At 39.9% G+C, this 72089-nt stretch overlaps 4 protein-coding genes across 5 annotated transcripts in view; all 4 read right to left on the reverse strand.

Annotated features, from left to right (window-relative positions):
• Positions 1–4938: 4938 nt before the first annotated feature.
• Positions 4939–37556, reverse strand: STX7 (syntaxin 7). Of its 2 annotated transcripts, XM_080342816.1 has the most exons (11): positions 37463–37497; positions 36319–36415; positions 29973–30126; positions 16768–16837; positions 14787–14877; positions 12987–13124; positions 12205–12257; positions 11358–11448; positions 9976–10048; positions 8906–8988; positions 4939–6333 (listed from the first exon to the last, which is right to left on the reverse strand). In XM_080342816.1, the coding sequence occupies exons 3-11, from the start codon at positions 30052–30054 to the stop codon at positions 6241–6243; spliced, it is 774 nt and encodes a 257-aa protein (XP_080198942.1). In that variant the 5' UTR covers positions 30055–30126; positions 36319–36415; positions 37463–37497; the 3' UTR covers positions 4939–6240. The 2 variants fall into 2 exon arrangements, with proteins under 2 accessions (XP_080198942.1, XP_080198941.1); XM_080342815.1 differs by lacking the exon at positions 36319–36415 and having other exon boundaries at positions 37463–37556.
• Positions 37557–45277: 7721 nt separating this feature from the next.
• On the reverse strand, positions 45278–46363 carry TAAR5 (trace amine associated receptor 5; the record flags this gene model as incomplete). Its single annotated transcript, XM_080341426.1, is given in 5 exon segments — positions 45278–45440; positions 45442–45572; positions 45576–45986; positions 45990–46291; positions 46294–46363. Coding segments are annotated over 5 exon segments (1077 nt in total).
• An 8583-nt stretch (positions 46364–54946) lies between these two features.
• Positions 54947–56420, reverse strand: LOC308039466 (trace amine-associated receptor 1-like; the record flags this gene model as incomplete). Its single annotated transcript, XM_080342822.1, has 1 exon — positions 54947–56420. Exon 1 carries the CDS (start codon positions 56015–56017, stop codon positions 54947–54949), a length of 1071 nt encoding a protein of 356 aa, XP_080198948.1. The 5' UTR covers positions 56018–56420.
• Positions 56421–70306: 13886 nt separating this feature from the next.
• LOC308039452 (pantetheinase-like) overlaps positions 70307–72089 on the reverse strand; it is a gene marked incomplete at both ends in the record, with an annotated part of 5737 nt that continues 3954 nt past the window's right edge. Inside the window, 2 exons of the mRNA XM_080342800.1 lie at positions 70307–70426; positions 71801–71971. Coding sequence (XP_080198926.1) covers positions 70307–70426; positions 71801–71971 — 291 coding nt within the window. The remainder of the gene's footprint in view (positions 70427–71800; positions 71972–72089) is intronic.

The raw sequence follows: 72089 nt of genomic DNA on the forward strand, positions 1-72089 counted from the left end.
TCAAGGTTTGAGATTCCCTGCTTGGGAATTCACAAACCAGTTTGTAAACTACTAGAAAAAATGCAGATCAGGGACAAATGCTCTAGTTTCCTTCTTCATTTAAAGTTCTCTTTTCATTATTTTAAATAATGATTTGCTGTAGATGTCAAAACCAAGGCTGACACAGGATAAGAAAGCCTCAACTTGTTTCTGTCATCTGACAAAGACAGCTTAAATCTACTTTTTAAATACAGATTTCTAATCCTCCAAGCCTCTTCAGCCTAATTCTCCCTGCCAACACAGTGCCTAGTCTCCAAGATTATATTTATTCTTTATCCGGTGGAAGAAGAGTGGTCAGGGAACAGCGTATCAGGCAATGAGGTTTCTCACTATTTCAGTGACACTTTGTGGCAGAGAAGTTCTTGAAGAGCACCAGATATGAAGGTGTAGATCTTCCTGAGTGCTAGGCTCTGGGAACCCAATTTTGGTTTTTCAGTTTCCTCTGCAGAGGGAACATCCAGGCATACGCGAGAGTGGGTGGGAAGGAGCAAACATGGCACAGATGGCAGGGAATATATTTATCTATACTCTCTGCGAGTTGCTGGCTGATATTCTCCCTTAGGGCAGAGAAGATCCACTCCTTGTCTTTCCTCAACTCCTGGAGATGAAGGTCCATCCTGTGGGCAGGGCTTGGGAGAAGCTGAAGCTGCTGCTGAGGAACTCACAGCAGGTCTGGAGCATAGTCAAGTCCTCCCTCCTAAACCACCAGCCTGGCAGCTACAGCAATAGCTCTAGCAGCTTTTCCTTTTCTGAGTAGAGGTAGGAAGGTATATTATCATTTATAATACCTGGATTATGCAGTTTGCCCCCTCCTTCCCATACTTATTACCTCTTCAGACTTCAGTCTGCACTGCCAAAGGAGAAACATTTTCTGCTCAAATATTAAATGAAGGAAAAACATGATCATAACTCAGACCATGATAAATCTTAAAGAATCTGGATGGGGGAGTGGGTGTGCATAATCATCCTAGTGACCTCCAATTTCTTTTACTTTTTTCCCCACATTTTGATATGTTATATTTTAATATTATTATGCTAACAAGCCTTGTAATCTAGGTTATTTTCTTTTATTGAGTCAGAAAAATCTATTTTATCAGCAGTAGCAGAAACATGCTGTGTTGTGGACTGAGGCACGACTTAACTAACGAGCAGATGCTTGTAGTATTTCTTCTTCAGAATGTTCTTGCAAATATCAAAAAGTGTGACACATTCCCTTACTCTGAGTATGCACACCTTTCTAAAATGAACATTTTGATACTTTTTCTGGTTATTTCTGGGTTTGCAGTGTTCCTTGCTGCTGTGCAAGCACTTGGCTTCCTTTACCATTGAATATGTTCAGGACAGATAAAGAACAAAACAAACACACTGTTACCTGCATTCTTAAGGTACAGAAACTTCTGCAGCTTCAGGAGAACCATCAGAGACATGTACAAAGGCAAAAAAGCCTTAAAGCTGATCGCTTTCAGATATTTATTCTTGCAACTCTGTGTTGCTGTAGCATCTAGGATGGCTCTGCAGGTGGGCACCTCATCAGAGAACAATTACTCCTCACTCCCCAACAGCTTTGGGTGAGAGATTTGGAATTAATTGCAAGCTGAAAAGGAAAACTGTGTGCTATGCACTTAAGCACCACTTTGCACCGTAGGTATCATAAGAAACAGAAAGTCATAAAATGTTGATATCCAGCAGCAAGGAGATCTCTGCTCTTTCCTTTCTAACAGTGTGTCCTGGCAGCCAAGAGGGCCAACCGTGTCTGGGGGTGCATCCAGCACAGCATTGCCAGCCGGGCAAGGGGGGTGATTGTCCCGCTCTGCTCTGCACTGGTGCCGCCTCACCTGCAGCACTGTGTGCAGTTCTGGGCGCCACAGGATACAAAAGATATTAAGCTACTAGAGAGTGTCCAGAAGAGGGCTAGGAAGTTGGTGAAGGGTTTGGAGGGGAAGCCGTATGAGGGGCAGCCCGAGTCACTTGGTTTGTCCAGCCTGGAGGAGACATAGAAGATCTCATCATGGTCTACAGCTTCCTCACAAGGGGAGGAGGAAGGACAGGTGCTGAACTCTACTTTTTAGCGACCAATGACAGAACCTGAGGGAACGGCAGGAAAATGCGCCAGGGGAGGTTCAGGTTGAACATTAGGAAAAGGTTCTTCACCCAGAGGGTGGTGGAGCACTGGAACAGGCTCCCCAGGGAGGTGTCACGGCCCCAAGCCAGACAGTGTGGGCCCCTTCCAGCTCAGGACATTCTATGAGTCTATGATTCTCTCACTAACGAACCTGCTGCACCTGAAAGCATCAAATAGGTTCAACCAGAAATAAACAAGAGCAAAGCAAGTCATCTCTTCCAACAGTCTTTGAAACATCCCAAACTAATGATCAGCTACAAGGGTGTTTGATCTTTCCAACTTTATTGATAGATTATGTCATTACCTCCCTTCCTCCCCACCTTTTGACCCCTTACTTCCCAAGATTAATTTTTTTTCACAGTTTTGAATTACTTTTGTGTGTCCCAAATCTAGCCCACACCTCTGACTTCAAATATATTTGCTGACTATATGTACACAGTGTGTGTGACTTAAGAAGGCTCTCAGGTATGAAGTTAGTTTGGGGATATTGTATATCCTGCTGATTATCAAGAACAATTTCCAAAGGGGGAGGTGCAGGGGAAAAAAAACCAGGCCTTTAAAAAGCTGCCTGCCCCTGTGATTTGCAGTTCTTTGAAAAAGCAAGAAAGAACAGAAAAAGCACCCCTGGTGTGTGGTTAAGATAACTACAAAGGAACTATTCTTAGCAGGTTCCTTCAGTAAAACGAAGGGTGCTTTGACTGCATTTTTGGCCTTGCTAATCTGACAGATATTGATGGATAATTTGGAACAGCCAAAATCTTTGTTCTAAAAACATCGACTTGTACGTGTTATATCCAGATGTTCTACTGGGTTTCTAATAGATATCAAAGCTTTTCTTTAAATACTTGGAAACTATTTTATACTCTTAAGCATGCATGCAGAGGAGGGAAAGATAGAAAGAGAGGAGCTCCATTAAGAGCAGCTTAAAAAGGAGTATTTACAGCCCTCTTCGTGGACACTCTAAATATAAAACGTTCAACAGTTTGTTTCTGCCTAATCAAGTTTGAAAATTAATAGCACCAAGATTCTTAATGAGCAATTAGGACCTTGCAGGCTGCTCTCTCCAACAGGTACAGGAGCTTGTGTGTAAACACTCCAGCCCTGATTGCCCCGCCACCCCCTGCCCCACAGCCGGCCGCCTGGGCTGCTGGAACCAGCCAGCCCCATCTGGTTGCCCAGGTGGGGACATGCCCATGACTTCTGCCAGCTGGCCCTTCAACTCTCCCAGAGGTAAAGGGCTTCAACATTCTCCTTCCACTGGGATTCCAGAAAGGAAGAAATATTTTGTTTGAGGGGAGGCACCCCCACCCCGTAAGCAGTGTTTATGAGTAGGAGATCATGAATGAGAACACAAGCAATGCCGACACCGTGGCTCTCAGCAGCGCTCTTCTCCCTGACAGTGCCCAAACCACACCATGAGCAGCTGAATGGATAGTGCACATGAGTGTCTATAAAGAAAGAGCTGATCACATGTGGGAAATAAAGACATGCAGACAAATCAGACACAGAAGAACAAGAACAGAGGCAGCAAGCTGCAGCAGGGCTTTGGGAAATGCAGTGCTGTGCAACTCGCATAATTCCTAAATCACTAGAAATCGCTGCCCCACCCTGATTCTCACAAGCTCCTGATGGTTGGAGCTGTGTGTACTGGCTATCCTGCTTTGCAGTCACTGCTGGAGAAACTCAATAAGGAAGGTACTGATCCCTTTAATGGGTAAATAGGCAATCATAAAATGTACCATTTAATCCCCAAATGAGCAATATTCTTCAGCTTAAGCCCTTTCGTAGTAGAAAAACAAACAGGTAAATTGCAATGCATAGAAAATGTGACAAGTATGAAGCACAAATAGAATTTCTGATCTGTTAGGAGTCAGAGGTGAAGACCTGCTGCTGAAATGCTGCTTTTCCTTCCCAAGTATGTCAATGGAATCAGTCAGTCACTGACAGAAGCAGGTATGAGGTATTGCAACAGAGAAAAGGATCTCCTGGGAAGTAGGATCAGGCCATTCTTCTGTGCCTGTTTGAAATAGTCTAAGAGTTTGTTAAACATTAAGGCCAGGAAACTTCTAAAGTCAGTTTTAGACAGTTCACTGGTGAGAAAGCTACTCAGCTCAAATGCGGACTGCTCTTCTCGTTTAGACTAGTGTAGCCTGGAAAGAACAAAAAAGGCATTAGCATTACTAGTGCCAGCCTTACCATGGCTGGTGGTAGCCCAGGGCATATCTGATAGTTATTTAACATGTAAGGAGCCCCAGCCTCACTCACAGCACAAAGGCACCCACAGGAACACTGTCGCTAGGATCTCAACACACATGAGTTCACACTGCAACTTACATTAAAAGTAAACTGCTCTTTTAATCTCAGAGATGTTTTCCACATTACATGGAATATAATCATGCAGCTCCACCGGATTTCTTTTTCCTCCATTGCTTTTGAGAATCCAAATGCAGCAGCACAAGCCTTCTTCCTGCATCATGGATTCCCATCCCTTAAAAGTTTCATGCTATGCTGAAGGAGAGCCAGTACCAGCCCCGACTCAGAACCCACCATCAGCAGCAACACCGAGCAAAGCCGCCTGTCCTCCCGAGACTGGGCTCACACTGGTGGGAATGCAAAACCCAGGGGCAGTTTCATTAAAAATGTGAAGTACGGCACAGGAACAGATACTCAGAAATTCAGAGAAGCTTAAATCATTCACATAAAGGCGAAGACAACAGCTGTACTGGTAAAGACCGATCCTTGGAAAGAAGGAACTGCTAGAAGAAAATATACTCTTTAAAAGACCTTTATTTTGGTTGCATGGTTACAATTCTGGAGTCCATAGATGCTTACAGTTAGGTTGTTCCCAAATAATGTTTCACAGCTCACCGTGTAAACAGTGCATTCTCTATCAGTCTAGTGTACAAGAACTTTATAAAATAAAGATTAAGTGACCTTTTAATCTGTACACTTTTCTGATTAGTTCATCAATTAAAAAGGCAACTAGATTAATTGGCAAAAAAAAAAGTGTTGTTACATTTTTAATATATTAGTACAAAATGGCACAAAAGGAAAAAAGTCATTTTAAAGGCTACAAAGCAAACGTCTTAAAAAGTTTGAATCAGTTCAACCGATTGCAACTTAATTTCAAATACCACTGTTGAACTTGCAATTGAACTTGTAATCTTCTTTTCTTCAGCTGTTTGAAAGACCTCACATATAACTTTGGATTTGTTCATGGAAACCGAATCACAGCAGTTTCAGAACAGTGAAATTCAAGTGCAGTTAGGAAGTTGGGAATTTCTATTCTTCCCAGTAAATCTAAGAATTCACAGACTAGAGCTTATTTTCTTGTAGCCAAGCTCATCAGCGCACACTTCAGATGCAAAGGTACCAGACGTGCACATAAAACACAGTATTTCTTAATGCAAGAATTGAAACAAAAAAATCCACATAATTACACCATCCACCCTACCAATCTTTGCAGGAGGCTTCCAGGCATAACCATGTTCAACACCATATAGAGAGATATATGAAGCATCTAAAAGTTTTCAGGCAAACTGAAGGCTTAATTCAAAAGGCTTCAGTTATAAAAGAGAGATCATACCAACTTCAGTAACCTACATTTTATTTTTGAACCACCCATATCAAATGGGCAGGTGAGTGGGATGGAAGGGTAAGAGACAGAAAGACATTTCTAACTTAAAAATAGATTCTGATATATGAATTTGTTGCCTCAAGCAACAATTCAAGAGTTTGTTTTGGCAATATCCCAAAAGATAACCACCCACCCCTTCAAATCAAATTATCAGGATTTTGATCAGTGCCCCTAAATCTTAAGGGGTTTATATGTGCAAGTTAACGGAACAGTTTATGATGTTGACTCTTTTTCTGGTAAGAACACTCACATCCAAGAGGGCAGGCAGTCATACTGACAGCAGTACTGAGAATGTTACTTCTCAGGTTGAAACAGAAAGTCTTATAAAAAAAATGTGATGAAGTACAGAATCATTATTTTACTCAGCATCACAATGAGCAAACCATAACTAGGAATTTCCTTCCATAATTTAAATACCAGTTACAATGCTTTCTCCAGAGACTTATCTTACAGACAACCATATGACGAGTCCAAGAAGCAATACTCCAACAGCAAGTATAATCATGAGGATGCACATCTTCTTTCTGGACCTTTGCTGCCAATAGAGAAAAAACCAAGTTGATAAAAAACTGCATCAGAAGACTATTCAAATGATTTTACTGTCCTACTGATCATCTAATCTAACTAAATTGTGTCCTTGCTAACAAGTCATATAAGGTCGTTCAAGACAAAAAAGGAAAAAAAAATAAAAGAGCTAGTGTATCCATTACTTACTTGCATGGATATATCATTCAACAGAATTATTTCAGTGGTATTTTCTGGCACACATAATAAAGTAATGAAAGAAAATGCAGTAACTTAATGAACGGATATAATTAGAACACTGAGGGAAAGAAAATGTGAGAGAGCAGGTGACCACATACAACGGAAAATGGACAATCAACCTGCATAGTAGAGGAGGCAGAAATAGTCTGCTAGAAAAGAAAAAATATTTAAAGACTGTTAATGTAGGCTTAAGGGGACAGAGGACTGCAATTTTAGACTTCTGGAAGATTGATTTTGCATTTATTCACAGAGTTATTTTCAAGTTGTTTTTGTGAAGTTTCTTCACCAAAAAAAAAAAAAAAAAAAAAAAAAAACAAAAAAAGGAAAAAAAAGAGAAGGAAGTAAAAATAAGACACCTGAGTAGACACTTAGTTACATAGATGTCACTACAATAAAGTGTAAGTCATGACAATGTCCTTCACAACAGGAAAAGATATTAATGGTGGGTTTCACAGGATTTTGCTGATAGCCAAGTCATAGTAACACTCAGATCTTGGGATTCTAGGCCACAGCTCCAGAAGCAAAGCCAGGCTTTGCTTGCTTGGCAGAGGTTCTTCTTCCTGGGTGATTTTGGTTTTCCCCCTGCCCTGAAGAACTACATCTGTGTCAGTTCTTCAGTGGAGCTGCCAGTTCTCCATCCAGTACCACCCAGACTATCAAGTTTCTTAACTCTTTTCTTCTAGTTTTACTATCTTGCTGCTACTTTTCCCATGGTCAGCCTAAGATTTCTTCATTTCATCATTTTACTTGCTCACACTCAATCCATTTTCTGGAGCACCTTCCTTTTTTTAAATCTGTGGCCATGTGCATTTTCATCCTGGAGACCAACTCTTGTCAACACTGCAGTGAAGCCAAACATTTCCCCTGTAACACTGCTAAAGCAAGATAGTAGACTAAAGACATGGAAATCCTATTTCCTCCTACATTTGATCATCATTTCTGCAAGTGCTAAAGCAGCAGTGGTAAAGGTGGAAAGAAAGGAGAGGAGCCCAGCTTTGACCAAACAGCTCTGCACCCATGGCAGATTGTCTCACATGCTTGGTCTCACCACAAACAGGAGCTGTGAGGGTGCCAACCATGCACAGCCTCATTCCTGCCACCACGCCTGGGCCTCTAACATGTCCTTGAGGGAGCCAGGGCATGCAGATGTAATAGCTGTCGAAATTGAAAGTCTGCTGGAAGTGGAAACAATTTTTCAGCATCTTAGAACACAGATGAATTTGCAAGCAAAGGGAAGTTCAAATTCAAAGCAAACTACACAATCCTTTCAAACATGGTCCAGCTCTGATGAGTGTTTGGTCTCTGCTGCAAGATCCACCAAACAAAAGCTTGTCAAGTGTCAAAACCTTCCTCTGAGATCAGAAGACATTAATCCTTTCCTCCTCAAGATAAAATGCAAAGTTTTACATTTTAAATTTCAACCAGAAACCTTCCACAGAAAACTTTGTCTGTTACTATGTTTTTTCCTGAACTTTCTCACTATCAAAATAGGACACATCAACCACATTTGGTGTGCCAGTTAGTGCCACCTAGAATACAGTTCAAAGATGCTTCCACCCCTTTCATTCTCCCACTTCTGAAATCATCAGGCAGTCCTTCAGACATTCTGCCATTGGTTTACTTTCCTGGCTACTACTAACACACATAAGAGGATTAAAAAAATAAAAAAGCCTAAGGACTGACTCTGACTTAAGAGGGAAGATTTATTACTAATAAGATTATTTCTAACAAGTTCCAAAAATGTTATAGAGAGGCAGCATTTAAAGGTATTTAAAAGGCTTTTCAAAAAGCTTGAGAGTTTGAAATATGTTTTTAGCATCGGGGTAGCAATTAACAGAAGCCGGATATATAGAGCTGGGAGAAGATTTTAGACAGCAAAAATTGTTGCTAACTGGCAGCATCTTCAGAAGACTTCCCTGCCTATCTTCCCTACTCTTTCTGCGATCTTTAGCAGTTTGTTCTCCATAGACAAGAAACTTCGACTTCCTGAGTTGTAAAAGGAGGGGTTTTGTTGTTTGTTGGGTTTTCTGTTTGTTGTTTTTTTTTATAAAGGCATAACACTCCCAGTGCTCTGGAAGAGCCTGGCTAATTTTACAGGAAAAACACTCCCAGTGCTCTGGAAGAGCCTGGCTAATTTTACAGGAAACCCAAAGCTTGCAGAGGTCACTGGCTTTTGTTTCATGGTCACCTAGAAATACCATCGTGGTCTAACATAAACCTCTAACTACGTCTCCAAGCCTTGAGGAAATGGATAAGCAAAATCTGAACTGCATAAGAAAGTGGAAGTCAGGACTGCTGAGACAGGAGAGTTACACACAGCTGGCAGTCGGCATTGACGTTACCTGATAGTTTGCTGCTCTTGACAGCTGCTGGTTTGCTTGCTGCACATGTACTTCTGCATTTTCCACATTGGCTTCTATGCTGTCTTTATTTTAAAATAAAAGATTTCAAATTTTGATTAGTCATACCCCAGCCAAAGGTTTGGAATGCTGAAATACACTTGAGAACACATGTAATAACTGCCTCCAAACTGCTGGTGTCGTCATCAATACCCAAAGTTTTATACCTTTCTCATGGAAGTCTAACCCATCCTATATTTACACCTGAGTTCATTTCTGAACCAGCCAAGCAATGAGCAGCTGAATTCGTGTCAGTAACAGCTCCTCTGCCCTAGAAGCAAGGCTGAACCTTAGATATCAACCAGGGTAGAGACCTTTTTTCTTTTCTTTTTGGTGTGTGTGTGGTGTTGTGTTTGTTTGTTTGCTTGCTTTTACTTGTCCTGCAACTTGCTACTGTCTGTCCTCTGCTCAGATTTAAAAAGTTCTAAGATCTGTGAAATCAGGAGAAACAGGCACACAAAACACCCCAAGAGGCATGTGTCTGATTTGGTATTCTATCATACTGACACAGAATTATCTTTTTTACCTGAAAAAATATGAACGGATTACGGGCTGAGGTGTTAGAAAAGGTCCTGCAAACATATGCCGGACATATACAACAGCATGACTTAGCATCAGAGTCAGAACATGTATTTTCCAATCACATTTCATTTTTAAAAAAAACACATGCTTGCATGGAGGGCCAGGCAGGAATCTTTGCTGAATCTGCACACTTATATCACTAGTCAATATAGTAAAACTGTCAACATGAACTCCAATTTTATAGACAAATAGTTCAAAAAACTACTTTTAAAGACATTTTATACACATTAAAGACTACATAATGTTTTCAGCTACATTTTAAACACAATTTGTTATGTATTCACAGTTATATCAGGCACTATACCCATTATTAAGTTGCAGATGATTTGCTTTAGCATTGATATTTGCATTAGAGGAATTTTTCCAGCAAAAGGAAGTTCTACATCGCTGCTCTCCAGAGAAACAAAATAAAAAATTTTCATTTGACTTACCTATCACATCACCCTGTTCATGAATCATCATTCCTAGATCTTTAAAAATTTCATTGATGTCCATAATATCTGCCTGCAGGGAAACAAGCATTGCAGTAATTGGCATAACATATTCCAGCATCTCTCTGCGTTTAGATACAAATAATGCTCCTTCTCTCCCCCAAGTAAGCATCCATGATGCTACACTACAGGATAAAAAAAACCAACTAGATATGTTTATTTGGAAGGCTTTTTTGACACTATGAGACCAAGTTTATTCTAATCAAACTAACCGAAGAGGACTATGTGAAGTACACTTACCACCACATCACAAACAAGATCTCTCATTGCTGAGGGCTTGTTGGCACACATACTTGTATTAGTTTAACTGAAATGAAAGGCTTATGCCAGTGTTGCTTACAAGGTATCCATTTAAGCCAAATTAACAAAAGCATATGCAGAAAGTATCTTGCATTAGTTTTAGTACATGTATGAAATTCAACACACACAAATTTCATAAGTGTCATGTTTTACAGAAATTATCTCTATAATGTGGCCAAGCTATTGCACCTGTATTACACTGTCCTATTACTACAGGACACTGTAGATGCCACCTTTCCACTGTGCATATGATCTCTTTGTAACTAATGAGTGACACATATTTAGTTCAATCTACTGCACGCTGAAGTATGGGTGGAAAGGAAGAGATTAGTGAAAAAAATTATACACAGAATGGATTTTGCCACATGCATCAGCAAGACTTCCTGACAAACTCCAGTTCCAGCACCTTTCTTGCTGATGGATGTAGAGATGTGGATTCCAGACTGGCTGGAAAAAATAATTTTGTCTTTACAGAACTCTCTTGATGTCAATTTTTTGTGTAGTTTACATCTTGTTTTTAAATGTTTTTAACTTTTTGACAAACCTTCAATTACAAAAGTTTGCATGAAACAAAGCATCTGTATTTGCAGAAGCATTCAAATAAGCTGCTTACAAAATTAAGATGTTGAACAATACATTGTGAATACCTGGGAGGAAAGGTATAATTTTGTTTCATTTACAGTCCCTGTTAAAAAAGGTTATATAACATGACCACTACATTGGAAAAAAAATATTTGTATTTTTCTTGTAGTCACATGAGTACTTTCCTATTCCATAACCAAACAACTGAAGTTGAACACAGTACCAAAGCATGGCTTTCATACAGTATATTTCTAATGCACATTTCACATCTAAAGGTAAAATTTGTAGTTTTGAAGAAAAAAGAAACACAAACACAACCCCAAATAAATCCTAACTCCTCAAGATTAATGTCTGCAATTAATGTTCAGGCCACTATAAAATGTTTTTTTTCCTCTGGAAACATGAAAAGCACATTCTGCTTTAAAATAGCTTGCACTTACCTCAAGCTGCCTAATGGAAGATTCCCTCTCCTCAATAAGACGGAGGTCATCTTCTGTAATTTCTTCATCTTGCACTTGTGCTTGCGGTTGACTATCAAACAACAAAAAAAAACAACACCCAGAATTTAACAGGTGTGATGAGAAGTAACTCAGAAGAATAAAATGACAGTTACCTAGGTAACACATACTTCACATTAGCAGTTAATGAAATATACATTTTTACCCATCTAGCTAACAGGGAAGGTCCAAAAGTCACACTTTCAGTATAAGAAGCTGCTGCTGTAGCAACGTTGCACATCGCATTGAGCTAACCAATTGGATATTCCAAGTATGAATACAAGAGCAAACATTCTCCTGAATTATAAACTGCAGAGTTTATATCCATCTGAGGCAAAAGTGAGCTAGCCAAGAAAACAGAATCTGAGACTGAGAAGCTGTTCTTGGAGAGTATGAAAGCAATGGGAGATCCCAGTAAACATTGGACCCTTATCACAACATTTTTACTCTGTTCACAGGTTGGACTCTGCTTACCTAAGTTTGAGCCTCAGAAAGCCCAAATATAGACTTAGGGCAGCTCAAGGACATGATTAAAGCTGAAGCATGTGGAAGAAAGAGGGAAATGATATGAACTGCTCCTTTTTCTTCCCACCTATCCCATCAAAGCCTCTTTTCTACATTCATCCTATGGAAGAAAGCTGAACTGAGCAACGTATCCCAACTCCCTCCAGAAAAAGGCAATTGGTTAGAGGTGAAAAAAAATAAAATTAAATAAAATCAGCAGCTGGCTTCCCTGCAGGCCATTTATTATTCTTAGCTAGGTTAAGACTTATTAACAAATTCAGCCTACCTGTCCCAAGAGACAAGTGTTCCTTCCTTGTAGCTATCTTCAGGAGCACCACCCTACATGATCAGTATTTAAAAATACAAATTAACGATTATGGTCGCAAAAGAAGCACTGTCAGCGTTTCTATAATGAGTCAATATTGCAAGGCTCATAGTAAGCAAACTTCAAACCGAAACATGATTTAACTTGTTCTCATCCTGATTTTCCTTTATGCATAAAGCTGAAACACAAGCAAAAACATTCAGCTTGGTAACTGCTTGCTAAAATTTACAAGTGCAGCAATGTGTATTTGGTAGAGTGAAAAGCAAAACTGATATGCTACCAAGGAAAAGCTCAACATCTCAGGCTCCTGAGCACTTCTCCACTTTAATATTGCTTAGAAATCTGGCAAGTGACTCTTTCCTATAGGAAAAATCTGTTGATATCCAAAGGCCCAGCAAAAGCAATTCAAAAATCTCCTAAAAATTGCTTTTGCTAGATTACAGCATAAACCCAGGGGCAGTTCATGCCTTTGTGTGAGAAAGGCAAGGACAAAGTAACAGTTCTTGTTTGGGGTTATTACAATGTAATTCAGCCTTTTCTATAATGAGCTGTGCAATTCGGCTATGCATAAAAGTGAGCAAAGAACGTTTATAATTATATACTTATAACCATATAGCACATATTCTGCAGTATTTGGAGTCAGATACGAGGTCTTATAAGTAGCACCAGGGGGGCAAATTTGACACTGAACACCACCAACACCATTGTAAACAAAGTATAATGGCACATTTTCTGATACTTACAGATACCCTTGAGCTGGCTCTTACTCTGGCTACAAAGTCTTTTTCTTTCTCAGCAGCTTGCCTTTGGAGTCTTTGGAAATTTGTTAGCGCTGTGGTGAACTCCCCCACAAGACGGTCTTTCTGTATTTTTCTTTGACGCTATAGGAGAAAAAGTTTTACCAAGTCAAATGAGCTCCAGCTTTTCAAGGCTCTGACATTTCCAGGCTGCTCAATGCTAAGGCATATAATAATTTTTTTCTAAATAGGTGTAAGGGAAGGCTGTCTACAAAACCATTTGCAACTGCATGGACAAACTTTCCTTCCCTCTAGGATCACATAACTCTGCACAATTTTAGGCAGTTAAAGAGGAAATCACTGTATTTATTTTCATTTAACAGCTGGAAGTGAGAAATGGGCAGGAACAAGAAAGCTTCTACCTTCCTTATTATCGTTTGATTATAAAATCTACTGTTTAAGCAAAGGTGACTGAATGGGGGGAAGGGTGCAGAAAAGAAATAACATGGCACTTCACATATATTTTACATAAATTCTGGAAATACATATTGAGCTCCATCCAGAAGTAGGTTCACATTCTCCCGTAAGTGCTTAAGAACTGATACAAAAATACCTGTCCTAACCTTTCAAGCCTTTTTTTTTTAGATGTAGGGAAGGGAAGAGGAATAGTGGGCACGCAGGAGAGCCTCTGCTATATTTCCCTAATCATATCAATCCTTCCTTCCAAATTTCTGAGAGGCTATAATTACTATTCATCAATCTGTCACTTATGCATCTCATTGGGAGGTACCTTTGAAGAAGATGCTCATGATAAAAGGAGTAAAATTAAACAATACATTACCTCACTGCCAACTTTTCAGCTCCAAGATAAAGAAATAGAGAAACCATTAAAATAAAAAACATACTTTGCCTGAACTAGAGGTTATACACCAAGACCAAGTTTTAACACCCCTGTTAGAAGTTTACAACTCAACAAGATGAGCACACATAAATAATGGCTTGCCATTTGAATTCAGTGTTTCAGGATAATTTGTTTTCCTAAAGGCTCTGTGGTAACCAGACACAGAGCAGGCACGTTGTTTGAGTGACGATAACCCGAATCCGTGCTTCCTGAGCTCCTGTTGCTCTTCCCTTACTTAAGTGACAAATTTCACTAGGATAAGAAACCCCAGGATGGCAGGCAGGAGTGTGCTAATGACAACAGCCACTTCGTGTTACTCCTGACAAGATTTTACACAGACCTGGGAAATAAGCATTTTAAAGACTGCACAAGTTGTTTCAGTAACAGGTCCTGTCCACTCCCCTTAAGAAAGGAAAAGCCTGTGGAAAAGACACAGCACAAATGCTGATCTGAGTGACACAGAACAGACCTAATGTGTGTAATCAAATTATTCAGACAGTGGGTGAACACGTCTGACCACCTGCCCTGCAAGTAGTTCTAGCAGACAGCTCCTTGACCCTGGACACAGTCAGAGCATCTGTGAAGTCAGACTTAGCATCACTGACACAAATTACAAAGTGCACAGAGACCTGAAATCACAGGCACAGCACACTGCCTTGATTCCTACCATGTCAATCAAACTACCTTAATTCCTGATAAACAAAAAAAACCCAGCTTCGGAACAAGTCTGGACTGCAACAAAATATTCTTACATTGTAAGTGTTGAGTAAATATGTTGACTAACTAAACAGCACTTTGAAAGCCTGGTGAGGAGCACAAAAATAGGCGTGCAGAACTGAAGTCACTCAAACACTCTACATGAGCCAACACGATCATCAAACAAACCACTCTCCTTGGTTTTATACCTGTTCACTTGTTGCAGGCAAAGATCCAAACTCCTTAATGTATTTGTCGGTCTCTTTGGCAAGCTGGTTGGTGTATTGCTGCTTCTGCTGCCTACAACCAAATGCAAAGTTTCATTAGAGACCATTGGGTTACTTTGTTCAAATTCTGCTGATTCTCAGGAAAGCAGCAGTACAAAATGCCTCTCTGAAGTCCATGAAGTCATCTTTATTCTGTTCTTCACTGTGAAAACATGACAAAAGGCATGACACCATTGATTTCAGGTGGGACAGATGCTGAAGAACATGTGTTCCTCAGTGTGACAGCATCTCATTATTCACCTTTCTTTCTTCCCCTGCCACCAAGGTTTCTTCTATTTTCCTAATACACAGCAATATGTTTCTAGTTATTACAAATATCTAAACATGCTTTTCATAATCATTTTGAGGTTAACAATAGTTGGAAACATCTGGTCGCTTCTGAGTTCAGAAAAAGTATAGAAAAGACCAAGTTTTTTTCTGTGCTGAAGAACACGCCATGGCTTAAATATAATTCCAATACCATAGTGCATGAAAGGTCAATTCCTGGTAGTTACTGGGAAGCTTATCCAAAGAGATCTATATTCTCCCACGATACAATAGCTGCAAACTTGGCTGAAAGCTTCACTATTTACTAATTACTTTAACAGTGCTTAAAAAAGAGCCTCATCTTCAACAGCGTTGCACTTTTTTTTGCTTTCCTTTTTTCTTTTTTTTTTTTTTTGTCTCTTTGATTCTGATATTATCACACACTCATATTTTCATATTTTTTTCCTGGAGCAACTCAAACTCTTTACCTGCTTTTGCATCCTCCTCCCCAATGCGTATGAAAAGATTTTATCTGGAAAGCTATTAGAAAACAATCAAGACCAATATGTAAAATAATCAAATGACTCTTCAGACACATACCAATATAAAAGGAAGGGCCAAACATTCAGACAAGTGAAAAATGGACAATGAAAACTCAAGGAAGCTTACTATATATACTGCCTTCAGAAAGGGACTGGAATGTGTCCTTCACAACAGGTTCTGTGAATTTATGCCAAGATCCTGTCTGGTTATTGCATAATCTGTATATGCTGCTCTTCCCCTATTCAGAGTCACCAGTAGGACATCCACTGTGGATTGTACTTGGCTAATGTTATGGGCCCTGAACTCAGGCTATTATAAAGCAATTTGGCTGTTCACACGAAAGGAAGGTGACGCATTTGGTCCAACATATGCCTCCTATTCAATGGTCACAGTGCAGCATTAACCACACTGAGGATGCCAACTCTCTTAGCCACAGTGCTGGCACAACACTCTGCTTATGTGCATTTAGGATCCTAAGATTAATTCACTAAAGGAGTTTAATGGAACAAAAAAACCCCCAAAACCACAAAAACACAACAAAACATACTGGCTCCTTGGACAGCGCAGAGAAGGGGAGAGCTACTGACTGTCTCTGCTAGTGCCATATTAATGAAAATTCACCTTCATGTGACTGAACTACCACACAGCATCTGCCTTGGAGCCTTATTTCACTTTGGCTATTTTAGTATTTCTGGTATGTATTTATTCTGTAATGTTATCCCTTACCGTAGCTTTCATCACTAAAAGGCAGTCCCCTCTCTCACCCAGTATCGCAACTCACAAACCTCTCCCCAGTATATTCACTACCTTGTGAAAATCACACTGAGAGATTTGAATTGTTGACTGGAGTGGAGGTGTGCAAATGTTTGTGATATTACTTTTTGGTCCTGCCACTTTCCATTTGCTGACATGCAGCATAAGTTTTATAGATTTACTGATACTGCAGGCAACGTACACAGGTAAATCAGCCGACTATAGTTTACAGACTGTGTTTCTCTATACTTTATTTTCTTGGTGAGATCAAGAACTCTGTCTAACAAAAAAACACCACATCACTTACCAGGGGATTGTTTACAATGCAATGAAATTAAACGTTTTCATGTGAAGTACTCACAGCTGTTGCCTCAACTCAGGCGTGTCTTGCGGTGTTCCAAGCTGATGTAGTATTCTTTGTATTTCGGCAGCTGTTTGTGAAGAGGAAGAGAACTTTTAATGGGACACAGACAACTCTCACTTAATTTTAGGCACTTTTACTTGACAATTCTAAAGCCATAAAAGTTGACAGAAACTGATACTCAAAACTTTTTCAACCTACTACAAAGATGCTGCTGAAGAGGTCCCAGAACATTTAGTGAATGGGTTTTGCCAAGTTGAAGACAAAACTCACGGTTTCTTATTAAGTAAGGTAATGTATTAACATGTCTAAGTAGAAATGGGCAATTGAAAGATCAGTTAATAGTTTCATTGTAGTAAGTATAAATCAGGCCTTTTAATATTTTTAAAATAAGCAGCACAACTCTGGTTTAATCATATTTTACACGTCATTTTGGAAAGCCATACAAAAAACTGCCATGACATAGTCATACACAAATATTTCAGAACCAGTGCATTAATGAAAAGACAGCAACAAAGCATTCGTGGGCTTACAGTACATTAAAAAAAATTTTAAAAGTCAGATCTCCAGATTTTAATTGTAATTTTGAGATCTTCACGTTTTTAAATGTGGGATATAAACCACCAGTGGTTTTTTAAGTGTGTTTAATAAAAGCTACTAGTTTTGAACTGCAAAATGTGACACATCATCTGAGCCTTATTTTCAGCTTAATATGTTTTACTGTCACATGAGAAAGCAAGGAGAAAAATGGACAGACACTGCAAAACTAATATCCTAAATGTGCTTTATCTCAGCTTAACACTCTCACATCTCCTAAAATGAAAGCATACATATGCAAAATAGCTTATTTTTGCTTGACCTCAGCTAGAAGTAGACTTGTCCCTGTACTCTGTGGCCCTCTCCAGGCAAACTGGTGTACCACACAGTCAGCAGAAAATATGACAGTATGATAGTATATGGGATACTCGCTTTAGTAGCACACCTTTTTATTTTTTTTTTCCTAAATATAGTTAAAATTGCAGCAAATGGCATCTCTAAGTAGTGAATAAACACATTAAAAAAAAAAAAAAGTTACTTTTCCATATTTACCATGGAAGAGATCTGCAACAAGACAGAACTTCAGTTACAATGAGAAAGTTACATAGTGACTTTTGTTAAGCAGTTAGATAAAACTGGAATTCCTGAGAACACTTTTAGTAACGATAGTAATTTGAATCTTTGTTTCATAGCAAGTCCCCGGTGAATTAGATTATATTGGATTTTCTACACTGCTTTACATAATGTCCCCATGTCAACAACTGCTATAGCAAATTCCTGCTGTGTACACAGAGGTAATGAAGATATCAAAAACTTAGTACCTAAGTTTCCCATGAGGTAATAATCAAACCCTTTAAAGCAGAAATCTTTGGAGGGATTGAGCGTACATAAGCTACTGTAAGAATTATTGAGGTGAACAGCAGTATAAGATGGGTTTCACACAACTTCTATTTTAATTTTGCTGAAAATCAGCAAAACATGAGTGAAAATGTTTGAATTTCACCTACGGTCACCAGCTGCTGCTGAGCACCAGCCCTTCCCTCCCTGCGGGGATTCTCCCACCTGCTGGGGCCAGGAGCCCCAACACATTCCGATAAATACCCACTCTGGGTCATTAAGCCTTCTTTTTATGTTTGGTATAATGCATTGTTTTAAAACAAACAAAAAGGCAACTGTCTGGTGTTACCTTTGGAATTCAACAGTGTGAAGGTTTAATATATGTAAAACCAAATACAAATTAACCCGAAGTTTTGTTTGTTCAAAGACAGGCTCCCCTCCGATTCAGACAAGATGCTCAGTTATTCTGCTTTTGTTTTTACAGGGAGAAAAACAGAACAAAACCAACTACAGGCACTCTGTTAACAGCGGGTTTGCAGACAGAAAAAGGACTGGTGTGTCCTACCGCCACCTAGAGATACATTGTTTAACTGCAAATTAAGAAAATAAGGTTTGTGTTTTAAATAAAGGCTCTCACATGAAAAACTCTCTAAAGCAAAGCCTATACTTAAAATATTTGCATTCTAAGTTAATTAGATTTTCATCCTGCTTCTAAACCTGAACACAAGTAGATAGTTGAGGGGAAATTAAAAGGCAGAACAGAGTAGTTGGTCAGCTATTCAAATCCAGGCAAAAGGAAGTTCATCCCAGTTTAACTCTTGTGATTCAATAATTCAGCACAAAATTAAAACAACTTTTACCAAGAAGTCTGTAAGTATGCATCAAAATTGCCAAGTGGTAATGGGTTTTCAAACCTCAAGGGGAAAAAAATAAAGAAACAAACAAACAAGAACTGAACTGTCACAAATTTTCCTGTAATTTAAGATTTTGCACCTTAAGCTTTCACAATAAGGATATTATTTAGAAAGAAATAGCATTTATCTTTTCAGGTTTTTTTTTTGTTCATGCATTGCTTATTCAAGTCAGCAAACAGAAAAAAGGCAGAGCAGTAAATGTAAATTTTTGCCAGTGGTCTTCAGCAGCACTCCTGAAGCTGTCTTCATTAAAAAAAAAAACAGCCAAACAAACAAACAAAATCAAGTTGGTAGGACCAGAACAACACAGGAAGCAGAGAAGCTGACATTCGCGAAATTTTGATTTACGGTACATATCAACCAGTTGATGAGTTAAAGAAATCCATCCTTTGTGCTCCTTCATATTAATATAAACAAGTTAGAGTGCATACCAGCTAAAAAAAATATTTCTTATACAGCCTAGTAATTAATTTGGCTATTTGTTTTGTTTCGTGGGGTTTTTTCATAGTTTTCTTCATTTTTCAGATTTCTTACTGTAGCTACTACTCGTTCAAATATTTTATATTATAATATACAAATAATAACAAAACTACCTAAACCACAGGCATTTGTCCAGACTCACAAACTCATACAGCTTCATTGATAAGAAGAAAATTTAAAATAGGCTTTAAGACATTATCACTTGGATCACAGAGGTGAAGCGTCTTGTTGCCTCACATTTACACATAGAGACATTACAGAATTTGATTCAAAGCAAGAACTGGCTTTGAAACTTCTTAGACAGAAGTCAATATCCCTTCCTTTGCTCGAAGGTAAAGCAGGGTAGCCTTAGCCTCTCCTCCTGAAGGCAAGACTGTAGAAACATCTCTGCTGGCTCCCTCCACTGCCACATTTGGGAAACAAGCAGGGAGAGGATCTTGGCACTGAAGAGGGAGAGCAAAGCCACTGGAAACCTGAGATTACTTTTCATAAAACAGAGGTCCCTAAATTCCTGGCTTCACTGCTGATGGTGGTATTTAGAAGGGCACTGCCTCCCTCATTTAACCAGCCTTTCACCTCTCTGCGGGAGGTTCAGGTTGGCACATACAGGTACCTGGCACATGCTTTCGTGCCTCTCAATCCATCAGTAACACTCAAATGTCCCAGAGAGCCAAAGGCATAGGCCCAGCTCACAAAGTCCTAGCTCTGCAGTGCCAACATACTGGTAACAGCCTGGGACTAAAGATCAGAGCACAGTTTTGATGGGTTCCTAGGTTACCTCACCCTTTATCATTTTTCCTTCCTCACTTCACAGTTCTTCCAGTTTCCCAAGGAGCTCTGAAAGATCAGAGTTAACACAACTACCAGAAGTCTCTCCTGTTCTTCTGGGCATCACCAATTCTGTAAAAGAGCCTGACTGGATCTTGTGTACAATTGTAATCTATTTCAGTGCAAAGTCTCACACTTTAGCTCAGCTTCCTCGAGTATGTACAGCTAGCAGCTGGACTTTGCTCAGGAGCTGCAGAAGAGCACACACAGTGTGCACACAGGCATTCTTCACAGAAGTCACTGGAATACGTCAACAGCCTCCATCAGAGAGAGGCGTGCCAGCTCCTGCAGCCACTTCACAGAATCATAGAATCACAGAATGTTAGGGATTAGAAGGGACCTCGAAAGATCATCTAGTCCAATCCCCCTGCTGGAGCAGGAACACCTAGATGAGGCTACATAGGAATGTCTCCGGAGAAGGAGACTCCACAACCCTCCCTGGGCAGCCTATTCCAGTGTTCTGTCACCCTCACTGTGCAGAAGTTTCTTCTCAAATTTAAAGGGAACCTCCTGTGCTCTAGTTCCCACCCATTGCCCCTTGTCCTACCATTGGTTGTCACCAAGAAGAGCCTGGCTCCATCCTCGTGACACTCACCCTTTACACATTTATGAACATTAATGAGGTCACCCCTCAGTCTCCTCTTCTCCAAGCTAAAGAGACCCAGCCCCCTCAGCCTTTCCTCATAAGGGAGATACTCCACTCCCTTAATCATCTTTGTGGCTCTGTGCTGGACTCTCACTTCTACAATGAAGATCAGGATAGGTGTTGCATATAATGAAAATCAACACCTCTTTCATGGCTCATACTGCAACCCTGCCAGAGCAGCACCTGGCCAGCTGTGGTCTGTCAGTGAGCCACCGCAGGAGGCCAGTCCCCGTCGGGAACCAGGCAGTACAGTCCCCCGGTGGGAAGCTGGGTGTACGATACCATGCAAGCAAAATGCATTTTCTCCAAGCAATCACTGTCTCATGTGCAAAAGAATCTCACTTATTCCTCCTGAAAATGAGTTTTGTATTAGAAAGAAGCAACACTCTATTAGTAAGAAGACTTTTCACTTCTTTGCAGCATTCCTTATCTTTCTCTAATACATAACTATCAGCTGATGAAAGCTACTCGGCTACTCTCAGACCAGTCACATGCTCAGGAACAGGTCAGACATGGTTAATGATGAGCCAGAGAAACAATTAAGACCTAACCTGTATTCCTACAGAGAAAATTATTTAACAGTCAGCTCATGTTTACTTTTACTTAGCCAAGCAGTGGTTTCTTTTCTAGTCAGTGGAAACTCTCTTGCTACTTAAACGGAACAACAACAAAAAAAAACCAGGGACACAGAAAAAAAAAATAGTAATACTGTCTCACACAAAAGGCCTCCTTTTCTCTACATGAGTTACACAAGTGTTGAGATGTACAGTGGAAATGTTTACATTTTTTAACAGGTAGAAATATTTGAGAAACATGTTCTGGCCAGATCTGCAATATGTACTATCTTTTCCATAGATACATATTTCACATATTGGATCATATATTAGCCTTGCTTAACAGTTTGTTGTTAGCTGGCTGGGAAAGAAAAAAGTGTCAACTCCTTTCTCCTCATATTCTCTTGTTTTTCAGCCAAGTCTGCAAAGCTGTTCCATTACCAGAAGTAAATCTATGTTGACATAACTGCTTGTTCTGTTCCTTGAACATGAAAATGTTTAAGATCACACAGGAAGTTTTAAACTTAAAATAAAGATACAAATGCTTAAATTAATACAATGAAGATCAAAACATAAACAGCTTCTTGCCTCTAAGAATACAGGAGCAAACAATGCTGTCCCCAATAGAGAATCAGTAAACACCATATAGGCTCTAACACCATAGTCTTACTACAGGAGAAAATGTGAAAAAAGTCCCAAACCCTTCAGTAAAATCTTAATGTTTGAAAGGCAAAGAATTAATTAAAAGGAGGGATATGGAGACTGGGCTGTAGGTCACCCACCTCCTCTGGCAGGGCTCAGAAGTATCGAAGCACCACATTCATCCCCAGCGTGAGACAAGAGAAACTGAGGATGGTCTTTGGAACACTTACCAGTAACTCCAGCTACAGGAGAGACGCTTTCCCGGGTTACCTGCAATTAGCTGTCTCCCTACCTCAACCTCCATTCTATTTAAGATTTGGAAAACCAAACTTTAAACCCCTAAATGGCCATGGCCTAGCTTGTTGCAGGTCTACAGCTGGAAAGTGAGGTGAATCCACATGTTATCCACAGAGTTCTAAAAAGAAGGCCACAACACAGAAGCATGAAATTGAGAGGAAAAAATACATTTAATGAGTGCTGCTTATTACCTCTTTGCAGCCTGGAACCTTAATCGGATCACACAAGATTGCACTATAGCCATGCAGCAGCAGTTTCCTTCAGACCCCCCACATTGCCTGGTTTCATAAAAGCTCGGGGTTGATGCTCCCACAGGAAACACAGCACCCACTGGGCGTGCTTGGAAAAACACCGGCAGCAACAGGAACACCAAGCACGAGGACATTGTACTGCAGAGAACAAGAACCAGCTAAGCAGGCAGGGTGAGTACAAGGAAACCTGCCTTACAGAACAGCAAAGCTTGAGACCTGTCACAGGACTAAGGTGCAGAGCACTGAATATTAACTGTGATGGTGAGAGTCCCCCTGCTCCATGTCACCATCTTTTACTTAAAAAGGGGCACATAGAATTTTAGTCACTGCCTAAGGTTGACAGGACTAAAACTAACAATGGGGATTTAAAAGCCATTGATTTTCAGACTTTTTCCCAGCTCCTGAGTCCAAGTAGAATAAACAGAATCAGCAAAGCGTTCCTTGGTGTGCACCAAACACAAAGTCTGCTCCACGTGAGACTCAGGCTAAGCTATGGCTTCGTACGACAAATAAGCAGTGTATACAACACCAGCACAGTCACCATTCAGAAATGCTTCATCAAAGACCTTAAACATGCTGCCACCAGTTGGATAACTATGAAGAAATCTCCTCCTTTTTTCCAGCCGAGCAAGTGAGTCACCAAACAGCATATCTAGTTACAGCTTAAGTTGTGTGGAATCTAATAAATGTCAGAGTCACTTCAGAGCAGGTTACTGGAACAGAATAATTATTTGAAAAATTTACACCAATTCAAACTGCTTTTGCCTGGAGATGACAGGCTTCCTCAATTTATTCAAATTCAATTCAATTCAATGTGTTTTCCTTCTGCACTTCGATTGAAAATACTTGACTAAAGATGGACAGATACTGCAGAAAACATTCCTGGATCAATCTTTCATAAAAGCTGTGACATACAGCAACCTAATGTAGTTGCAATAAATCCAACACATTGGAATTTACTATGTGAGTTTAAGTACCTCTTTAAAGCTACTAGTATAGTTCATACTCACTGGAGATTTTAAATAAATCACAGCGCTGCTGAGCTGTACACCTTACTATTCCTACTTCAACCAAGTGTGACAGTTCAGTAGTGGAATCAAATCCAGGACACCAGTCAAAAGACCCCAACTTAGTAAAAAGCAACCCCACATGCAACAGCTCACCTAACTGGAATTAAGTACCTAAACATGTCAGTGATTTGGTTTTAAGTGATTTGCTTTATTCTGTCTTAAATCAATGTATAATACTGATTAATCTAAAACAGGATGATACATTGACACAAACAGTAACTGAAGTATGTATGGGAAGAAGAAAATAAAATTAGGGTGAAAATTGTTCTCACAGCTCTAAGGACTAAAGAGTCAGTAAATACATACAAGTGTGAAAACACCACGCCTTGTACGTTTTCCTGTTGAATTTTATTATAGCTTTCAGCATTTCTAAATTGAATCATGCCCCCAGATGATCAGGAACACCAGTAATAATATTTGGAGTCCAGGACTCACCTTCATTTTTTTCAGTGCACCTGTAATTATTTCATGCTATTGTACTACCATTTACAGTGGTCTTCCAAGGACACTGGAAGTGGGACTGAAGTAGCGCCTGCTCCTTCTGATGCAGGTGTAGAACACACTAAATACACATCATTAAGTCCAAGTAGCTGTTACTCTGGGGGTCACTTGCCGTCAATCACTGACCCAGGCTGCCACTAACTGGAGTGGCAGCCTCCAGCACAGCAGTTCTGCAGGAGATTTCAGAGGGGGCTCTCTGGCTAATCAAACAGCCATGCAATCCCCTCCTGCCCGCAAGGAGGAAAATCCAACAGAATTGACCTGGAATAGGTAATAAAGTACCTTACACAAGCTCTGAAATGTAACTATCTAGAGATAGGAAGGAACATGAGGCCCCAGGCCAAATCCGTGCTCCTCTCTGCTGCAAAGGTAGGCTGTTTTGCAAAAGTTCTCTTGTCTACCTGAGTCCATTCATACTTGCTCCATCAGCAACAGTTGCAGACAAAATTGTGGATGTCTTCACTGGTCACTTTGCTATTTGCAAATTGCATAGTACTTTTACAATTGTTATTTAAACCGCTCTTAAACTAAGATGCCTTCATTTACAGAGCTCTTTCCACCCCACCTTACCCAGACTAGTTAACTAAGGTAATGCAAAACAGTGTAGGACAAGGACAAATTCTGCCTTTTCTGCACATACTAGCACAAATAGCTGGCTGGGGTGTACATGGGAGACCCATTTTTCACTCTATTCTGCTGCTAACATAAATAAATCCCTGCCCCTCTTGTGCAATGTCATCTACATAAGACACTGTTTCATATGTTATTTTCCATGGAACTAAAACATTTTTAACAACAAGACAAAACACAAAAAAATATTCACAAAACTCTTCAAATTCAGAAAAAAAATCTGCAATGCATGGTACCTTAAATATGTATGTTATTTTACACAGGAAAAAAGTCTTTAGGAACAGCATGCAAATAATTCAGGCTTGAAGTTTTCAAAAATAGTTTATTTCTAAAAGAACCATGGGCTTTATGACTTCTCCTCCTTACAGAAAGACAGGCATTTAGAAAAAAACCAAATATTTGAATTCCTCCTCCTATTATCCTTCATATTCAGGTTATAAATTGGATATAGCAGATTCACATTCAATTCCTCAGCCTTGGAAAAGCCCATTAAATAGAATGTGGAAGATGATAGTGGTGCTTAAAACCCCTAAAGAACCAGCCTGTCCCAGATTTCACTGAAACTTCATCCTATATCCAAGAAAACTTCCTGACAACAACAACAACAATAATAAATTGTTCCAACTAGGATGTTCCCACAAACTTAAATTCTGCTTAATTGTAGCTTAATTGGAAATTTCTGACAATATCATCACTGAAAGACTCAACAAACTCTACTGTAAGCTTATTTGCTTTAAAATCACACCTGTATAAAACCACGCTTTAAATATAGACAGAATATAATCTTGTTCTCTTACAGGCTCTGATTTCCACAGCTGAGTGATTTCATTTACTTTTAACTCGTTCATCTGCATCCTTCTTCAGCCAAAGAATAATGATGCAAATCTGTTGGTTCTACAAACATAGTGGCAAACATAGTTTTTCATGGATGTTTCAGCCACTTTTAGCTGAACATTTTAGCTACTTAGCAGGCTTCAACCACAACAAAAAGGCATATATTAGAACTCTAATATTCTTCAGGGTTTAATCTGTCTTGATGATTTTCTGCAGCTACATAAAGTGAAAGGGAAAGTCATATGATTGATGTAATTCAACTCCCACTTGAACAACATTCAAGGAAAATACTGGTTTACAGAAAAATTGGGATGCAACAGGAATTGGATAAACTTGCTGTCACAAGAGAGGTATCACATGACAGAGGGAACTCTGCTGGCTGAAGCTGACCTTCTGGGAATGTGCTCTCTATGAATTGATGCTTGTGCTACCCAAATGAACAGAAAAGAAAGCAAGAGCCCTTATGAGAAAGAATCTCTCAAAGCCAGGCAGACTCCCTCTAGCCATATGTGTATTGCAGCTACTGAACTTTATTTTAATTTTATTATCTTGCAGCATGCAGAGCATGTGTTTCTCCAGCTGCGCTGAATTTCAGTGTGCATGAACAAGTCAAAATATCACTGACCTTGCCAATACTGAGCAAGGGTAGATTATGCCATTCTTACTGACTTTGCAACTACCACTGCACAAAATTCTGCCATGACCTTTCTAACCTGGAGAAGCTAGGAAAGGAGAAGTAGGGAGGGAATATGAATGCCCCACTTCAGTCAGTGTAGGTTCTTACAGTCTGCAAACTTGAAGATCTCTAAAACTCAAAGATATTTTATTTTACCAATGCCAGGCTTTGTTGTGTGTTCCCAAGCACAAGGCAGCTCCTGAAGCCTGGTTTAAGATGCCAGTGGCAACACTATAGTTTATATCTTACTTGTATCATTCCTGCTTCTCTTCTTGGATTGCACTGCATGATATATTTGGTAGCTACAAAGAAAACATTAGGAGCAAAGGAAAACAAAGGCGTACAAATCTGCTTCCTCAATGACCCACACATGGGAGAGAGACTTGAGAAGAAGTATGTGGGGGGAAGAAAAAACACAGCTGGTTACTTCTTCTTGCACAGTTCCTGTCAGAGACACGAGTCAAATCTTTCCAGCTGAGTAGAAGAGGCCACCACTCCTCTAACCATACCCTTCCTACTCCTGTAACTGGAGTTGTCCCTGTAGATGAATTCAACTCCCATTTTGCTCTCCCTTGGGAACATCTTTAAACAAAATGCTTTTCCTCTTTTTGCTACGCACAGATAATCAGTTATTTAAAATGCAGAAAACTGTCAGATTTCAAAGGACTGCTCCCCCTCATCTTCACAGTCGTAAGAAGTCTGAAATTAACATATTTTAAAGCTTTTAAATCCGGCTGTTTGTTTCTTTTACTGATTCTACTTTCACTTTCCCATTTGTTGAAAGATCAGACTTCCTCTTGTACAATTTGCTATCTGTTTTTCTAGAAGAGGAGAAGGAAAAATAAAGGAAAAAAATACAACATGGACTCAGTGCTCTCATCATGCTAGGTGTATCTCTAGTATTGTGAATCAACGTGCCCAGTAGGAATACAGATTTGTAAGCAGGCAGGACTTGTTTTGTCACAAGTAAATATTTTTTGCTAGCTCATCTTGTTTCTGTGCATCACACTCATTCCTTGTCTATCCAGTTGCTGTAAATGACTGACCAACAGGAAATACTTCAAGGTAATATTGAAAGAATTTCTCTCAAGTCAATAGCAGCTGCCATTAAGCTGCCACAGAAGTGAGAGTGCAACCTATGAAACCCAGTTCTGGAACTACTACTCCTTTAGTAAACACTGATAAGAACACCTTGATAGTAGGTTCTCCATCTGCAAAATCCAGAAAGGTTTGAGCTCTACAACCTGCATAGTTCCTTATACTATGCTCTCTATATACCTGTTCTTCATATTCAGAAAGTCAAGGACAAATCTCAACCATCTTTAAATTCGTATTTCAAAAGTCCAATAGAAAGTGTGTCATCTAGATTTTATAAGTAGGTATAAGAAAGGCGTGGAATGAGAATCACAGTTATTCTGGACCAGATTCCAGAGAAGATATAGACTTTCATAATTGGAAACAAAACTGTCTTACTCTATTAATCTCACCCAGAAAACCAAAGTATCTACACAACTCCAGGTTAATCAAAAAGATTTCAAATGTGTTGACACATCTCACAAATGCAAAGCATTTCTGGACAGAAGTGCAAAATCAAGTCAACTGTTTAGAAGGAAAAACACGGATTTGGGGTCAAGACTCCTGTTTCTCTCTCCCTCCCTCCCTAACCAAGATCACAAGTTGCAGTCTCAGAGAGACCTGCTCAGCAGCTGACTAGCTCTAGGTCCTTAGGTTTGCAGGTTTCTGCCCATTTGGTGTGGAAGTTCCTGCAGCTCACACCTTCACACATAAAGTTAAACAGCTGGACAGGTACTACACCTGGTAACAAAACAGTTGGAGAAGTGTACATAAGCCCTTAGAGAGCTCAGTCCAGGAAACATGTTCAGCATGCCCATAGGATCCAGATCCTCATAACATCTGCCAGAGGAGAATGGACTACAATAGCAACTGAGTGGTCACAGTTCAGTCAGATCTACAGAAAAGCGAGGGATAGAATCCAGCTGTGCACCTACCAGTCCTAGAGAAGTGCCTGGCTGGAGCTTTTGAGGGCAAAGCTCCTGTTTCTGAAGCCATGTAGTAGTAGGGCTAAGAAAGATTGAGACTTGGGTCTTGGGATGTCAGAAGCACCCACTTGTTGCTCAGACTTCAGCCCTGTAAATTTCAAAATGGGAAGGAGAGCAGATGTGCCATGTCTCCTATCTAAGCCTGGGCAGTTTGCTTTTAGTACGCCTCATTTGTCACGAGAGGAAGGGACATAGAGCAGAAGCAAGAGAGTAGATGGAAGAGGCAGGCTGAGACTAAGGACTTGCTGAGTCTAGCACAAGATAGTTAATTATGTTCAGTATTCACAGTGGTCCACTTGCAACCATTGATTTCACTTTACATTTTCACCTGACAACCAAGACTTCTTTTGTGCATGTTGGAGTCTCAGTGTCTGTCACAGGTTGACAGGTGTCTCTGGAAGGCAGAGTTGGAAGTCACAAGACCGATTGAATTCACTGAGCAAAAGGGCTTTTACAGAGCCAGTTTGTTAATTTTAGGTTGAGGAAATACTACCCTGCTGTACAGAAGCTTCCCAATAATGTAAAATTAAGATTTTTTTCTTCCTGTCTGTTGAGATATAAATAAATTATTTGGGGAAGAAAATGCAAAATGTAGCTGAAAAACTAGGCAAAAGCCCAATCAGTGTCATTCATCTGTGCTACAAATACGAATGTCTAAAACTTGTCTGGCAAAACAGAGATTAGAGTTTTAATAAAAACTCAAATACTGAACTGATCAGAATTAATTTGAAGTTTTAATACTAATAAAATACCAATTTCTACATGCACAGTATGTGCTACACAACATTAAAAACATGCATGCCAAAATCCAGTAATATGCTGTCCACAGCTATCTCCCCTCTGATGAACACTATACTTTGTGTAATTTGTGAGATCAAGTTGTATTTGCTCTATATATACACACATATTAAAAACATAATGGAAAATGGGGGAAAAGGACTGAAAACTCCAGCAGCCTAACTTACCTTTAACTTGAACATCCCAGTCAATTGGCATGAATCTAAGCATAGGTATATTGAAACTTGCACAATCTTATTTATATATCAAATATGTACTTCCAAGGGCAAGTTGCAAGGCCAAAACTTCATCCCTGCTAAATAATTCCAGCTCCAGCAAATATTTAATGCAATCCTTGCTTAGCAAACATCTCAGCCTATCATTTTAAGGTGCCACATAAAGAGCCAGGACAAAAATGCCTTATTACCAGCAGACACCTTACTAATAATTTATTCATTTGGTGAGTACAGAGTGAAACTATACTTTCCCAGGATAGATCACCGCCATACATACGAAGGACTGGACCTGCTGTGTGAGGTGCCACAAACCTGTCAAATGAGCAGGTGAAGTCAAAGAGTGAATTCCCATGAACGACTCTGAAAACCTCACCTCAAACAGGGGGCACGACAATTATTAAAGTTTTATATAAAACATGCATAAATGCAACTTACAGCATTGTGTGATCTTCTGGATGTTAGAAGTTATGCGTTGGGCTAGTTGATTAGGATCCCCAAAACCTGCACCGTACGACATGGCTGAGCAGATTTGTTGTCAAGATCATCCACGATAGGAACAAGTCAGACAGTCTCCACCTAGTAAAGACAACTAATCCCCCCCCCCCAGAAAACAGAGTTATGTCTTGGTCATTGATTTACAATGATCTTCATCATCTTAAAGAAGAACACACAGGAAAAGATTAAAGAAAACTCCATAAGCAAACGTTTACCCTCTCCAAAAAAAAAAAATAGTACTTCAAAGACGGCATTTAATGGAAAGCTTTCTTAAAGAAGTGTTGAATAGATTATGAAATCCTTTTTAAATTTCCTACAATAACTCTTACTATTAAGATTCTTGGTAATACACATGGCTTATTATCTGCAATTGTTTAACAGCAGCTACAACACTGAAACTACATCCTTTGTCAAAATTCTTATACATTTTCCCCACTGTAAGCAAAGAAAAAGTATGCATTTTCATTTGTTGCCATTCCAGAAAAATACTACATGTTTAATCTGTCAATGTCAAATCATCTGATGATTTATGTCCCAAACGAATTATGGATATTTCCATACCACGTATCACCCATCCCACAGACACAACGTAGCATACATAAACCCCTGGAAAAAATCCCAGCAGATATCGCACAAGGTATCAAGATGAAGAAAGCGCCTAATTCTCTCTGAACACCAATCATTTGTACCAACTTCAGTTTTAGTAGTAATCCAGTTCTATGAATTGCCACTTTATCCTGTTTCAGCTGCTGAGTTTTTCAATCTGAACTAATTTTTCAACAACTTGGGTAAACAAATGCATTTTGGGGGGTGTTTTTTTCACCCAGAACTATCATATGTTATCTAAAAAGGTCAAAATCTGACAACGCAAATACTTACAGATAAGCTTGCCCTAAAAGCACACATATATGATCATGCAGCATGTAACTACTAGAGATGTCATAGCCTGCTTTCCATCCATGAAGACCAAATTTCAGCACTAACTCAAAGATACTCTAAATCAAGGGTGTCAAACTCATTTTCACCAGGGGCCATATGTAATTTTAGGACTTCATAAATGTAGGAGTAGTCATGTTTATACAGTCCTAAAATTACATTCGGCCCTTTGAAGGCAACCATGAGGCTGATGCGGCCCCTGGTGAAAATGAGTTTGAACACTCCTGCTCTACAAGTAAATTAACAGGACACAGCTTAGGATACATGTGCAAATCAAACTGGCAATTTATTTGTTCTGCAGTGAGAATGCAGACTAATCAAGCACCCATGCATTCAACGCAATCCCACAGTTTCATCAAAGCTGTGCTTAGTCTTAACTGTATCCTTCCTGCTCTCCTGCACATCATCTTCGTGGGTTCAACACTTTCACCTCACCAGTTCCCTGCACTTCCACTGTTCAACTCCAGCCACGTGCCTTTCAAGCAATGTCCTGTTCTCTTGGCCTGTCAGCTTCTGGTTAACAGACACTGCTAAAACTCAGTTTCAGGGAGAGAAAGAAAGCACATTTAAATGTTTAAAGAGGAAAAGAGGAAATGAAAAAGGCCAACTGATTTGTCAAGTGTGACACCAACTGTGCTACCGTTTGCAAATTCAAGCCCTTATGAACATTATAAAAAAAAAAAAAAAAAAATTAACAGTCCTTGTTGCCAAATGTTCTTTTCTTTCACCTTCAGAAATGCCTGTATTAATACAGTGCAGTTACACCCCGGTTGTTTTAAAACATGATTGTTTTCTTATCTCTGTGATATGAAATGATTTCTAGTGGAGCTGCCAAGCCATTGCACTAGTCAGACACATCTCAGTAGACCTTCAGTGGGGTTACCTTAGCTGTGCCAGATGAGCAAGCTGCTGCTACAAGGAAGATTTTGAAATGGCTGTGGCACCAGCATCTCAAACCCTGCTTGGAGTCTTCAGGTTCTGAAGTGTCCCCTAGTAATGAACTACCTGACTGCAGATGAGGTGGCAGGGAGTCTATTTGCACTCTTCTACCTACCTGCAGCACCATTGCCATGAGCCGTGCTGGCTCTCTGCAGTGTTGTTTCCTGTCATCTGTACCACATGCAGATTCAAGTTATTTTGAGTGACAGACTGAAGTTTGAAGTCAGTCAGCCAGACAGCCTAAGTCCCACTTATCTGGTCCAAGGCTAGCATAACAACCCTTGATCTTTTTGGAAACCCTAGGCAATATTGCATTGAGTTTGTATTGTAAGACCAAACCCATGCCGACTTCATAGTGAATAAATGTCTCTACGCCTTGGTGTATGGGCTAAGTAAGGAGGTTCTATTAATCCAGTGGAAAATATAAACATAGGCATAAAATCCAAAGAAACCACCTAAAAGAAGTTACTTTGAAAAATAAGATTTCTCAGTACTGTTAATATTGTTTGTAACTTTTAAAGGTTAAGACTATTTCTAGACACCTTACTAGCATGCTAACTACAACACTAGCACTAGCTAAAAATACTTTTTAGTTACGTATTATATTTACCATTAAAAGTTAAACATTAAAATGCAGCTACTTGGGAGAAGAGACAGCAAGAGACCAAATTACCTTGTATAAGAAGGCTACAGAACTAACAGAAATTGTCCTTCATGATTGTTCTCTGTTCATATTTGTATTCACTAGACAGCTGCCCGTAACTCTGTTCTCAGCAACAGCATTACAATCAAGAGACAGACACAGAATATTTCATCCAAGTTTTGACAAAAGCAGTGATTGACTTCCTTTTTTTGTCTTGAAAATTTCTACAGCTAACCGTATCTTTGAACAAGTTACTCTGCTCTATACTGAGAAATGTACATATTGTACAATGCATAAGACCTTGAGCTTTTCAACTTTCTAGCTACAGAGTTGGGCAGCCAAACACAACACATTATGAGAGGACGTTCAGATCATGGATTGCAAAACTCACAGGATAGAGTTTAGCTTTTCATCTGCACATGTACATCTCTATTTGTTGATACAATTCGTTGTATTGACATATATAAATAAATTGAGATTTACCACAAATTTGTAGAATAGCAGCGTAAAATCACAGCAGTTTTAGTCTATACAAATTCTTCCACCAGTAATGCCGTTCCTGAGCATGTTGATAAAACAGGTTGGTGACAGGGTAAGTTACTGGTCTGGCTAACACAGAGAGGTAAGGAGTTGGCCATCAGCTCTCATCCCTTCCTAATCTTCATGACAAACTACGCAAGTCAAGAAAAAACAAACTGAACAGCCCAAAGAGAAGGAAAATTTTGTTTTTGTTTGCTACTATTTTTCAATGGGAAGCATGAACTTCTTCCTCATTCTAGTTCTCACAGCAACACGGATGTCTGAGCCAAACCAACACCCCACTTCCATTCACACACCTTTCATTTGTTAGCAGTGAGTTACTCAAACTCCTCTGGAAACACAGATAGCTGAGCCCTTGGGAAGCCAACGGGAGTTTTGCTAATGGCTTTGACAAGGTCAAGGTTTCAACCACCAAGAAAAAGAAACAGATGTGTGCACCAAGCATTTCTGTTCATATCAAGGTGATAGGAGCACTCATTAAGACTGAATTTCCATAGAAAATTCCCCCTTTTCACTTCCACAGCATTTAACGACTCTGTCATGATGTATTTTGGTATTACTGCCTGCATAAGTTTCAAAATGGGAAAGTTAATAATCAGCTGCAGTTGAGAGAAGTACACTTTGCATTCAAACTGGAACAGAGCTGCATCTGTGGTTGTCTCCAGTTCCTCTAAAAGGCTCAGTCGGCTGTGGGCTTTTTGATTGTACCTTTATCTTCCCCTCAGCGTCTCTGTCTCTGAATGGTCGCACACTTAGTGGCAACTCAGCTTGTCAAGCTACTGAAAAAAGTCCAGAAAAGCAAGCCTACTGGCACAAACGAAATAAAGAATCAGAACACTTCATCAACGCTTGTTGAAGCAAGATCTCTCTGTACATACGTGAAGTTTAAAGAATTCAAACGATTGCTACATATTTTTCCTAGTTTTTGCATTAACTGTCTCCTGTGTCACACTGTCCCTTCATACCCAAGCAAAACATGAACTTTAGTATCAGCTTGTTTTCTAGAAAGGTGTTTGTCAGGCATGGAAAAAAACTAGTTTTCCCTTGGCTTTTACCAGTCTGATCACTGCTGAATGCAGAGATAAGAAGTGGGAACTCCACAACTGAGCAGCTCCCCAGTGCCATTCTTGAAAGCTCCATGAGTACAAAACAATGAGACATAACAAGCACAGCACATGTTAGACCCCAGCAGTGGTCACCTAAGTATCTTGCAGGTTCCAGTCAGCTACAGTTAATAAGCACCTAATCTATTTTGTACTTTCTCATTTAGATGTTGTAAGAGTTTTCCTTCTACTATAAATCTAGCCCATATGCATTAGGATAAGAACCCTTAACTGATAATTTTACTGTTTAAGCAGTGTTTGAGCATCAGGACCTAGAAATGTTTACATGGATCCTTAACTTTCAGAAAGCAAAATGTACATGCTGCATTCCATAGAAATGCTTGAAAATTTAAATCTGATTTGAATTAGGATTTTTTGCCTTTAAATATCCAGAGACAAGTCATGGAGCTTTCATGTATGTCATTTTTTTTTTTTTTTCTAAATTAAGATCAGAGAAACAAAGCTTCTCCCAAACACCTCCTAAATTTGACTTCCTTTGTAAACTACTGCCAAAAAAAGGTGCAAAATCCTTCAGGAAGGGTGAAAACATAGGCAAAAAAAATATATATCCAGTCACAATCTTAGCTGCAGAAAATTTGTATCATGGTACACAGCCATGATTACTAAGATTTCAGCAATATGACATTGCTCAATATATTTCACCTCAGTAGGTTTTACCACCCAAATACTAAGATAAGGTGCATCTACAGAGTGACTCTGGCAACTACCTAAGGCAACTGAAAACACAATACCATCTTCAGACAGCATCTGCTGCTGACTTCAGCAGTAGACCGGCAGTGGGCAAAATCAATCTTTAAAGCAAAACAAAAACAAAAACAAACAAACAAACAAACAAAAAAGCTCTTGGAATAAAGGGCAGACTGCACACTATAAGATAAGTACAACCTCCTATAGAATCTGAGGGATTCTCATATCAGACTCATAACAACCAACTTAGTAATATACAGGTGAGCATTAAAGCTGTCACTGTTTCCTCTAGGGGGGGTGAGGAAGGTTAAGTTTTTTCCAGTTTTATCTATTTTTGCTCCTTAGGCTAAAATATTCAGAGACAGAGATCATATTTTTCACTTCGTACATTTGAAGCTCCTAATGTGCTGGAATCCTCATCTGCAAAGACAGGCTGGGGGCTCCCATTATACAAAACCAACTATGAAGCATAAAAAACACGCAAACAAAATAGCAGTAAAATTAATTCCTTCCTACCTTCTTGAAAGAAAAAGAGTTTCCAGATTTTCTTTTATCATCTGGTTTCAAGTAGAAGTCAAACTTAATTCCATATAGAGTATGGAAAAGCAAAGTTTATTTAAAACTTTCTTTGCTCCAGTGCAGCAACACTAACATAAAAGTTGTCAAAAAGTAATTTTCTAGAATTACTCTGCCCAATTCCTTCAGTTTTGCCACATTAGTCATGTGGAAACACACCATAACCAAGTTCACAGGGTGTAAGGGCAAGCAGTATTTTTTTTATTATTATTTTTTTTTTAGAAAGAGAAAAAAATACCTTGTGCCACTGGTCACTGTTTTAGTCATTTTTTAGTCATTTTCCCTAGAAACAGTGCCATTTAGAACAACACAGCGAGGAAAATTCAATTATGGAAGCATGAAATACTACTAGGCCTAATGCATCACCAATTCTCAGCATATATGGCTAAAAAAAGAATATGCTTATCACTGCCCAATTCATCCACACCAATATTTCTAATGAACTAGATGAAGGAAGCACATAGCTTTCACAAGCTGAATACAACATGGTAGTTCACAGGAAAATGCCTTAAGAAAGGGAATTATGTTTCCTAGGAGCACACAAAGCATTTACAGGCCTGGCAATGAAGCAGGAATAGGAAAAATGAACACTGGGTACTGGAACTATTGGGGAGGGGAGGGAATAGGAGGGCTAAAAACGGACCTGGGATGACCATTTTAAAGTGCCAAGTTTCTTGTGCTGCTGGCAGACAAACAACATCTCATGGGAAAATGAAGATCAACCAGAACCACATGATGTCTAGCATGTTACATGTTCTCCTCAATTGGAGCTTGTTTACTTTGAACCAAATGCTCAGATCAATTACACCAAAGGAGAAGTTATCTTTACACAAAATCTTACTGCTCTGGATGCTGAGTCTCTCCGAGGTCTTCCAGGATGCTAATGACTATATGCAGCTCATGGCCTCCTCCTCCCCTCCAAAAAGAGTTTAACTTCACTGTAAGCCACCAAATGAGTGTTACTTAATATTCTGATCTAAGACTACGTGAGTTGTCTTCATGAAGAAGACTCTTTTCCTTATTTTCTATTAACAGCACTTGCACAAAACCCCAAGCTCCAAGCAGAAGGGCTGCACTGCCAGCAAAGCACAGACCTGGACAACAACCAGTCAGGAGGGCTCTGCTTGCCCTGCTGGCACGGCGCTCTGCCTTTCCACACCTTGTTCATCAGTGGAGAGGGTTGCAGCGCATGAGCACATCACTCCTGGCAATAAACATCCCGGGATTTTATCACTGAGCTTCAATTGAGATGCCGTGCCTTGCATTTCATGCAAAGAGGAGTGAAACCTTCCACTTCCTTCTACAGTTTCAAGAAGTGCCCATTGCTGCTGCAGCAGCGAGCGGCTCACCAAGAAAGCAGCGATAAGGTCTGGCCAGGAGCCTGGCGCGTCAGGCCCGGGCTCGCTGTTTACGTAGGTGATTTTTATAAACCCCCTTTCTCCTGCTGACATGCTTTGCTCACCTCCGATGTGGAACAGCGGGGAGAGCGTTTCAATGCAGCAAAGGGACCATCCTACCCTACGATTCGACACAAGCTGCTGCAAAACACCAGCTGTAGGCCCCGAGTCTCTCCCTGGAGCACCACGGTCAGCGTCAAGCCCGGAGCCGTGATACCACGGGGATGTCACGGGGAGGGGTGCGCGGAAAAGGGGGTGGTGGTGACACAACCGACCGAGCTCCAAAACCGCGCCCGCCCCGCCGTCCCTATCCGACCCTTCCCCCGCCACGGGCCGGTCACACCCCGCCCCCCCCGCCACCCAGCCGCCCCGCTCACCCCAGGCCGGGTGGCAGCTCCGAGCCGGGGGGCGGCCCCGACCCCAGCGACGGCCCGCGGGGCGCTGCGGCCCCTCCCAGCGGCGCTGACAGGCTCTCCGCGCCTGGCAGCCCCGTCCCAGCTGGCCGGAGACCCCCCTGCCCGACCCTTCCTCCGGGCGGACGGCGACCCCGGGCAGCAAACACCCCAGCGGAGCTCCCCCTGCCCTTACCCGGCCCCGGCGAACCTGCTCCCACTGGGCGCGGCTGGCGACAGCGGCAGGGCGGGGAGGGGCAGACGGGCCCCGTCCCCGCCCCGTCCCGCCGTGACGGCGAAGGCGTGAGGAGGCGGTGCCGCGGCGCTGTCCCGCCCGGCGGGTGGAGCGAGGCGGCCGGGGGCGGTGTGGGGCGGTGCCCCGACCTCTGGCGGGCGGCGGCGGCGGCCGGTGCGCAGCGGCGCGCCCCGGGCGCTCCCAGGCGAAACGGGGCAGCCCCGGCCTCTCGCCGGCCGGTCGGCCCTCCGCGGGTGGAAAAAATGCGTGGGAGAGTGTAACTTAAGGAAAAGATACTGTTGTATCAGGAATTAAGGGGGATACATGAGTAAGGAAACAATATTACAGTGAAAAATACGATGTTACTATGTTAATATCCTGCCCAGAAGCACTGCCTTCGGTTTTGGTCACTTTGTCTCTAGATGGGAATGGACACTTAGAAGAAAGCGACTGAGAAATGATACAGAAATTTAAAGGTGTCTTGAAGCGAAGAGATTTATAATATGCAACTGAGAGAGGGGGCGCAAGTGATGCCAGGAACAATGGAAAATGAGGGGTGCATTTGCAGGGCTGCTGGCATGCGTTTCAGGGTGCTGGAGGAGTGGGCGAGGGCAGCAGCTGCAGTACCCAGGAGCCGCGGGAGCAGAGACCAGGGGAAATCTGGTCTCCTCCTGACCCAACTCCCTGACAAGAAGAGACAGGTGAGCCTGCATGGCGTCTGGGACGCTTCTGCATCCTCCCCAGCTCTTCAAAAGGAAAATTATAGGACCAGATGCTCCCCAGGGTCCTGGAGTTGAGCTGCTTCATCTGCAGGATGCCCCCACAGAACGTGTCACATGTGATTACTGGAAACGCGTCTCCTCTGCAAAGCCCAGCCTTGGCTGGGGAAGAGCTGTAGAAGTTGGAAAGTGCAAGTTTATTTCTGCTATGTCATAGATCTTGGTCATTGCTAGGATTTAGAAATAACCAGAGCAGTGGAAACTTTCATAACATCCTTACCAAATAACACTAACAGAGAAGTCCTATAAAATGCCAGATCATTAGAGTGAAGTTAAGAGCCTGAAACAGAAAGAATACCCTTTATATTGGTGGTTCTTGATGTTTTTCACAGCATGCTGAAAGGAGAGACAACATAACCTCTGAGACTGATGTGTCTACATATAGTTCTTCTGTTAACTGATGCTCAGAAATGTCCTTTTCTCACTTTCATAAGTTAAAGTTATTAAGAAAAAACCCATTTTGATATACCTGTCCTTTCACTTGCTGCAGGATTGCTGTATACATCTTCATTCTAGTTTTAATAGGCTATTTTGATTAGCAATGATTTTAGTGCTGCTGCATGTGCAAGTGTTTGCCCCCCATGCTGTTGATGTACTGAAACTGATCCAAGATGATCACACTAGACAGTGCACTAATTAGAGTACAATGCACGTCCCTTCTGAATTAAGGCCTCACCTTGATTTTTATCTCCAAGTGTTTGTCATATAATCTTTGTTGATTACGCCCAGTCACTCTTGCTTTATAAAGCCTCAGCTGAGCTCACTGTCAGTATTTCTCCAGAAAAGAATACATCTTTTGCTATCTGATTTCAGATATGTGCTTCCAATTAAAAGAAGTGACCCATTGTCAGTGAGAATACTTGGTCTGCAGATCACTGCCTGGGTACTTCTTTTTGTCACTTGAGGGGGAATACACAGTCATCACTGATTGCTGTTCATTCTCATGCTATGGAAAAGAGGTATACAAACACTTTCCTAGAGATGCATGATGTTTTATGGACAAAATACTGGTCCTCACCTGCTGTTAGTTCATTTATCATCAGCATCCACCTTTTATTGGTCAATACCTAAAAATGCTTGTGATGTTATTCTTTAAAGTAAGTGGCTGCAGCAAATATATTACGGCCTGGAAGTAAAAACTGTATTATAAACCAAACTTTTCATTAAAATGTTATCCATACTATGGACATATTTAAATAGCCTCTTTAATATAATAATGTAAAAAATAATGAAGATACATCTAAGAGACTGGCCATACAGTCCTATTTATTGATCAGATATTGCTAGGAGCATAGTATGTCCTTGAAGGATTTCTGTTAATTCCTATAGAAAATAGGTTGGCTGGGAGAAAGTTTCACCTTCTTAGACATAACAGCAGGCTTCTTTCAGTTTCTGTGTGCTTTCCTCTGTTAGCAAATATGATTGTTTTCAATGATGCATGGACAGGAGTTGTAAAGAAGCCATCTCTAAGTGTTCTCATCAGAGATGCTGAAATGGAGTGCTGCTACACAATTCTGTTTCTAATTTAAGTGGCATTTTTTGAGAGCTCCCACACCAGCATCACCCAGGGACTGAGTTTGGAATCATATATTCACCTGCTTATGGACCTTTCCTGTTGCTTTTGGAACATGATCAGATTTCAGTTGATTAAATGAAGTAAGAAAAGCTCTGGGGAAAAGAAGGAGGAAATGTTGAGACCCTGCTATTCACAGGTGCAGTGTACCATGGAGGATGCTTTGTGTATTCACTAACTGAAGATCAGAGTATACACCATGTATATTCCTGTTGATGTATATAAAACTGAGCTAATAGGGATGTCACTTCAAACACATGTTGTTTGAGGATCTATACTCAGTATGACATCCGGAGCTTGGAAGAACTAGAAATTAAATCAAAACTATTATAGCATAGTGAGATTTCAAAAGGGCAAGCCTTCCTCCTGGTCCAGTATCCAAAGCTGCCCCACCTCCCAGACCCTCTGCTTCTGCCTCCCACCTCCAGCTGCCCCCTGGCATTGAACTGTCAGGCACATGGGCCCAGTAGTGTGCGTGGGACAAGCGTTGGGGCTACTGGTGACACATGAATGTGGCACTCATTTCCGTGCAACTCCCCAGGTCTGCATGATGCACAATTGAATAAAGGGGAAGCAGCCCAGCCCTGGCCTCATATTCCTGATGAATGTCCTCTTTCAAAGGTGTGAGCGATGCCTAAGTGCCGTGTAATTTATCTAATGGGCAAATTTCGTTCTCTGCTGTTGCATTTCACTTGCTCACCTCTAACTTTAGATAGGAAGAGCAACGCTGACAGTATTTGGTACCAATGGCAAATTGCCTGGCAGAGCTTCCCATACTGTTGTTACTGATGCATCTGACCATCTGGAAAAATTCCTGTTATTGTTGTCATCATCTCTGTTTGCTAATTTAATTAAAATATCTACTCCAGAACCTGAAATGAGATTAGGTTCCTATTACACTCGATACTGTACAAAATTATGATGGATGATGGTTTCCAGCCTAAACAAGCTTATGGATTAATTATATTACAGAATGACCTGTAAAACCTATTTGTTTTAAAAAAAAAAAATGTATTGACTGTTACTTGCTGTCAAGCAGTAGTAATTAATGGGATAGCACACATTTTAAATAGAGAAAAATTCTGTTCCCAACATTAATAATGATCCTGTCCTCTCCCCACCCCACACCCCCCCAAAAAAAGAGAAAATGAAGTTTACTTATTTTCACATCTTTCTTTGCCTTTCTGTTTAATTTTCAAAGACCATAATATAATTTCATCTGCATTGGTGCAATGAGTTGATGTTACTATTTCAAAGCCCCATCTTTAATTAAGAAGTACCTGCAAATACATATTTCTAATTTCAACCAAACTGTTTAAAAATTATGAAGATTCTTAAGGGGCATAAAATAGCAATATTTTGTCCAGCTAAAGAAATACAAATTTACAGAAGGAAATGTTATGGACTTTGAGGTCAGCAACCAGCTCTGGCAGAATTCAATAGCCTGTAATTTTGAAAATGAGGTCATTGCTGAGCAATCAATCTTCATCATTTTACAACTTATCATCACATCACCATCATTTTACAATTCATAATTACCTTCATTACTTTTTGAAACCATGGAGAGAAAAACAAACAAACAAACAAAAAACAACAAGCAAAAAAACCCCACACAAAGGGAACCTGACAGAAATTGGCTACGTAAAGTGTACATATCAGTAATTTGGGTTCTGCTTTTCTCTCCATTCCAGCCTGCTGTTTAGCCAAAAGGGAGATGGCAACCATCACCCAGTGCCATGACATAGTCCTTATATTGTGGCATAGGCAGTGGTAACCCTTTGAGGGAATAAGGCTCACAGAAGAAAACTGTAAAGATAGACTATACAATGTGACTCAGAAAAGAAGTGGATAGTTGAATACATTCATGGTATATATTCTCTGTAATCTGTTGAGTACTGGTAGAAGATATCTCAAAAAACAGCTAGAAAATCAGTGGAAGTTCCCTTTCTCTATTGCTTTGGCTGCAGCGAGTTCAGAGCAAAAGGTGTCAATGAAAGATGTTGTTGATATGCCCCTGGGACATGATTCAGTGTGAGAATTGCAGATTTCTACATAGCTAAATGTCCAAACTTCTATTATATGCCTTCCTTAAGCTTGATGCCCCACAGTGGTTATCTAGTGGCATTTTATATGCCCAGATGTGTCCCAGCTGGCTCGCAGCTGGTGCTTCATTGATGCTGGATGCCAGGCCTGCGTAGACATCTCAGGTTCCCTAAGGCACCTTAGGTAGCATTGGGCAAATGATTCATATCCTAAATATCCACTGACTACAGCCTGAGCTTAAACAGCCATTCTGGCTGTAGCTATAATCAGTGCTTAGACATTTATCACAATTATAAACACCTACCTATACACATTAAATTTGAGCCTTAAGCTTGAAACTCATCCCACAGTCTAGGTCTTTCAAGATGTACCACAGCTTTCTTATATATTTCTGTGGTAATTTGGCACCTGAATTGTTCTAAGAATCTGATTATGCCTTTCAGTGTTTAACCTGGTCCCTGGGTTTGATACCCTTATTATAGAAAATCTAAAGCTGTATGCAGTAAGGTTCAGGTTTTTACCATCTTCTACAGCATGAGTAGACAGGGGAATAGTAGAAGAGGCCTTTGCTTCTGTCTTAAGAAACAGTGAAGATTAATATAGTGAACTGAGAGCATATCAGACACTAGGAGAATGAAGTGAGATTGAATGACACTCCAACTCCAGGCATAAGGCTTCATAAATGTCTCAGTTTAAAAACACCGGCATTGTATGGTCACTTGCTATTTAGGAAATTCCTGAAAATAACACATAAGCCCTCTTTCTCCTCTCCTTCCTCCAGATACATTCTTTAGCTATAAGTATTTTGAATACTGATATTTTTTCTGACTGGGATCTTAAGATTATGGATAAAATCAAAAAGGGTTTGAGATAAACATATGTCAAAACAGATTACAACATCCCAAAGCTGTAGCTCATTTGTACTAGTAGAGGAAACTCTTCTTGACATGCAAAAACTATAATAAGATAAAAAAGAGGGAAAATTGTTTTACCATTTAGTTTATTGCATACATTAAAATATGCAGCCACTACAACAGTCACTGTATTGTACTGATTTCCAACATAATATCTGCTGTCCAATTCCTTTCTTTTGTTTTTACACATCTAGGTCCTGATTCAATTGCCTGCTGCATGTAGTTAAAAATTGATTGCTCTTTTCACTGGGTTTTGGGGCATCTACTGGTCTCTTACTTACATGCTTTCCGTAGCTGTTCTTTTAGCATGTGCCACTCAGAAAATATGCAAGTGACTATAGGATAGAATGACTTTTTTTAGAAGGCACTAAAAATTTGGACAACCTTCAAACCTAATGACAGTTTTACATACCATTAGCAGAAAAAATGAGACAAAATTATTAAAGTTGTTACTTGGCTGCTTGTTAATTTTCTATAGAAGAGTTACTACTGCTTACTACTTTGTTTTTGTTTTTGTTTTTTTTTCTGATAAAATGTTCATAATAGTGAGGTAGAAAATAACTCCCTTGTGAACAGTACAAAACTTTACCATGTAGCTTGCTGCTGGACAGAGATGTCAACTTATCAGCATCTACAATTTTAAAACTGGCCTCATGAGAGCACATAAACATAGCTGAAGAAAACTGAGAACCTACGCTGACATTTTTGCTCAGCCCAAGTATGTAAGCACATGTTATGTCTGTAAGCAGACATACTCATTTCTTTGGAAACAAGAAAACAAAATAGCTTATGGAATCTCAGGATTGTCAAGGAAAAGAAAACAAAAGAACAAAACATAAAACATCATAACACCTATTGATATCTAGAGTTGGAATACCCAGTGCAGTTCCTGTCTTCCCTCTTATCCGTTTTCTAACTCTCTTTGTGCAGTAGGAGCAGAAAATATATGGACCAAGGCAAAAAGGGTGTTCAAAGGTATGGAGCAGTGTCCTTGCACACACAGATCAAACAAGCAAAGATTCCATGGGTTTCAATGGACAGTATTAAGAAATTCAGGATACTGTCTCACAGAATTATAGAATCATAAAATCATCTCCCACGTGTAGCATTTGGCTCAGTGGCATGTGTCTGTGACCTAGAAATATATTGTCAAAAATATCAGTGTAGCCTTGTTCTTTCCTCTACTGCTGGCGACTAGCTTAGGCAGACATTTGATCTCACCTGCAGTTGCATCTTTATGCCTTTTTGTACTTAAAAGCTGACATATACCCTGTGTAACTTTACAAATTAGCACCACAAGCTTTGTGCAAAAATTAGACAATTGCCCATAAAGAAAGGCTCTTCAGAAACAGGCAGCAACTATTTCACAGTATCACAGTATGTTTGGGATTGGAAGGGACCTCAAAAGATCATCTAGTCCAATCCCCCTGCTGGAGCAGGAACACCTAGGTGAGGTTGCACAGGAACATGTCCAGGTGGGTTTTGAATGTCTCCAGTGAAGGAGACTCCACAACTTCTCTGGGCAACCTGTTCCAGTGTTCTGTCACCCTCACTGAGAAGAAGTTTTTTCTCAAATTTAAGTGGAACCTCTTGTGTTCCAGCTTGATCCCATTACCCCTTGTCCTATCATTGTTTGCCACCGAGAAGAGCCTGGCTCCATCCTCATGGCACTCACCCTTTATATATTTATAAACATTAATGAGGTCACCCCTCAGTCTCCTCTTCTCCAAACTAAAGAGACCCAGCTCCCTCAGCCTTTCCTCATAAGGGAGGTGCTCCACTCCCTTAATCATCTTCGTTGCCCTACGCTGGACCCTCTCCAGCAGTTTCCTGTCCTTCTTGAACTGAGGGGCCCAGAACTGGACACAATATTCTAGATGGGGTCTCACCAGGGTGGAGTAGAGGAGAAGGAGGACCTCTCTTGATCTACTAACCACCCCCCTTCTAATATACCCCAGGATACCATTGGCCTTCCTGGCCACAAGGGCACAGTGCTGGCTCATGGTCATCCTGTTGTCCACCAGGACCCCCAGGTCCCTTTCCCCTACACTGCTCTCTAATATGTAATTTCCCAACCTATACTTGAACCTGGGGTTGTTCCTGCCCAGATGCAGGACTCTACACTTTCCCTTGTTAAATTTCATCAGGGTATTCCCCGCCCAACTCTCCAGCCTGTCCAGATCCTGCTAGATGGTGGCACAGCCTTCTGGTGTGTCAGCCACTCCTCCCAGCTTATTGTCATCAGCAAACTTGCTGGTTTTCGGGTTGCCCAAGGCATAGTATGCACAGAGTCCTCTTTGGAGCTTTTACAGTCAATTTTCAAGTGCTTGTTGGCATCACACAACAAACACGATGATAATAAGATGTGTGTGCTGGGTCAAATGATGTGGAAGATGAGTCACAGAATGGCATGTCTATTTAAACTGGGGATCTGCCCAAGGCAACAGTCTAAAAAAAAAATAATAATCTAAATTCTAAGTCGGTGTTGAAGAATATAAATGAGAAATGCTCTGATATAGCCTACAATATTTTCTACAGTGCGAGTCTGGTACAAGTCTACTGTAGATGTCCTAGAACAAAAGATCCCCCAAGTTAAGACTAGGTTCATAGTTTTCCAGAACACATGGTAGATAGGAAAAAACACATATCAAGCAATTGCAGGCAGAATTGAAGTAGGCAAACCAAATTAAGATGTCGAATAGAACTTTGGGGGTAATGAAATCCAGAAGACTGTCTACCATTGTGTCAACAGTAAAGGGCAACTAGCACAGGAGGCAGATTCCTACAGCTACACCAAAAGTCTTTGCTGCTTTCCTTTCACTCTTGAATGCTCTCACATGTAACTGAGACCCTAGACTCCTACTCATGTTGTTCATCAGCCTGGCTTGCTTGTTAGCCACAGTAAATAGTTTTACATACAAAACCATAATTGTGAGGCAAGGGAAGAAGAATACTGGGAAGTTCAGCCACTCCCAGAGCTTGTTGAATAGCAGCTGACAGCTGCCAACACCGGGCATGTCTTGCAAAAAATGGCCCAGTTCTTCTGCAATCACTTTAGTGCAGAGGAAGGGAGACATGTAAACTATAGGCACTGCCCACCTCACCCCAGTGTAAACACAGGCGACTCTTACGGTGAACTTGGTGGGGTAGAGCAAAGGGTCATAGATGGCACAGTGCTAATCAATGGAAATTAAATACAGATGAAATGCAGATGTCAACCTAAAGAGTGTGCCCAGAAAGGTGTGCAGCCTACAGAAGTCATCTCTGAAATACCAGCAGCTCTTTACGGACTGATTGGTGTTGAAGAGCAGCATGGTCAGCCCCAGGAGGAGGTGGGCAAGGGTGAGAGAGAGGTGCAGGAGGTTGGTGGAGGTGTGTTGGTGGTTGGTTGGTGGAGCTTTGAATTGCAAAAAGACAGCTATGACAAGCAGATTCCTCAGCACTGTGATCAGTGTGCCCAAGGCACAGGCCAGATAAAGGCCAGCTGGATCCCAAAGGGGTGGTGGGTTCCATAACAGGAGCCATTTACCACATAGCACAAGGTGATGAGCATTCCCTTCTCAGCACTAGGGCCTTGGGCTGAGCTCATCTCAGTCTTCCCAGGTCCTGCTGCCTCCCCCAGTTCTGCCACAAGCCTGGAGAAGGATTGACCTTCCAGCAGAGGTGCCAGATGACTAATGCGACAAAAACGTAATGAAAATGAAGGCTAGAAGGAGAGATGTCTTTTAATAAAATACTTTCATTAAAGCCATCAGGTAGTTTCCGTATTTCAGGTGAAAAAAAAAAATAGCCTGATTTATCTGTTTTATATCTCTACTGAAATAAAGAAGCTCCAGGTCAGTGTATTCAACTATTGTGGCATCATTTTTATATTATATTTTAGTTTTCTTTCAGCCAGTATCACGAGTAGTGCAGGAGATGCAGCAAATCCAGAGGTGTGTGGGCAAGCAATGAATAAAGAGAAGATCTGCCACAGAAGGAAAACCAGTGCTGAGTAACAGGCATTGGAAGCCAAAGCTCCTTAAGGGATTTGAAATCTGACTCTAGTATAATGGTGCACTGGTTCTTGTGGATTTCCCTGGAAATTAAGCTCCAATTTAGTTATGATTGTTTTTATTAAGTAGAAGCTGTGAAGTGATAATTCTAAAACAAGTAATATCTGATTGCTAAGGAAAACCCCTCAGGGCAAGCTGTTAATTTTATAGTGTTCTGGCTATGGGGATATATACGGATATCCATTGTACTGATGACATAACTATTCAGCAAGGGAAACAGAAATATTGTTATATGCCCTAAAGATTGCTACCTGGTTTTACTTATGGAATGGCTATTTAATTTTTAAGTTATTTAATTTGTAATTTTAACCATAGGAAATACTTGATATTAATGGATTATAATGGATTATTCCAGTAGTCTTTTTAGTAAAACAGATTACTGAATGGTGTGATTTTTAACAGTACGACAACTACAGTTAGATACATGGCATTTTTCTATATGTATTTTTGTTCTTGAAACGACTGGTATAATAGCTAGAAATTATTGCCACCTTTCCCATCCTTTCCAGCAGCAATAAAACACAATAGCAAATCTCTCTTAATTGTATTTCCATAAACTTTTAAATCAGGAACACTTGTAGTAAAATATCTCTTTTTGTAGAATGGGACCTGCACTGCAGAGCATTGAAATCTTTTTCTAAGTATATATCTACTGTCTGAGTGGAAAGCATGAAATGTTATATAAACCAGATGGGGAGTCCTTGTAGGTGTCTAATATACCCTAGGGGCATAGAGACACTCTTGTGTATTGGGCAAAAATTGCCGTTCACTAAGGAATTGTTAAAATGCACTTGTGATCAGCTGCAGTTGAATCTCTGAAGATTTGTATCAGAGTTTGCTGTGAATTTTCTTTCTTTGGGTATTCCCACAAGAAGGTGCAGCTAATGTCAGCTCATCTTGGGGCACCAGTGACCCTCACCCCATAGAGGACTCCCTTGCCCGCTCCTGAGCCTCAGACTCCCCAAAACCACATCTTTCACTCTGGAAGGAGGTACATCAGGAGATTCCTTCTTTCTTCCATAGTGGAACCCACTTCTATTCCACAGTATAAGCTGGCAGAAGAGGTGGGTACAGCAGCCTTCACTCCTGGATAATTTTGTGATATTTCTTTGACACAATGGAATGGTCAGTTTTAACATGGACATTACAGAGACAAATATCACCAAGGAAAATCCTGGATTTTTCATATTAAACAGGATACAGGGTTTTATAACAAACTTCTTACTTTTCCATTAAAGTTTTCCTGCTGCTCAGATCCTCTAGTCTTGTCTCCTGCTCAGTCAGAGCAAGGTCATACTAGCACCTTAAGGGACTCCAATCGTACATCTCTCAGAGCTTGTCTTCTCTGCTCTGCAATTAGTTTCTTACAAGCTCTCCAGTATCACTGCCATTCTTCATCTTCCCTACTTTGAGTTCCTTTGGTTAAGAAGTTGCCTGCTGCCCAGCTCCCCTCCCTCTTGATGACTTTGAGGCACTGGGTGCCAAAGGCTGCTGACACACAGCAGAGAGGCTGTTAGAGTAAGGGTGAGGCAATTGTTTAGACTGAATTTTTAATACGAGAAAGAGCTAAAGTCAGCATCAGTTTCTGTATCATTTTGTTTTGTGTCAGGACATGAGTAACAGCAATTACTCTAGGGATGTAAAAACTGCTACAAGAGCAAGATACTTTTGGTTTTGGTTTTCAGTTTTGCTTCAACAACAATTTAAGCTGACATTTCCACAATATTAAAAATCCCAGTGCAAAAAAGTATAAATTTGGTATAGTTCTCTGAAACATTGTGCTTAGCTGGACACTTGCCTTAAAAATTCAGAGACATTTGTTTCTCCTTTTCCTATTTCCACATTTTAATAATTGATCATTTTTATTAAGATTGTCAGAGGCTTTGGGATAGCTCAAGGGCTTTTGTCCTTGGTGCTCTGACATTTTCATTAGTTTTCATTCTTCCTATATTTTATATGCAATTAAGTATCATTCTTATCCAAGTACTTTATTATTCATATTCCAAGTAAAATCGTGTCCTTGTCAAAATACTTACTCTGTCTAGCTAGCTAACTATTGTAATGCTTCTGAAGTGATTATGACAACCCCTAAAGGGAACAACATGTAACAAAAAAATCTCAGCTCGCCTTTACTGCACATGGTACTTGTTGGAATCACTTTACATATTTTCCCCTCTCTTCTCATCTGATCAATGGAAAAGATGAGTTCACAATTAAGGGAAGCCTCAGATAACAACAATGTAGGTCTTTATACTTTGGAGAAATAAGAACTTTTCAATCTGTATTAACTTTGAAAGTAAGAATGCTATCATAAAATTAAGAATGCCCGTCATACTTGAGGTGTTCCTTCTCTTCACCCTTCTTTCTCCAGACAAAATTGCTGGATATAGTCTCAAAATGAAATTTTTGAATGCACTGCCAGCAGAAAAACACACAAAAAATAGAAGGAAAAGTGCACTATCTAATATGCTTTGATCTGTAGTGAAGATGTATATAGCTGATATCTTTTTCATTGAAATTGTTTCACACAACCTCTAAGAGGTAAGTTTTTCTAAGTAACCTCTGAGTCTGAGTCCCTTAAAATAGAACAAGGCAGTTGCAAAGAATTATGGAATTTCTAAGAGGGCCATCATCAGTGCCCCTTTACTGTGAAATTTTTCCTTACACCTTCCAAAAGAGTCTAGTCTGGGATCCCTAAATAGAATAGAATAGTAGGAGAAGGTGATGGGCTTACTTGATGGCCTACATTGAGTAAGTGAACCTAAACTTCCAGTCTTCTGTCATATGTCTCACAGCCTTAGGGTCTACAGTGCAACCTTTTGCTCTACCTCCTGGTAGTGAGCAGTGATCATCTCTGAAGAAATCGGTGTATCATATGTGAGTGTTTTATCATTAGTGCAGAGTGGTGGAAATGTTTGTTGAGTACATACTCACACAGTCCAGCTGAAAATTGTGCTAGGTGTAGGGCACCCCACCTCTGTGCAGACAGGAGGTCTCCCTGGGGTTCGTTTTCCTTACGCAAATAGCAGCATTTGGCCTTGAGTTTTGCAATGATGGAAAACTTGTCAATGGCACTCACAAGAAGTTGTTCCACCTGCTGCATCCCATTTTTATGTAACTTTTGCTTTTGTTTTCTTGCCCTTGGTTACAGTGTTCTGTCTGTTCACATGCTCATATAGGACACACCTACATGAGCAGTTTTAGAAGCAGTACCTCTGTAAGTTACCTGTGGTAGCTTAAACCCGGTGCTGTGATAGTAATTTCTGTCATTCGGCATCTGAGCTGAAGGATGAGGGGACAAAAATCTGTTCCTCAGCTCCACTGATGTCAAGCATGTGCAGTGTCACCACCATCAGCCGTGGACTCTGACATGGAGGTGTCTGAGGGCAGGATGCCAAGCCCAGGATGGAGCTCAGATGTCCATGTCTGCCTGGTATGAAAATGCTGATGGGGGCTGGTGGCACAGGCCAGCTGTCTCCCATCCCAGCTGGCATCACCTGCAACATGCTGCAGTTACAGCCTCTGTTTGCAGGCACAGAGCAAGGGAAGACTACTCCCTGCTCCCCAACAGAGCCAAACAAATATCTGCCTGTTTGCCTCTCCCCTCCTGCCTCAGAGGGCTCCCTTCCCTTGCCTCTCCATCTTCTGTCTACAACCCAGAGCACTACTAGATTGGGGTCTTGTGTTTAAATATTCATTCCCTCATTAAAATACAAAGCTGCTTCAGATTTTCTCCATCCTGCTTTTTGGTGGAAATGTGCAATTAAAAATAGAGCTGAAAATACTCCTCCTTCCTTACAAGAAAACTGGAATGTTCTTGGTTTATATATAGCTAAAAAGACTCACGGCTGTCTCTTGAGAAACTGCACATCCTTTCCTATGTCAGTTTTCTCTGTAACGATTCATGGATGCTTTGTTGCTGCTGCAAACCTGAAGGCTGACACAGAACTGACCCAGTGGGAAGATGATTTGATTAGGTTATATAAACAGAAGAATAAATACATAATTTTAATATATTACAGTTACAGCTGTATATGCACTTTTGTCAGGCATTTCTTGGAACAGTTACATTCACTTATTTATTTTTCACTAAAGCTCATTAAAGTGTTGTGGGTTTTGTTTCGTTTTGTGTTTGTTTGATTGTTTTTTGTCAAAAAAACATTATAGCTGAAAATCAGACATGGACTATTGAGCATTACTTCACCTGAACTTATCTGACAACTTAGATATATTTTCATTTTTAATAGAAAAATTAATGTCCATAAACCAAGCCCTTTAATCTAAATCCCAACAAATTTATTTTGGCAATGCTGCTGTAGTGTCTCCAGAGAATTGTCCTTTGGATGATCTGTGTTACTGCTCGCTTGCTTCACCTCCAGAACATGCTTGCCTTTAGAACCATGGTTATATTGGTGACTTCACACTAAATATTTGTTAAGTGCTCTGCAGTATTAAGGTATGAAATAAAAATCATCACCGACCTTGCACAAATAAATCAACCTTTTTCTCAAAAATTTTCATGTTTTTTTTGCAACCTAAGGATTTAACTTTTTCTTTCTTTTTTTTTTTTTCTTCTTTTCCCCTTTTCTTAGTAATAGATGTTGTTGACTTTTTTCTTTAAAGCTGCCTTTGCCTGTGGACTCCACAAGGGGGTAGGAAATCCTTTTTCACAAATTAGGCTGTGACAGATAAGATTTAAAAAACAATAAAAAGTGAACTTAAATATTGTGATCACAAGCAGGCTTTGCAGCTAATACCTGTGAGTTGCTGAGTTGCAAACCATTTAAGAATCAAAATACAGCAATTGTTGGAATTAAGATCATGATAAGCCAAGAAGTGAATAAACATGTGGGTGGCTTTTTAGTAGTCAGACTTTTGCAAGGGTATACACTTAGGCATACCACAAAAGGTAAGTCACATGTACAATTAACAATAAAAAGCCTACAGTAGCTATGTTCAGTAACAATAGCTCAGCCACACCTTATTATGTAGTTAATGTGGGCTCTGGCAGTGACTCTTACTGACATCAGAGGAAACCATCAGCATGGCAAGGACCTCAAGTAAAGGCCACAGTTCACTGATGAAGTGCGGTGGGGTGAATATGGGGTTGGCTGAAGCCTAATGTCTAAACTGTGAAAGGACAAGCACATCCTGGAGTGTGAGCAGTTCTCTCATTCCTGAGTACAAGGTACAGGAAGGATAAGGGCTGCAAACCCCATTCTGTTCTTTTCAGGGGAAAATATAAACTTCCAGAATATGAATTAAGTAAGTTAAGAACATTAATTAAGTTACTGTGTGAAGTGCAGCAATTCAGAGGCAAACTCTTGACTTAAATAGGGACCAACCGCAACCTATTGTTTTTCTGAAATTGTACATGAAATCTGACAACTGGAAGCTATTATAAAATTAATTGCAAATAGTATTTAAAACAAAGTGGTTGAAAGTTAACTTAATTGCCTCTTAAATTCACTAAATTACATTACGCCATAAATTTCATTTAGTGCATTCTGTTGTATCTGGAGCATTTTGTAAAATATGGTTCTTGTACTTTATATACATCATAATATTAGTAATTCTAAAGTGGTGAAAGAAAAAGATGCATAGACAAAGAAAACCCTCAAGTTCATTTCCATCTGTAAATATTGTATAAGATTTATTAATCTCTTCAATCGTAAAATGTTGACCTTTTTTCTACAACAGAAAGGTTATGTGAGCTCACATACCTCAGCTTTCTTGGAGACTTCAGTTAATGAACTGCTCACCTAAACATTTATCTTAAGAGTCACATATCAGCTGCCAAAATCGCCTTTTCCAAATTATTTATGATTCTAAACTCATCTGCTGTGCACTATGAAGTACTAGCAATGAACACATCTGATGGAAATCAGTTGTAAAATTGGTACCATTAGGAATATTCTTTTCTTTCCCTACTTACACACTTGTTTTCTATCATTATAATTCCACTAACTGAAAGGGAATGGAGATAAGCTGAGTCTTGTCTCCTGTAATAGACTGTGGTCCAGCTGCAGTAGTTATAAATTTAAACACCTGTGAATATTTTCAAGGGTCAGAAAACTCCATTTATCTGGGAAGAAACAGACCCATTTCTACCACCTCTTTTCCTGAGAACTTGTTTGAGACTGATAGCATATTTAGAAATAGAAGAAGAAAGAGATACTCTTCTCTACAGTAATTTGACCCACTTATAGGGAACTTGGAAAGTAGCTTGGTCCACTGATTTTTTTCCAATAGGTATCAAACTGAAATTAAGAAAATACAGAAACAGAGCATCAAAAGATCAAAAAGAATGTTTGGAAGTCAGTTTTATAGGCTAACCCTACCTGCATCTGTTTTAGTAATACCACCAATAGATTCTTTAAGTAGATGTTTTCCTGTTTTGTTGTTGTTCTGCAAAACTGCAATGCCTGTAAAAGGCAGAGTCCCTCTGTGACTTGGCTCACATTAATGAAATGTGGGAATTTATATTTCTTTTATGATATTACATTTAAGTCCCAGGAGATTTTGAGTTATATGTGTGTATATATATATATATATACATATATATATATACATATATAACTTAAGGATTTACATCAATAGGAGATAAACAAAGCCAGATGTCTGTATGTCCAAGACTATTATTTTTGTTTCCTCTACTAATTCATTTGTCCTCATGTATGGGTGAGCTATTGCAGTGACTTAAGGTAGATACATGACATATCAAAAAGAGTCTTTGAAAGGAGAGGCTAAAAGTAAAGGTGAAGAACAGTGTTGTTTTGTAACCTATTTTAGTGGCCAGTATATTCTATCTATCATATTTTTAATAGTTACAATTTCTAATGAAACTTAGAAATTAAATATTTAATAATCTTGAAGAAGATTACGATCTTGTAATTTAATGGGCTGAAATAACACTTTTTGTCATGCTGGCTGTATATGTAGTTTTCACTGAAATTTCTACAGAAAATCTTCCCTATACATTACAGAACAGATAAAAAGAAGTATTAATTTAGGTCAATTTATCACTGTTATTGGATAATCTATTATTTATAAAGGTATACTAATAGGAAAGGTACTATTGATTTTCTTACAAGAAAAGACAAAATTAGTTCACTATTGATGTAAATAAATGGAATTCTCTGAGGTCAAAGGTGGATGTTCAGACTTAATGCTGATACTGATGCATATGTATTGAAGGTGCATTACAAATCCAAGGGTAAATGACCGCTATTCAACAGCAACTGGATTTTTATTTGATACAATATACAGCATGTCATAAGAACAGAGCAGAAAATGAACATGGGTTTTAAAATTAATTAAGAGAAAAGTAAGAACATTTAAAGGAGTCTACCTTTATGGCAGCTGGACTTGCCAGTGGTAAGTTAACAGTTGGACTTCATGATCTTAAAGGTCTTTTGCAACTTTAACTATTCTATAAATAGATAAGCATCATTTTCTGACATTGTCAGGTTTGACATTGCTTTTCCCTTTTGTTTTTATTATGTATGTCGTATTTTCCCTTGTCTTTGATCTAGTTAAACATGCTTTTGATGTCATTAAGCAGCAAAGCCTTTAAGTGACATACTCATAAAATGACAAGCACTAGCTGAGATGGGAACAGAAGGAGTAGCATGACTGTCCTTTGTCCCATCTTCACAGAGTGTGCTGGTTATGGGCCTTTTTTTACCTCTACACACAGATTGTAGGGGGGGGACAAAACTTAAAAGCTTTGGGTTAATACTCAAAGATGTCTGAAAATTGAATAGGAAAGGTTTTTCTCCTCTTTCTAGAGGACAATAAATAAACGCAAATATAAACACCCCTTGTTCAAAAAATTAATCGGTTGTATCAGAATAGTTAAGAGCAGGGATATAAACTGCTGTAAGTTTTTTAAACTGAAGTATTGGTTTCCTGTGCATTGCATATAAATAGTTATAACTAAAAAAACAGTCTGGAATGAAAGAAAATGTAAAGCACAATCACTGTTTATTTACTTGAACTGGATTTGGTAAATGAGTACATCTGGGAGTTCAGACACCACACAAATATTCAAAGCCATGAATCTAAGCTTTTAAAGCATATTACTCTAAAAACAAATTAGTCCTGGAAGAGTCCTGTTGAAAAACTTTTCCAAAGAGAATCATCTTCAATGCCCTGCGAAACCACATGTAAAAAAATGCATAAACAATTGGGTTAAATGTAGAATTTAAATAACCAAACCAAACCAAAGCATCAATGAGAATAGGAAGTATCACATAATTCATAAATGGATTGGTTGCTGTAAAGAAGAAGAATGGACTCCAGCAGATGAGGAACACTCCCATTATTATGCCTAATGTCTTTGCAGCTTTCCTTTCTCTGCCAAATGAAATGTCATTCTTCATTTCAAAATGCATCTTTTTTTGACTAATTGTGTCAATGGATCTTGCTTGCATCTTGGCTATAGAGTATATTTTCCTGTAGATGTACAGCATGACAAATCCAGGAATGTAAAAAGACACAATGGAGGACACAACACCTGAAGTTTCACTAAAAAAGACAAAGCATTCTCCTGCACAACGGACACGATTATAAATCTCTTCTGCCCCTTGCAAATTTAGGTCTAGAAAGATCATCCCAAAAGCAAAAACAGCAGGGATCATCCAACTTACCAATATCATAACCAAGATAACAAAAGCATTTATCTTTAATTTGTATCTTAGAGGGTCACACACAGCATAGTAACGGTCAATGGATATGAAGGAAAGATGGAAGATGGAAGCTGTGCTCAGCATAACGTCCATGCTCGTATGGATCTTGCAGAAGAGCTCCCCAAAATACCAGCAGTGCTCAACAGAGCGCACCACGCTGCAAGGCATGATGAGGAATCCCAGCAGAAAGTCTACTGTAGCCATAGAAAGCAGCAGGAAATTGGTGGGTGTATGGAGGTGCTTGAAATGTGATATTGAGATGATAACTGTCAAATTTCCAACCAGTGTGGCCAGAATAATGCAAACCATGAAGATATACATGGAAACACGGATACTGTTTGACCAGCTGCTCCTTAGGAAAGAGCCATTTGTGGATTCACAGCACAGTTGCATCCTTACTGAGGTCTCAAGTCCACATAGGTATGCAGCACAGGTACTGATTTTCCTAATACTGAGATACATTTACAGCTGTTTTCTTCTTTTCTATATGAAGAGATCTGCAAGAAGGAAAAAAAAAAAAAAAAAAAAAGCAATTGTAAATACCTTCATTTATCTAGATGTGTAGGAAATTCAATTCACATTTCATTATTTATGAAGGATGAAATAATTTTGTAATTAAACTTTTAACAGAAAGACACTTCTATCATTGGACTTTCCTTGAAATGAGGATGTAAACTGCATAATGGGCTGTCCTCACACCAGAACAGCAGTGGTTCTCAGGGGCCAGCACTGAGCCATGTCTCGTTCTAGTGAGCAGATGCAAAGTCTTTTTCCTTATTTTCTGTTTAAACAGTCCTAGTTTTCTTCGTCAAATTCTGTTGGAGTCCTCTATCTCTCACTTTGTCTTGAAAATCAGTAATTTTAGATTCTGAAGCTCCCTCAACTTGTGTTTTGTTACATAAGTCTATGATCCACGGGTCTAAACCAGAAGGCTAAATCTGAGGAGCCCAAGCTCAGTCTCTCCTCCAGCTGTGTCCTCATAGCAATAACAGTGCAGCTGGACAAAACTAAAAAGTTTACATGAGCCCTCAGTTTTTCAGCAGATGGCACTACCTCACCAAGTCAAGCCTTACTACAAAATTCTCGTAGGCTGTAGATGTAAACAGAGATGTAAGAAAAATATCTCAGAGGAGAGAAAAGTTTTCTGCCCTTTTGCTGCCAAACTATAATGAAAGAGCCTGACTACTCTGAAGCATTAGTTGCTGTATAAGCAAGTATCTTTTCTGTTGGGCTCTAGTTTATTTCAGTGCTATGAGTTTAGCCTTGCTATGTTTATTAATTATTTTAATACTGTTTTTAGCCAAGACACAAACATCGAGAGAAACGTTTTCTGAACATTGGTTTAGTCTGCATCTGAGGGCACAAATATTGCTGTTCTTCTCTTTTGTATTCAATAATGTGTCCCTTCTGCAAGTCTCTCTTTTTACAAAAGGATTTAGTGAAAGTACTTAAGCACTTGGCAAGTAATATTCATTGTTGAAAGATCTGTTTTTCTTTTAATTAACAGAAAAATAGTACTATTGTAAAAAATAAACAACATTAACGTATGCTATTCACTAGCATTATCATTATGGTATAATATGGTTGTTAAAGTCAGAAGAATACTGACACGGCAATGTAGCCAGTATTAATTTAATCCATTTGCTTCAGGACTCTGCTGCCTCTGGTTATTCTCAATAGAACACACAGAATATTTTTTTTCTGATATCAGAACATGATGTTATCACAAGCGCACCGTGTCATTAGAAGCTAAATGGAAGGAAGCTTAATATAGATGATAAACTATAGCTTGTGAAACCCTGGCAGCTGCCACTAACAGCCTGCATTATACAGACGGATTTCCAAGTAATGGCAGGCAGTGGCACCCAAGTGCCAGGGACACAGTGCATCCAGAGGCACTTTTGGGAAAACAGGACACATGGAATACGAGTATGTTTATTTACTGTTTGGAGTGCCTCTTGCTACCTCTTTTTTTTCTGCCTACTAATGCTTAACACCATCTCTGCTCTTTTCCATCTCACTTTAACTCTCACTTCATTTTTTTTTTTTTTTCATTTTTGGTCCACCTCTTCATGTTCCTTTTCCTGACTATCATTCGTTCTTTTGGCACATTTACACACAAGATAGAAAGCACAGCCAGCTGGATCTTTATTAATCCAAATTTTCAGTTTTCACAGCAGAAATAATTAAACAGCAATTTAACTGTATATACTGGACATAATGATAAAAGTTTTAAGCACATCCAAGTCATAAATGTGTCACATAGATTTTGTGACATCTTCATTTGCTTTATATGTAAATAATTGAAATAAATATAGTAAAACAGGCTAAAAGACAAGCAAAATGAATTAAGGTGCTATCTCTAGTTTTCTACTTTAAAGCTGAATAACTTCCCTATTATTCTCTGGTAGAGAAATGGTTTAGGCTAAAGAAATATTATCTCCCTTTGAAACTGATTTTCAGGGGATTTTGTTTTTTTGTTAAACAGAAAGAAGCTCCAACTGCCAAGCAAAATATTGAGCAAACTGAGATCAGTTGTGTGGCTTTGCATGAAATGGAAACAAAATAAATCAAAACTCATGGCAAACTGTCCAAATGAGCTGAACACTGAAGAAGTTTTCAGTAAGAAAGAAGAACATTTCTCTTCCATAATTAATTGTGAAGTTTAAAATTCGATATGATGGAAATACGAAGAAGTATCCTTTTAAAAGCCTGTCCTCTTACCTTTCTCCCCTCACACTGGGTAGAAGTCTGCTCTTGATGCTCATTTGTTTTCTACTGATTGAGTGGCACCCCGCCCTTTTAAAGACCATCTCAAAAGACAGCTGAGCCTCTTCACCATCATAACAGCTCCAGATAACACAAATTTTGAGTGGATGCGTACTTAATTCACAGCTGGAGAAGCCTCCAGAAGCCCCAGTGCATTGCTGGAGGATGTTGGGTGCAATGAGTAGAGCTCTTGGCCCCTCATCTGAAGAACAGCTGTTAATGTGAATAGTAGCTCAAACTGTTTATTTTGTCACCCACTTAAGAAAAAAATCATGACTGTATCACTCATATTTGTTTAACAAGCCTTATTTATAGGTAAATTTAACTAATTTGAAGTACATTTACTTGTTTGATTAAATGTTATGGTCACATTGTCAGCAGCCTGAGATTATCTAGGTCCAGAACAAAACCCAGCATGTTGTTGCCCTTCTGTAAACTTCTGAGATATAGTAAAATACATAAGTATAGGTAGTTTACAGCAGCGTGCAAGATCTCCTTGAAAAGGTATATTGTGTGCAGAGTGACGTGGTATGTGTTTACCAGCCTAGTTCTGATTCCTCCACTGAACAACAGGTTTAATCTAACAGTCTGATCAGTTAAAAGCTATTTGCAAGATATGGTTACTACAAAGGTGTTTAAAGTATACAGCTATTATTGGCTATACTGGAGTCATAGATGAAGAGCATCAGTATTCTGATCAACAAAGGACCACACAGCCTTTTAAAACAGTAACATGGCTGAACATAAAGGACTGTTAACGTGGTGACCATTGGCTAAAGCCATTTACGCTGGGTGCCTCAGGGACATTTGTGAAAATGTGGGTTAAGATATTACTTCTTGCAAACTCTGCTGCATGACCTGGGTTAACTACTTCATTATATTATGTGCATAAAAATCTAAATGAATGCAAACAACTCTGTTATTTTCTTTTTTTTTTTTTTTTAGGTTGCACTCATAAATGGACTGGGGTGCTGCAGTACAAGGTTCTCCTTGCTCTGGGAAGAAAATTTGCTAACGAAAAAATTGCAGAAACAACTATCAGGCTGAGTGAGAAATCACTGGAGATAGTCACGAGGATACGTTGAGGAGAAGAGTCAGGTCAGAGCTGAGGAAATATCAAAGTGATGTTAGACACTCAAATACTGGTCTCTGAGAGAGTTCTTCACCCATTTGAGATTCATAGTTGTGGATCTTCCTCAGAGTCAGGTATTCTTTTTGAGGAGTGAAGGTTTAGGCCTTGCTAGTTACTATCCTGACAGATATATATATTACAAGAAGGTAAAGTTTAGGGAACAAATCCTTGTTGCCTCACTATGTACAAAACTCATAGTTACAAAGAAGTCTGGCAGCCAGCTCATTGTGGGAACTTAGTCAAAGCACATCCATACATGCACACACACTGCTCTCCTGTCACATCCCCTCTTCAAGTGACACAGTGCCCAAAACTCCAGGGGATGATCTGGAAAAGCAGCTGTTTTTGGAGTGTTTGTTTCAGAAGCGGATACCTGGCAGCAGCTGGCCAAACCTGTGTGGGACCTGCTGAGGCTGTGGAGCCATCCCCCCACCCTCAGCAGCTCTGCTCCATTGCAGGTGGGCAGGCAGCACCTAGCTGTGACTTCTGGGTTGTTTTTTTTTTTGCAGAGAAAGGGACCTGGTGACACTATTTTGTCTGTGATATCCGTGTGGCTGGGCTCTCACCTTGACTTCACTTCTGAAGAAGAAAAGACTCATCTATGGGGCTGGTTGGCCTTCCTGCTCTTACCAAAATCCTCTCAGGGCCAAGGGCTGCAAAACACCAACCATGTAGTTTGCAAAGTGTAGGGCAGAGAGTGACTGGGCCTGGTTGGTGAGCGTGACTGCCCATGGCAGGGATGGGACAGGTGTGGGGACCAGCAGGTGCCTTCAGCTGCCCCACAGCAGCAGGAGGCTGCCCAAGGCCAGAGCTACACAGCAGGATGTCTCTGAATAGACTGTTGTTGGAGATGCCCTTCACTATTCTATCAAACACCAACCCATGAGCACAGCACTTAGCCTTCGCTATCTCTGAATACACCAGCTTGTACTGCAGGACCCACACACATCAGAAAGGAAGGAACCATAGACCTAGAGGAAGCTGTGAGCGTGGGGAGAATGTTATTTAATGATATGTTTACTACAATGAACGTAAAGTAGCAGTTCATAAGATATCATGATAATTAAGTAACTAAGCAGGCAAAATTAGTAACTGATTTAGACGAACATTCTGATAAGAAGCTTTCATGTTCTTGGTGCAGATGCTTCAAACAGGCATTTTCTTGCTGCTTAATGCTGATGTGGATCATGAAAATAGCTCGAACTTGCTATTCATAGTATCAAATATAAATACATCAAGCACTATTCTTGGGAGGCCTCAGAGCACGTATAAATAGTATTCAACAGTCTTTTGAGTCTGTAATATAGTAAAGCAGTTATACATCAAAATTCAAAGTAAAGCCTTGTCTATAAAACTGCTGCTGTGGCTTTCTTTTCTGCAAAATTTATATTTCTGCAATAATTAATTTTCAGATTTTTGGAAAGCCAAGAAAAAGAGATGTCACACTGTCTAGCCCACCTTGGGTCATCTTCACTTTTTGTTCATTTGTTTTTAAAATGCGAAATAATTTAAATGGAAAACCTGACAGAGGAGAATGAAAATAGCACTTTTGCCAGACACTAAACCCATTAACCCATTTGAACAACGTGTTAAAAATGATTCTGTCCTTCTCAGATAAGACTGTGCAAGGGACACTGGAAATGGGAAGGAACAGAATGGGGCTGAGGAATGAGAACTGTTATCATGAAAAGAAAAAAAAAAAAAAAGCAGGACATCAGGAGGCAGTGAGTAGCGAGCAAGTACAATCCCAGCTTTGTCATTCTGCATCCTCATGGCCCTGGAATAACCTCACAGAAAGTAAAGAGCCTCACGCTGAGTTCATAGCTGTGCCTGAAAAGAGTTTTGCTCCCAGCTAGGCTTCTCGTTCTCTTGGGAATTAAGGTCTTCTAAAATCATCCTGTCAGCCACCACCTAAACCTCATTGCTGTTGGTACCATTGCGGTTCGTTACAGAAAAAACACAGCAATCTGTGCAGAACAATTACTATTATCTTTACTGCTGACCGTAGAAGATTTGTCTCTGAAACAAAACAATATCCCAGACTAGCAAATTAGCAACTTACTGTATTTCAAACTGTGTGACACAGAGACATTACCTGCTCAGTTGTTGTTTCCTCATCCTGAAGCGGTTCAGCCTATGGATACAGCATGATAGTAGCTTATCCCACAGCTGAGCACCTGCTCACTTGGTCTGACTGTGGTTTACAGCCTGCTGGAAAAATCAACAGGATGATGTAAACATTAAATATCCAGCAAATATAAGCAGATGATAAATCTATCCTGTCACAAGCTACTAGAATATGCAAAGATGACTGTATTTGAACTAAGTTAAATCCAGGCTCATGGAAAGAAGCATACAAAATAAACACAAATGTTTATTATGGCCAAAGTACAGATGGAGCTAGCAGCACTAAGATAGTCTGATGTTTCTTGCCCTTCTTTCCATTTTGTGTAATGTTGCCAAACTTTAGCAATTTCAATTATCATCTTTGAAGATTTGATTTGTCTAATCCAGACTGGATATTTTCAAAAGAATTCCACCCACAATATTTCCACAGGATCTGAGAACAAGACCAATTAAAAAGATATTATTTCCTGTAAATTAAGAAAGGCTGTTTGTTTTTTATTTGCAATGCTCTGGTATTTATATGCTCTGTAGCAGAGACTTAAGAGTTGTTCATTGCCTATTTAAATATCTTTTACCATACCAGAAGAACTATACCTAAACTTGACCAAATTACAAATCAGCAGCGGCCGAACTACAACTTGTTGCTTTTTAAAGCACCACTCATTGACCAGCATCCACATCTTCAAACAGTAAGAGTTGTAGTATTGCTGTGGAACCCAAGGAGGAGAGTCATTCCAGAAAGAAGTAATCCCAGGAAGGAGAACCTACCCACTTTGGGTCAGTTTGTGTGCATCAGTTAGTGCACAGCGTTGGTAGAGAGCCATGCCTTCCAGCTCCTGCTCCCCTGAGGTTTCCCTGAGATCTGGACCTGCATGGCTCAGGCTGCAGCTTCTCTCTGGGGATTTGGGATTGGAGTGGGCTTGGGAGATAGGCAAGTATGGCCCTGGCAAGGTGGCACAGGTGTTGTGAGGCTGAACAAGAGGGAGAATTCTTGGTGTTTTGAAATGTCACATTCTGATCTGGAAGTGCTACTACTCTGCTGGAAGACATTGAGCCTAGAATTGCCAATAAAGGCCTGTATGTCAGTAAGCAAACTGATTGAGCCTCTGCTCTCACACATTGCTCTCTGTTGACTTTTTCAAACGCTGGATTTGACCACATGCTATCTTCCTAGAAATATTGAGCAAGCTTGACTGTTTTTAATTGCCCATTTGCAACAGACTGCAGATGCTGGTGCTGCTGCAATGTGGGCAGTTTTTAAGGAGAGGGACCTGCCGGTATTATCATTTGCTTCCATAGCTGTTTGCTGCTGGAGAAGGCAGCAGTGCTGTGTGTGAGCATTGCTGGCACCATGACACTGCAGGAACAGCAACTCAACCAGTGCAGAAACTACCAGGGTCAGAGTCTGTGCCTTTTCATGCCCACCCTCTGCTGCCTAGTCTTAGCAAGACATGCATGGGCAGCCTGATTTTTCAGCAATAAATAAATAAATTTCTCTTCTCAACAGCTGTTGTATGTCATTTGAATATGCTTTTCCATCACCAGAGGGGAGATAAGGGTGCACGGGAGTAAATTTGAATTTTATTTACTGTTTGTTATCAAGTTCCTGCTTGCTAGCTGTCTCCTGCCCAATACCTCTGAGACTGAGAGGGAACAGATGGCAGCAACAGGAGGTTTAGCTGTGTAAATGTGCCTCTACCAACCTGCATAACTTTTTGTTCATGCAGGTGAGGGCTGGTGAAAAGAAAGTCCATTTTGTTCTTATCTGCAATTGTTGCTGCTCCTTCCTTCTGTGCCTTGCAAGCCCTGTTGCCCCAGCTGCCCACATGGACTAATACCCTAAATGCCCCCCTTATACAGGTCCCTTTCTTCCTTTCCCTCCTTTCAAACATGCCGTATAGGCATCTGTTACCAGAAGATGTTAGGTGGGTCATTTCATACCACAAGTTTTGAAGCTTTCACTGAACACATGCTCCTCATTTTCTGGGTGCATGACAGGACTTCATTTTTACAGGTAGTCAGCACTTGCAGCTGAAGCCAGTGACAATCATATTTTGACTGTATGCAGTATTTTTGTAATATGAGTTATTTTGGCATCTCAATTTAGCCACCTAAATTAGTGTTTATGGTAAACATCAGTTTCTTTGCACTTCATCTCCTCATCTACATTATAGGATAGCTCCACGGAAGTGCTCTGATTGCAAATGTTCGTAAGATATCAAGATATTTTCTAATGATTAGCCTTGGCAAATGAAAGGCAGATACAGGTTGCATCCCTAGTGAGAGAAGAGGAATGATTTGTAAGAAAAGCCTCAGCGGGAAACAACTGGCCTTGTAAGACTCCCTTGGCAAAACACAGGAATGGTTACAGTAAGTGTTGCACAATCCTCGAAGGCGAGAGGTTTTGTGCCTGCTTTTTTGTTTAGTCTAATATTGACCTTGGAAGATTCACTGCAAACAGAAGTTATGTTAGCAAGAATAAACAATCTAAAATGCCTAGTGGAACATTGAAGATAGGCTCAGAAAGTCTTCAACAAAGTGAATGTTTAAGCCCGTACTGGGTAATGTTGATTGATCCAACTTAAGCTTGTTTTTTGTTGGTTTTTTGTTTGTTTTTAATAGCTCTGGTCCTTATACATACAGCCATCTGATATTCTTGAGGTATAGCTCAGTGACATCTGTTATGAAAGGCACCACACGTATTTTTACCCACACCCGCCAAAGCTTTCTGTCTTTCAATCTAGGTGACAGGAAGTACATCACTGTCCATTAATGGCCATGTTTTTACAGCTTGCTCTTCCCTTTTTTATCTCAGTGTCAAATATGCTAGATTTCTACCTAGGAAAGTATAATTCTCCTTTTGAACAATAAGTTTCTATGAATGAATTATAATGCACTTTTGCAATTTGGTTAGGCTAGCTATTGCAGCCAATTCAAAGAACATCTCTGAGAAAACTGGAAAAAACAACTACTAACAAAGTAGGAGATGAGAAGAAAACAAATGTTTGTACATTTTTGATCCATTTTTGCACAGTTTGTCAGCTGGCTGACAAACCCAGATACTGGGGATTTTACAGGGCCAGTGCACCTGACTTCTGCTGAAGTAGGAGCGATATGTATCATCATTTCTATGAACTCTCCTGGGAAGAGCTGATGACTTCAGCCCCAACCAAACCCAGTCAAGTGGTGCAAGAGCCTCCATGCAGGGCATACTGAAAACAAACAAAACAAAACACAGAATATGACTGTTTGAATCCACAACTAAATGCAGAACACTTCTGTCTCTGCAGATGCACAATCAGTAGATGTAAACTGATGTACTACCATTAATTTCAGTAGTAGTATAGCAAACTCACTGCCCTCCTTTGACTTTATTGGACTTCAATGAAAAAAGCATTAAGTCAAGATTTCTGGCTTAGTGGAGACAAAATGAAAAAAGAAAAGAGAGAGCTTTAGGTATTAGATAGCAGAGCTTAGCCAGCACAGTAATAAATGCTATATGGAAATCTCAGAAAGGTCTCTAAAAAGTATGGGGGACTGTATGTTACAGAGTCTGTAAGTATTATAACTTGGCAAAGGTATAGGCCTAATGTTCACTGTACTCTCTTTGCTCAACTTAATGGAGTTGATGCTAAAGCTTTGAAATTGCTCATCATTATTATATTTTGCCCAAGATTTTCACAAATGTTGTAGAATAGGTTTAGATTTTCCAAAACCTTTCATAAATTTGACAGGAATTGCTAAGAAGGTTTACCTGAAAGAAACAATAACTTTTCCTTAAAGAACCCTAAAATTATAACTGAATAGTCGTTTTTGAGCATACAAAAAAACAAACTGAAATGGCTGGAAAACACAGCAAGGTGAGCTGTAGAACAGAAAAATAATCATCCTATCAAAACCTCACCTTAATGTTTTCAGGTACTTGACTCTGATAAATTCAAGTATGTCTCGTACTCCTAACACTCATTTAGAAGTAAATGTTCAAAAACACGTGTTTAAAAAGTCATCACTTGATCTTGAGGATTATCTCTAAGGTAGTCTGTTTTTTTTCGTTTATGTTTTTACGTTTTGCAGTATGTGAGCTGGACAACCAATTGTATGCAAAGACTTGTCCTTTTTTTCTTTCCTGCAAAAGGCTTTCCTGAAGATTGACTTTTTTTTTTTCTGACATTAAAAGATATTACTGCTTCCTACACTCCTCACTGCTCTTGCATCATGACAAAATCACAGCTACCAGACTATGAGTTCATAAAAATTAACATTAGAAGCAGCAAATGAAGATGGATAGGCAAAGTTAAAATCATGTAGTTACAATGCACTTCTTATATTGTACATATTTGTCATAGAAATGCACTGCTGCCATGAGCATGTCTGAACATATAATGGAGTATTTAACTTACAACTTTATGGTAATTAATAGCTAACAGAAACATTTCAATACTTTTGCAGATGGAGGCTACAAGTACTAATTCTTAGTTCTTTTAGAAACTGAAAGAGAAATTAACATATTGTTTTCAATATGTTAATTTTCTGTTTTACCAAGACCAATCATTTCTAGCCGTGTCTGACCCACAGGTGGACAACACTGGGTAATGCTGTTATGCTTCTCTGTGGCTTCAGTAGGAGGTATTGTTTGTATACAGTGTCACTAGGTTAATTTTTAGAAGATATACTGGAATTATATCTCTGCTCGGCTCCATGTCCACATAGTCCATCAGAAGCCCCTGAGAAGCATTCCTGTGTTAGCTCTGGTAAGCTTCATAACAATTGCTGCTGTCTTTATTGACTTGTGCAAGTTATTTTTCTTTTTCAGCTTTCCTGCCCTGATGGTAGACAATGACATTGCAAACACTGTCTGGATAAGGTGGGGTTATAATTTGTTCTTTGGTTAATTAGAAACATATGAATTCTTCAAGTCAAATCACGTCATGGTCATTCTGTCTATCATTCACTATATCTGCACTGATTCTGTGTACCTATGAACAGTGTTCCATATCACCAGTAATTTTCCTATGATAACATGAGTTGTTCATAAACATTTAGTATTGTATTCCTGGGTCTAATAGTTGCACAATCTCTGGCTGCACCTCGCTGTTCCACGTTATATAATGGATAACTTGAGGTTATGATGACTAAAATAGGTATACAAGGATATGGCTGTGGTGTCCCACTCTCTTTAAGAAAAGATTCTCTCACTCTCTTTTTGCTCAAGATCTACTTGCTTTAATTCAATATGTACAATAACATACATTAGATTCTACTCAGAGTTAAATGTTCCCTAAATTTGTTGTCAGTCTTACTTAAGTCTTACTTGATGCATTCAACAGGAACTGTTCTAGGTGAATGCAATTTGTTGCATTGGTTATTCATTATCTTTCTGCTTCTGTATTCTGAATGTTTCTGTAATTTGCATCATTTGAAATTGACCTTTATTACAAATATTCACATTTCCTAAAACTAAACTTCATCTAGTCACTGTGACCACCAACTTTCTCAGCTGAAGATGTGGTTGGTTTTTGCATTCCTCCCAAAATCAGGGTTCATTGTTCTTGTGCATTAAAACGATGGAGTTATTCAAAGACTGCTGCAACAGTCTGTGTAAATTCATCCTCTACTTGGTTAAATTCTTGCTTTATCATCAGAAATGAGAAAAGGATTAATAAGCTCCTCAGTGGTCCATTGTATGGCACCCTCGTTACCCTCTCAGAGAGGGGAAAGCTGGGCAGCAAATCTTGAAAAATACAGGTCAACCATTCTTCAAATGAAGTTTTAGTGTCATTTTCAAAGAATCTTGCACTTCTGCATCCTAATGGATGAGGTTTGAGAGTCCTTTCCTGATATCCTAAAAGCTACTTAACTAGTAATATCAATTGTATCATACCCATTTCCAACTCTGACAGCCTAAGACGGTCAGCTCTGCATGGATCTGGGAAGTTCTCTGTACTTCAGAAATTCCAGCAAGCGATATGTGAGAGATTTTTATGTTTGATCATTACAGCCTGAATAGTAACAAGGGAGCAAAATATGCCATAAACTCTACCCTTGAATAAAGAGAAAACATTTAATTTAAAATCTAGGTGTCACCCCAGGAGCCCTATCTCAACGCTAACTCAGGAGCTTGAATAAACTCTGACTCTTTTGGTAGAGATAGTTTAGGAAAGTTTAACCTGATAAATAAAGATAAATCTGGTAATAATATACTGAATGTCTACAATTCTGTCCAATCTATGTCTCCTGATTGCATTCTCCTTCAGCTTCAGAAAGATTTTTTGTAAATTCCACATCCATTTGGAAACCATTAAATACTTGGGTTACCAGCAACTTGCAAAGTATTTGTTTGTTTCAAGCAGCACTGATGCATCTGTGAAGCATTTCTCTCTAAAATATCCTCAGAGTCTTCATTTTTGCAGATTAGCATGTAAAGTTATTTATGCCAGCCAGTCAAGGAAGATTTTAATCAAGTGATTTGACTGCAAAAACAGAAGACAAACTGTGTTCACATGTTACTGCTATTTTTTTTTCCACATGAGCAGTTCTAAGCCAGCTAATAAAAGCACATTTCGCCTGCAGTGTAGCCAAGTGGAGATGGAGGTGAGCCACAGGGCATGCCAGGAGGAGGCGCAATGCTGGCTCCATGCCCAAGTTCGCAGCTCTTACAACTCCTGTGTGGTCAGAGGGCTGCAGGAGGCAATGGCCATCCCCCACACTAGGGCTCTCTCTTCCAGCCCTACCCCTGCTGGAACCATGGCCTAAGCTGGAACATGACTGGAACAGACAGGTATCAGAGGTACCTTTGAGGCAGACAGGGAAAAGGCAGGATTCAGCAGTAGCAGGGAGAATCGTGTTTTCAAGTTAAAAGCCTTTTTAGGATCTTTCTCAGTACTGGAATTTACAGGGTAGCTCTTGATTTTCTTGGAGTGTTTCCTTGATATCTCCTAGGGCAGACAGCTGAGTGAGCAGCACTGAGGATGGATGGGGAAGCACCACCATGGGGACCATTCCCAGGGCTAAGTTCCTCCTGCCTGCTCTGCTGCAGAGACACTTTCCACCGTACGTGTCTGACTGTGCCAACCCCAGAGCAAACCAACAGACCTGACTGGTCAATGGGATGACACAGCAGACTGTCACACCCATCATGCTCAGTCTCATTTGCCTTTCCCAAACCTTTGCTCCTCATGTGTGTGACAAGGAGCTCCTGGAGTACACCAAACTGGCTTGGGGAGTGGGGATCATCTCTCACCCTTCAGCATGGCCATCTGAAATTCTGGACCCCATGCCCAATACACACCCAGCAGTCACATGGGATTAGTACGGCCATGGGTTAGTCATAATCTCTCTTGACCAAAATGAAAGGCTACTCTGGGTTCCAACCACAAGCCAGGTGCAAAAAGGGTGAGGGGTTGAACAAGCCACCAGCAAGCGTGACCTTGAGGCCCTACCTATCTCGACTAACTATTCCCAAGCAGTACAGTCCCTCCCCTGAGTACAAGCTCACCTGTTTTATTTACAGGATGAAACAAGTCCTGGAAGGAACATCCAAAGTTGTGTGCTGAGAAGCAGAGCACATGGGAAAACAGAAATCATGTGATTTCAACAACTTCTGGGTAACATTTGTTGGCGTGCATGGTATGGGGAGCCACAGCACATTTCTTGTGGGCCACATTTTGGGCAGCTCAATGCTACGCATGGTGCAGGCTGCAAGTCAGTGATGTGAAAGGCAGTAGCTATAAAAGACCATGAGATAAGCACTGGGCCAGGGACCAATCCAAAGCATATGTGGTGCAAATTAGGTCTGTTTGCTGCAGAACATGACAGAAAGAAATCAGGCCCCTGACTGCCAAGTTTCACATACCATGGCTAGAAGTCCCAGATAATGCCCATTTCTCACACTACATAGTAAAATATGTTTCAGGTACTAAAACATTGCCTATTTCCTATGTTTTCACAATCTTTGAGAAATTTTCCAAATGCCCAGAAGGTGCTGGCATACTATGTTTACACAGTAAGTCTGATCTGAAATTCACTGGACGCAGTACACATCTGCCATGTACAAAGTGGTGTGAACTCAGAGAGACTGCAGAACTAAACATGCTGTATGGAGCTCAGTCAGACTCAGCACCTGGGTGGATTGTAGAGGATGATTTTCTCTCTCTAAGGTTGCACCTAAAACCATTTCAAATCTGTTTTTCCTTTCAAGTCCCTTGGTCAGAATGGGACTAAAGCCCATTGAGCATTAGAAAGGCCTTATTGGTTGGTGTATAAGGCTGAGAAACATGGATACTTAGTGCTTATGCAGTCTAAAAACCAGGAAGGGGCAAAAGGGACAAAAAAAGCTTCCTTGGCAAAGATTTGTTCTGCAGTACATTAGCAAACTTCACATTTCACACATTTCAGTATTGGTCTTTTTTCTAGTGTCATCCTGGCGATCTACTTGATATCTTTGGGGAAACAATAATTTCTAATTAAAGATTTCATGTGAGAGAGTATTCAAACTAAAAAAATAGTTGCACTGGCTCAAGCACTGTTAAAAAAATATACCTATATCTAGGTACGCAATAGCGATCACATTGCTTTCTTCTAAATAATCTCAACTACTGCTGCTGCTGAGCAAGACTGCAGAACAGGAATGATACAGGATAACTGCCACAGCTCTCAAAGAGATGGATCACTATGGGAAATTCCCCTCCTGTCTGTGGTGACTGTGTAACAGCTGAGGAGTGACGTTATGGGGAGGTTCGCAGGGGATGTGGTGGGTCGTTTTCATAAAGCCTTCCAAAAAGCGTTGCTGTTACAAGCGGTTTCGATGTGCCATGTTTACTTTTCAAACGTCCATCACGTAGCACCTAGTTGAAAAGAGAAAGAATGATACTCATAGTCCACTAACAGAGTAGCAATGTTGCATGGTACAGAAAGGATAGGTCTTGGATGTTGAATATTTTGATGCAGCACTTTGAAAATGCAATCATGAGAATGAAAACAAAATAAACAGAATTCTCTCTCTAAGGCTCTGCCATAGCCTTCCCACATTTCCATGGATCTGGAAGTCTTTAGAACTTCCTTCAACTCCATCTTCAGGAAAAAACAATCACTTTCTTCACCTCATAAGAAGGTGAGAGCAAGAATAACTGATTTGTTACTTTTTCATTAGTTACTCATACATGGTGGCAAAAGTTATATATGTATCTAGGACATTAATTTGAAATCTTTTTTGATTTGCAGACCCTAAAACAATCTCCAGATTGAAGTTGAGAATTTCAAGTTATTGGCCATATTTTGCTTTTCTTAGTTACTTTTTACAGATCAATTTGAAATCACTGTTGTTCATAGACTGTGAACATCTGCAACTTTTTAAGAGCCTCTGTTAGAAACAATAAAGATGTATTTGTTAAGAAAATATATTTTCTTTTTAATTAGGCCATGATCATATTGTAGCATACCAATAAATCCTTTGATGTGTATGTTTTCACAGAAGGCCCATTCAAAACAAATATGCAGGATGAGCAATTCTTTTCCATTCTCTACCTTACAAATAAATTTCCCTTGTTTCCCTTAAAACTTTTCAAGTCTTTTTCACTGCCTTCATCATCTCTTATAAGCTATTAAATACCTCTTCCAAACCAATTAAGTTTTCATCTAGCCTCTGACATAGATGTAATCCAAGGCTTATGAATGAAAACATGTTCTGGAAAAAATATGTGATTAAAAATATATAAAAAAATATAAAAAATAAAATTAAAAAAACCACAAACAAATAAAACAACAAAAACAAACAAACAAACAACGAAACCCCACAAACCCCTAAAAAAATCCCTTTTAACATGCTTAACAGCACAGGATCTCTGCTATTATGCATGATACTCATTAATATTTTTTCTTACTTGAACAATTTATCAGAGTATTTGATTTCTTTGTTTCCTAAAATGCCCATCAGTAGAAACGTGTAGAAAATATCTCCTTGAAAGCTGCCATTTATATGCTTGGGACCTTAAGTACAAAGGCTTATTTGCTAAAGAAAACACCGAAGAGACTCTTGGCCTTAGCATTTGTACATTCTTATCAGTAAGGATTAAATTAATTAATCAATTTAAATGTCCTCTTGAGTTACTGTCTGCAGAACCAAAGAAAGTGTTTCTTGGATGGGACTTTGCTACCATATCGATTTCCACTGCCACCTCCTGGAAAACCTTGTGTCAAATAGCTCCAGGGTGTCCCATTACCTCAAACTCCCCGGGAGCCAGCTGCACCTCGCTGTACAAAACTTCTGGAAAGACATAGTTGGTGCCAAACGTGCCGCTGAGGGAGAACATCTCAAACTTGGTCTGCGCAATCTCCACCGGCTGCCCGCATGTGTTCAGGTCTGTGCTCTTGCACTTGAGCAGTGTGCAGATCTATGGGGAAGAGGACACAGAAAGGCAAAATACTGCTAAGCTTTCAACAATCAAGAGCTGGATTTGATAGCAAAAACAGAGTTTTCACGATGCAGGAATGGACAAGTGTTTTGGGATG

The sequence above is a fragment of the Nesoenas mayeri genome (genome assembly GCF_963082525.1).
Source record: "Nesoenas mayeri genome assembly, chromosome: 3".
NCBI classification, from domain to species: Eukaryota; Metazoa; Chordata; class Aves; order Columbiformes; family Columbidae; genus Nesoenas; species Nesoenas mayeri.

What these genes read in the sequence shown, in the direction of transcription:
- STX7 (XM_080342815.1), bottom strand. Translation starts at nt 30,054, where the DNA reads ATGTCGTACGGTGCAGGTTTTGGGGATCCTAATCAACTAGCCCAACGC. An exon ending in TGCCTGCAACAAGTGAACAG is followed by an intron (nt 13,125 to 14,786) that starts GTATAAAACCAA and finishes TTTCTCCTATAG; the next exon opens with CGTCAAAGAAAAATACAGAA. An exon ending in CTTCCATTAGGCAGCTTGAG is followed by an intron (nt 10,049 to 11,357) that starts GTAAGTGCAAGC and finishes GTTTCCCTGCAG; the next exon opens with GCAGATATTATGGACATCAA.